The sequence below is a fragment of the Phragmites australis genome, chromosome 1 (genome assembly GCF_958298935.1).
Source record: "Phragmites australis chromosome 1, lpPhrAust1.1, whole genome shotgun sequence".
Classification (NCBI taxonomy): domain Eukaryota; kingdom Viridiplantae; phylum Streptophyta; class Magnoliopsida; order Poales; family Poaceae; genus Phragmites; species Phragmites australis.
The window spans coordinates 43,815,543-43,886,544 of NC_084921.1; the positions used below are offsets into that span (position 1 = coordinate 43,815,543).

The 71,002-nt window shown below is 43.2% G+C and overlaps 5 protein-coding genes across 9 annotated transcripts; 1 reads left to right on the plus strand and 4 right to left on the minus strand.

The window, feature by feature from the left end:
- Positions 1–877: 877 nt before the first annotated feature.
- LOC133921178 (phosphoenolpyruvate carboxylase, housekeeping isozyme) lies at positions 878–7,514 on the minus strand. The gene is made up of 11 exons (XM_062365953.1): positions 7,442–7,514; positions 6,876–7,070; positions 5,838–6,229; positions 5,382–5,466; positions 5,020–5,242; positions 4,809–4,912; positions 4,634–4,724; positions 3,357–3,511; positions 2,181–3,179; positions 1,480–1,866; positions 878–1,374 (listed from the first exon to the last, which is right to left on the minus strand). The coding sequence occupies exons 2-11, from the start codon at positions 7,041–7,043 to the stop codon at positions 1,078–1,080; spliced, it is 2,901 nt and encodes a 966-aa protein (XP_062221937.1). The 5' UTR covers positions 7,044–7,070; positions 7,442–7,514; the 3' UTR covers positions 878–1,077.
- Positions 7,515–13,006: 5,492 nt separating this feature from the next.
- On the minus strand, positions 13,007–22,148 carry LOC133921187 (phosphatidate cytidylyltransferase 1-like). 3 transcript variants are annotated; one of them, XM_062365964.1, is made up of 12 exons: positions 21,904–22,148; positions 20,699–20,790; positions 19,592–19,845; positions 19,305–19,456; positions 18,541–18,682; positions 17,639–17,795; positions 15,852–15,899; positions 15,679–15,765; positions 14,652–14,780; positions 14,488–14,544; positions 13,544–13,627; positions 13,007–13,469 (listed from the first exon to the last, which is right to left on the minus strand). In XM_062365964.1, the coding sequence occupies exons 2-12, from the start codon at positions 20,774–20,776 to the stop codon at positions 13,380–13,382; spliced, it is 1,278 nt and encodes a 425-aa protein (XP_062221948.1). In that variant the 5' UTR covers positions 20,777–20,790; positions 21,904–22,148; the 3' UTR covers positions 13,007–13,379. The 3 variants fall into 3 exon arrangements, with proteins under 3 accessions (XP_062221948.1, XP_062221958.1, XP_062221967.1); XM_062365974.1 differs by lacking the exon at positions 21,904–22,148 and adding an exon at positions 21,409–21,544; XM_062365983.1 differs by lacking the exon at positions 21,904–22,148 and adding an exon at positions 21,228–21,398.
- A 6,467-nt stretch (positions 22,149–28,615) lies between these two features.
- LOC133921204 (uncharacterized) lies at positions 28,616–29,988 on the minus strand. Its single transcript, XM_062365993.1, has one exon. It carries the CDS (start codon positions 29,378–29,380, stop codon positions 28,796–28,798), a length of 585 nt encoding a protein of 194 aa, XP_062221977.1. The 5' UTR covers positions 29,381–29,988; the 3' UTR covers positions 28,616–28,795.
- Positions 29,989–62,117: 32,129 nt separating this feature from the next.
- LOC133921214 (uncharacterized) lies at positions 62,118–65,086 on the plus strand. Its single transcript, XM_062366005.1, has 3 exons — positions 62,118–63,517; positions 63,629–64,531; positions 64,651–65,086. The coding sequence occupies exons 1-3, from the start codon at positions 62,441–62,443 to the stop codon at positions 64,687–64,689; spliced, it is 2,019 nt and encodes a 672-aa protein (XP_062221989.1). The 5' UTR covers positions 62,118–62,440; the 3' UTR covers positions 64,690–65,086.
- Positions 65,087–66,329: 1,243 nt separating this feature from the next.
- On the minus strand, positions 66,330–69,853 carry LOC133921223 (plant cysteine oxidase 5-like). Of its 3 annotated transcripts, XM_062366021.1 has the most exons (6): positions 69,599–69,851; positions 69,392–69,518; positions 68,343–68,506; positions 68,065–68,212; positions 67,072–67,272; positions 66,330–66,976 (listed from the first exon to the last, which is right to left on the minus strand). In XM_062366021.1, exons 2-6 carry the CDS (start codon positions 69,489–69,491, stop codon positions 66,852–66,854), a joined length of 738 nt encoding a protein of 245 aa, XP_062222005.1. In that variant the 5' UTR covers positions 69,492–69,518; positions 69,599–69,851; the 3' UTR covers positions 66,330–66,851. The 3 variants fall into 3 exon arrangements, with proteins under 3 accessions (XP_062222005.1, XP_062222014.1, XP_062222001.1); XM_062366030.1 differs by having other exon boundaries at positions 66,330–66,642; positions 69,392–69,853; XM_062366017.1 differs by having other exon boundaries at positions 69,392–69,851.
- Between the last annotated feature and the right edge of the window lie 1,149 nt (positions 69,854–71,002).

Below are 71,002 nucleotides of genomic sequence, written 5' to 3' on the forward strand. Positions count from 1 at the left end.
GAATTCAGAGTTCAGGATTACTTGCATAGAGAGGAGATACTCTCATAAACTCAAAAGATTTATGTTGGTGATAAAAAAGAAGTCGGACTATGTTGAACCTGACATTTAAAGAAAGTTTGAGGAGAAACTGAAAGGGGGAAAAGAAGGCGCAATCGTGTATAAAAAACAGCAAGGAGAAAAGGCAAGGTGTTGCTCCGTTGCATAACTGCCTTGACGTGACAAGCTGACAACTTAAACGCGCTAGGGATCACTACAGTCTACAGCACTGACAAGTTAAAAACGTGTCAAGCTGACAACTTAAACGCGCTAGGGATCACTACAGTCTACATCACTCACAAGTTAAAAACGTGTCAAGCTGACAACTTAAACGCGCTAGGGATCACTACAGTCTACAGCACTCACAAGTTAAAAACGTGATCTTCGCGCGCAGCAGCGTCATCCCATTCGGAATCGACCAACCCGATGAACCAACCACCGGCGTCGCGGCCTTGCCGTCGTGCTCGAGCTGACGCGCCACCGCTCTCCTGGTGGCCCGAGCGAGTAGGGAGGCTGTTGATTAACCGAGTGCTCGCAGTGATTCGACACCGCGAGCATGTCTGCTCCAGTCACAACCATTTGCCACTTCCGAGGGCGGCGGCGCGTGCTCCTCCTGCTACATGAGCCGTGCACCTCCCTGCAGCTTGCAGGAGCTCTGTGGCCGAAGAGCACGGCCGCAGGCCGCCGAGAAGAGGCCCGTTCGCCCCGGACACAGTTAACAAGTTACCAAACGAACGGTAAACAAAATCTAACCATCACCCAGGCCGATATTCAGTAGACTCCTTGACACGAACATCCCAACACCAAACGGCGATATCCAGGAAGCCAAATCAGGTTAAAAGCATAAGGCTTATGGGAAAGTATATATATAGGTGTTCCATATAACATAGTGACATAAATACTAAACAGGCAATCTCATATCCAAGAGTGCTTGTTAACTCGTTCAGGCCATGAAAGACAGTGCACCAAAAGCATCATAATCCCCCTAGGCCCCTACTATAAATACACCAACTCGCATAACAAGGCATTGGTTCTTCTGCTTCAGCCGGTGTTCTGCATACCGGCAGCGATGCCCTTCATGGTAAGGATGAGAGTGTCCTCCAGCCCCGGGGCGTACTCGCTCGTTGTGTTAAGCTTCACGAGCTCTGCGGCTGGCTTCCCCGAGTCCATGATGTCCTTCGACAGGTGGGGTCGGGGCTTCACTTGGAAGCCAGGGTCCCTGATGCGCTTCAGCGTGTAAGCTTGGCAAACGTTCAGCGCTGTGATGTAAGAATCACGGATGTGCAGCCTCTGCTTCAAGTAAGGGTCGCCCTCCAGAAGGTCTTTGTGCCCAGCAACCTGAAATTCAGGAATCACATTGCGGTAAACGCGGTAGAGGCAGCAAATAGTCTACATGCAATTCTAGCAATCAGTAAAGAATGAACAGAGGTCTTAGACAATCACCTGCAGAAGAAGTTGCTTTGTCTCTTCATAGTTGGCTCTAAGACGCTCGCCAAATGGCCACAAATCCTCAGAAACTAGCAACTTGTCATACAGAGCAGCTATACCAGGATCACCTTTGGCAAACACCATCTCAACCAAGTCTATTGTAACCCTGAAAAAGGGCCACTCGTTGTACATCTCTTGAAGGATTTGAAGATTCCGTATGTCCTTTTTCAAGACATGCTTGAATGCTGCACCAAAACCAAGCCACACTGGTAGGTGGAACCGAGTCTGCGTCCAAGCAAAGATCCAAGGAATTGCACGCAGCGATTCAATGCCTCCGCTTGGCTTTCTTTTTGATGGTCTACTTCCAATATTCATCCTACCATATTCCAGCTCTGGTGTTGCCTATTTGAAAGAAAAAAACACAAAAGCCAGGATTGGTAATGCACACAAATAGAACAATCGCCAAAAAAAACTTGTAGAGTACCACAAAGAGTAATGACATGGCAGTAGAAATATGTTCATTTAAACAGTATTATATCTTAATTAACCCTTCAGAAGTAGATAGATGAGTTCCCAGTTCGCAAAAACAAGAGTGAAATGTCATGCGCTGAATAAAAGCTATAATTAAAAATTCATAGCGGTATTTGCATAATAATATAAAGAAAGGTGAAGGTATGTAAAAACGAAAACAAAAGCAAAGAAAACTGAAGACTTACAAGGCGAAAATATTCAACAAAGCGTGGTTCTTCAAATACAATTGATCGGTATTCCTTTGTGGCCACAATAGCCATTTCATCCATTAAAGCACGCCATTCTGGTTTTGGTGAAATTGGAGGATGCATGCCATGTTCAAGAGTAGCAGCTGTAAAACGTTGAAGGGTTCTAAAGCACAAGTGCTCCTCTCCAAAGGATTGCTCAATGACTTCACCTTGAACAGTTACCCGAAGTGATCCATGAACAGTTTCTGGAGGTTGTGACAGTATAGCAAGATGGGTAGGTCCCCCGCCTCTTCCCACAGTGCCACCTCGTCCATGAAACATAGTCAATTTAACCCCATACAACTTAGCAACCTTAATGAGCTCCTCTTGAGCTTTGTACAGTTGCCAAGCAGCAGAGAAACGACCGGCATCCTTCCCAGAATCTGAATACCCAATCATCACTTCCTGCTTGCCATTGATCCTGTTTCTGTACCAGTCAACAGAGAACAGCTGGGCTAGAGCTGCTGGTGCTGCCTCAAGATCTGCCAGTTTTTCAAACAATGGCACAACTCTCAGTGGTTTTTTCACATGACATTCACGTTGCAAGAGCTCAACTGCAAGAACATCTGAGGGAGCTGTCGCCATAGATATTACATATGCACCAAAGCTATCTGAAGGAAGTTCAGCTAACACGTGGAAAGTATCTATAACATCAGCAATCTCGTCTGACTTGGGAAGGTCAGGACCAAATAACGGCCTCTTTCCATTAAGTTCTGAGAGTAGCCATTCTTGGCGTTTCTCCTCTGTCCATTCACGATATGATTCAAGTCCGAGGTATTCAGTTATAGCATCCATAACATCAGTATGTCGATCAGATTCTTGCCTGATATCAAGTCTAACTAGGGATAGTCCAAATGTAGACACTTGCCGTAAGAAGTCGAGAAGGATTCCATCTGCAACAGAGCGATCACCGCAGGCACAGAGAGATCTGTAACAGAGCTCAAGCGGCTCCAAGAACTGCAAAGAAGAAAGCTTCAATCTGAAAATCTATGAAGATAAGAACAAGGGAAGTTTCAACCTGTTACAGTTCACATAGAGTCCAAATTTTAATACAGTATTAAGTGCACGGTACTAAGCATATTTCTGATCCTAGCCAGGCAAATCAAAAGAACACTACCGTTTCACTTTAGATACCTGCTCAACATCAGTGAAGGTTGCTTCCTCAGGAATTTCAGAAAAACCACTGGCTAATAAATGGCGTGATCGCTCACGCGTCTTGTAGAGCTTATCTCTGACATCACTCAGAATCACACGATAAGGTTCACTGGGGGGAACTTGTTTCCAGAACTCTGCATCCAAGAAAAAGCAATTTCAGCAACTTAGCATGTATTAAATTTAACCTAATTGGCTGCAGAAATAGAAAGGAAAAGAATGCAATAAAAATAGTTGAGAAAAGGTAGGGAAGCATGCAGTAATATCATGCCAAGTGCTGCCTACAACATCATGCTAAATATCATAGGCCGCATCAAAATGGCATGAATTTGTCTAAGAAAATACTTCCATATTCATATTTTTTATAGCTCTTATAAAAGGCACTAGTGATTCATTTGAAATGTGAAATGATACTTTCCATGACCAAACATAGCAGAAAGTCATAAATAGACCTCCATATACACCAGAAACAAAGTAAAGAGGAAGAAACATGACTCGGGATTAACAAATTAAGACCAGGGTTCTCATGGTGGAAAGAAAGCACGTGTGCCCATGCAGCTCCTGATGGTAATTAGCTGTTTCTTCATGTATATTGCGTCTTGATCATGTTAATTAAGCTAATTACATCATATTACTGGCATCTTTTGAATCCTTAACTGTTTATGATTAATATGGCCCAAACTTTTCACAATATGACTTAGTCCAGTCTATTTTTTTTCCGAATCCTAATCGGACTAGGATTTTAATGGTTTACAGTTTTAGACCCTATGCTGACTTGGGTTAGAATCACTTAAACTAAGATCATTAATTCGTTTCAGGTCCACGTCTCATGGACCAGTCTGGCAATTCAGATTCATGTGGTTTATAGTGTTTAATTCATAGGGATTTTCAAGGTTTAAAATTTTAGACCCTAAGGTGACTTGGGTTAGGACAACTTAGACTATAGTCAATAATTCGTTTCAGATCCATGTCCCATGGATTAGTCTTCAGCATATGTCCAGTTCATAATCCGAGAAGAAAATGTCAAACTGGAACTGCACTTTTTATGATTCTAAAATGTCCTTTTTTATTCCTAATTGATGAGGATCCATACTAATCATAAGCAGTATGATATATAAAAGTATAATAAACTTCATAGCCCATGTGAAAGCACAGGTTGACAATTAGTTGGTCAAATATTTGGCAGCAGATGACGGACAAGGATGTGTAAGAGCTATGGCATAAGATATGTTTAATAAAAACTATCATGTCATCTGCACCTATATAGTGTTTTGTTGTGTCTTTCTTGGAGGAACGGTGTAACTGATCAGCTTTTGCACGTAATTCATCACTGCAACGCCACATAGATAACTGCATTTGATAAAAAAAACTTAAGAGACTAACACATCAATACAATATTCAAATGAAAAACATATCCTTTTATTTATTTTTTACCTCAAACATCAGATCCTCTATCTGGGCATTATACAAATTAGCAGCCATCATTCTAGCCAAAAGGCATACATCCCTTGTAACCTCTGGTGTGACTCTTGGATTCCCTGCAATGCACATCAGTTTATAATTTTATTTGCAGTTCTATTTTGCGAGGAACTATATTTGCATGGTTAATCAACACGTTATAAAGTATGCAATAGATGTCACGTACCATCACGATCACCACCCATCCAAGAAGAAAACTGAATAAGAGGGGCATTATAGGGCACCCGCTCATTTACACCAATGTTCTTTAGAGCAGTGTCAACCCTGCGTAAGAACTTGGGTACACCCTTCCATATGGTCTCATGAAAATAACTCATTCCAGCACGTGTTTCATCCTGCGGAGTAGGAGGTGCCCGCCTGATTTCATCAGTTCTAAAGGCAGCTTGAATCTGCAGATAAGAAATGATATAGGAGATTAGAGTTGTATACATATATCTTTAGTGAAGATGAAAAGGTATTTCATGATTATTAACTACAGAGCTATTATGCAATACTCATATATAGAAGTACCTAAAATGAGGAAATTACCTGTCTTTGAAGTGCCTCGTCAAGTTCTTGTTTCTCATCTGGAGTGATGTCCTTTGCATAAAGTTGAGTTAAGCAGTTTCTTATCCTGCATATTAAACGATGAAGAATTTAAAGCATTGAAAAATGAAAAGGCACATACGACTAAACATGCCTCAAGAATATCAAATACTATGTATGTTGCTGCTGTTTTTTAAAAGGTAGACTATCACAAAACCACGTAAGGAGATACTTACACGTAACTAAAAAACAAACGTGAAGAAATGACAAAAAAGGATAAAATTTAGGTTTTCTAAGGAAGCACTATGTACAATTCAATGCGAGCAAACTGCACTCCTCTGGTGCATCATGCCCAAAGAATAAACATAACCCATACTTTTCTGTGCAGCAAAATTTCAATTTTCACTGAATAAATCTCATCCTATTATCTCCAACAATTCAGCAAGCTTCAAAACCAACCTGCCATGCTTTTGGAGCAGTGACCTCCTGACTGACTGAGTCGGATGTGCAGTCAGGACGAGGTCGACAGTTTGATTCTTGAGAGCATCAAATACCTCCATAGGGGACTTCTTGAGCTGATGCACAAGCCTCTTTAATGTCTCCTCGATGTCTGATTCAGTTGTTGCCGAGTTTTCATCAACAAAGTCACCCTTCTTTAGTTTTATCCTCCTGCGGTATGCAATCTGGACCTCCTCAGCCAAGTTTGCCAGGATAAGCATGTGTGAGAATGACTTGGTTATGACAATGGAGTCTCCAGGATCCAAGCTGGTCAACACATTCCCAATCTCATCCAGCATTTTGGGGTCAAGCTTACTTTCATACTCAGCAGCTAACTCATAACATTCTTGCACCTATTTACAACAAGAGAATTTTTACAACATTGCAAACATACTACGAGATTGGCTAACAGATATCCAAAATGTTCAAGGAGAAGGAATTTACTGAGCGGTACAATATAATCATGTAAAATAGCATCTGTCGATGCATAAAAAGGCAGCTTTTAATCCTATTATTATATTTATTTATGGAAAAGGCAATACATCTGATTCGCAAACTACCTCATATCAGCAACAACGATAGTTCAACAGGCATAACTCTATAGATTATCCGAAGGCGATAATTATATTGCAAGTGATCCACACATCATGACAACCTCCCTAGAAACATCATGGTAATGTACCATCTCAAAGGCTAGAACATCAATGGACAAAGTAAGAACTAATACAGGAGTGATCAACTGGAGAACAAAATGGCGGAGCCACAGTACTACTGTATTTTGTTAAACGCAACATTAGCATCCACCATCAAAGTGTAAGACCAAAACATATGTGAAGAACAAGACCCGTGATCCGTTCATGCAGAGCATAAGAAGTACAGTATAAACCTATTCAGAGCATGATCGTGCTATCTACCACCTAAATCAACAACCAGCACAAAAAAAAAAAGGAACAAACTGCAGCACGGCAAGAAGAAATCGGAGAATATATATAAGTATACCGTCTCCCTGATTTCCTCGCCGTGCAGGTCCTGGAGGATGTCGAGGAATCGGTCGAGGAGCAGCGCGTCGTACTCGACCAGCTTGTCGTCGTCGGAGAGCTTCTTGGGGGCCAGCAGCCGCAGCTGCGCGTCGATGGACGTCGCCTTGTCCACCGCATTGCGCGCCATCTCCCCCTCCCCTTGCTTCTCGCCCCCCTGCAACAGCAAACACCCAGATCAAAACCCCAAACTCCCATAAAAAAAGAAAAAAGAAAAAAACCCACAAATCCATGGATACGCCGATCTCGCCTTCAATCAGACGAGTTCTGACAGGTTCTTGCAGCGATAAGATGTCCGTCGAGCCCTAATCACGCAGATTCCAAGAAAACACGGAATTTTATTGAACGCAAAAAAAGTGTGATCAAAACTCACAAAGATCACCCAATGTACGAACTACGAACTGTACTCCGAGAATGACACAGGCCTAAAAAAGATCTGGGCAATAACCTACAGACATTTGTCATTCTCGGAGCATAGTTATTACCCAGAACAAGTGTATCAGATTAAAGGGGAGGAATGATAAGCACCTCTCCGGGGACAAGTGTACTCCTTTTTCTGGTGAGGCCAAGACGGGGGAGGGAGCCACCCTTGATGCTTTGTGGGTTCCTGAAGGAGACACCCTTCTCCCCGGTGTGCTTGGCTATTTATAGGACGGGACGGGACTGTCGCCGGCTTTATTTTTTTTAAGACACCCATTTTATTAGATCAGAGTAGCAACACATTACAAAACAAGGATCAGGATATAGTGAAACAATTCAGGTCTTATTATTGACGCTGAATTTTATCTTGATCCATCATTATCAAACATAGTAGTAGGAACTGGAGTTAAAAACTGCACTGACGAGGAGAAGCCATTAAAGAACACGAGATTTTGTTCAGCCACCACCAGTAACATCACGCAGCCATGATGCATTGAAGACGTTAAATCTCTCAGACAAACTCATCGAACAGTAAGAAACCTGATGTCATCATCGCACATGTCAACGACCTAGAAAGAAGATCCAAGGCCTCCGATGATTCCGTCGTTGATCCGGTATTAAAACTCGTATCTCTTTACAAAGATACGATAACCAAAACACACAAACCACTCTCACATAACTAGAGAAACCATTAAAAAGCAAAGACGCCAGTATATCTTGAACTAAATCCACCCGGAACAACCTAACAACTAACTAACCTATCAAACTAAAACCAATAGATCTTGAACTAAATCCACCGAGACAACTTAAATACTAACCTAGCAAACTAAACTACTCGTACTTAAGTAGAAATACTACTACGCCAGTACTAAATCCGCTGATATATGAATGTGTGTTTGTCATAATTATGAGATAGTAACCGATTGATCGAGACATATTATTTTCCGAAGAGCATTTATGGTTTAAATGCTATTGGACACACTTCGAGTATGTAGGCTCGGAAAAGTATGTGCTCCTGCCGCTTCATAATATTTATGAGAATTCACTATGCACATATACCAAAAAAGCATATCATAGTATCAGAACAAATATACCGCTTTTAAGTGAGATAATAGACCTCTAAACCATTCTTAGAGCAGGACAACAAGCTAGGAACCTAAATAGCAGGAGACCAAGTTGGAGACAACATATTAAACGAGCTTCTTCATCACCCCCTTCAAATCTCTCTCTTATATATCAGCGGTGCGAGCTTTGGAAGAGTAGTATGTGGTCAGTGGACGAACCTACTAAGTGATAATAATTTGCCCTAGCTCTAGTTTCAAAATTGAAGTCAAGCTGAATTTGTATTCATTCAAGCTGAAATTATTTGCAATTGATTTGAAATCTTTTAAAACTGAGTTGTATATTTTCGAATTTTTGTTGCTTAATCACAAATTTGAGTCGAAACTCCTAGAACTAGAATGGATATGGTTTTGTACTTATTCTCAATTCTTCCTCTCGAATTGAGGGTGGAGTTGAGTGTTCTATTAGTTGAGTTGAATTTTTGTAATTGAATTAAAGTAATTGAGTTGAAATTTTTTGGATTGGATGAAACCTTCTGATAGAATAGAAGAGGTTGACATCTTCTCCATGTATTTTGAATTATTTATAGAAAATGAGCTATACTCTGCAAGAATTTATGTGACCGCAAGTCCGCAAAAGTAAAACATTTCCACATCTGTACTCTCATGAAATGACGCATTATCTCTATGATACGGCTATTGATCCATTCCGATTTTAGAACAATCTACACGGCTGTATTTATTCCCCTTAGATTTTTTTTTTTTTTTTTTTTTTTTTTTTTGCGGGAAGCCCTAGATTTTTATTTTATTTTTTGGCCTCAAGTGGCCACAGCAAATGGAGGCAATACATGGCGCATTATAAATTTGTAAATGTAAGATGGTCATAATTAATTAGCAGAAAGCAATCTGCTAGATGCTCACGCTAACACAGCATAATCGAAAGCGTATCATGCGACAAGATATCATGGGCAATTTCCATGATTACCAAGAGATGCTTATCCAGTAAACGAAAGGCATCAGAGCACAGCCAAAGTCCAGAATCCAGATAGCAACAACCTTGATCCGGAGCGGATATCCCAAGAGGAGAACCGTTGCGTGTTGACGGTTGATTCGTGTCTATAACAATTGCCTAACACGACAGTCGACAGGTTCCTGAAACACAAGGCGAAGAATAGAACGAAGCATATATAGTATAAATGGATTATTCTAGCCTCTAAAAATGTTTCCAATTGCACAACAGGAATGTATAAGGAACTGTATAAATAATATTTTAATTAATCATTAAGTTGATGAAGTAATATGTGATGAACAATCCAAATAATATTTTAATTAATTATTAAACCGGTCATTTATATAATTATAATTGTAATGATTAATTAGAATATCACTTCGGTACTCCAATATGTGTTTTGTATTTAAGATCAGAACACACAATTTTCCAACATAAATATCACAGCAAAGTTTTTTAAAAAAAGAGAGTAATTAAATTATATTACAAGTTCTAAAGCTATTAACTATTTACAATAATTTACATCAAAAATAAGCTAGGAGGTCTAAAGAAAAGCTCATCTTCTAACTAAAACTAGAAATTACACAACGAAAGATTAACATATATGAACCAACAAAAGTTAGGTAAAATAATATTCCCTTAGGCTCCATCCAAAAACCTTGTCACACGAGTAGTTTGTACTACTCATTCCCGTCACCTACATTGACGAACGTGAAGTAGCCAAACACGAGCTCCTCCTCACCGTATAACCTAAAAGAGCAGCATGAGTATTAAGTTTTTCGCAAGATTTAATCTATAATGAATACATATAATAACCCGACTCTAAAGATTATGTATTGAGTCATTAGCAATGAGCAGGTCATAAGGTTAAGTAAATTCACATGCGTAAACAACCTTAACACATATGTGTGAGCACCTATACTTAACCACATATATCTTTCTACTATGTACCCATCGATTTGCATATAAACATAAAATGAATTCATCGCATGAACATAATTGTAAAACGAACCATCTCAAACCCATCTCATCCAACCATACCCCACATCTCATATTCGCAACTCTATGACTATTACAAATAGACAGAAGCATGCTCATAATCGAGAGCGCAGCAATTCAAATTGTTCTTACATCCTGCAAGGAGTACAACTTTACCCACACGATTTGAGGGCCATACGGCTTAAGTGACCACACAGGCCCACTCAAGGGGTACTTGTGCCAACTTTTCCCAATTAGCCCTAATCATTTGAATCAGGCATCCTTCAGTGTGAAGCCCACTTAGGTTAACTCCCGGAGCAACCACAAGTATCTCTACAAGCCTGTCCGCTCACACCGTCGGTGTGCAAGCCCAAATAATCACAGCTACAGAGGTATTCAGTTTATCTTACCATTAGATCAACACGTGGTTAGTATGAAAAGTGCTAAAGCCAACTATAACAAGGACGATGCAAGTGGTCTATGGCATCTGGGTTCATCTCCTGAACTATACCGAGGAACTCCTCTGGTGCAAAAGATACCCCTAGCTCCGCCCACATCTTGTCTCATTATCACATCTCATATAACTCATCATTATCATTGTGTTTGTAAATAATAAGTAAGCTCTAAGCTCACGAACAATAGTTACACCATCGCTAAACTTCTACCGAGGACCTATACATTGCTAAGCTTTTTGAATAACTCTTAAGTTAGACATCAACAATGCTATCAAGCATACAAAGATATGGATCCTTAATAACTCATGATAGAGATAATGTAAAATAATATATGTTCTACCTATATAAATCTAACATTGACATTGCTAAACATACAAACTTACATAAGCAATTTGACTTATCAATTTAGGCTCCATTATTTTTAAATAAAAAGGGTGCAATATGCATAGATGTTTGCCTTGTTGTTCTGGCGGTTGCCTGATACTGCCCGCACAACACTCACAGAACTCAGGTAGCTCGGCGTCGCCTTCACTCGCTTGGACCATCGACGTAACCCTCTCTAAACGAATCAAGAATGAATTGCATAAATAATCAAATGATAGAATAGTGTGCATATGATGTATGCTTGAATATTAATAGAGCCTTGTGATTTCGAAACATTTGCAAAATACTGCTAAAAGATTAGGGTTTCAAAGTTTGAAACCCCGAACAAGGTAACTTAAGTACATACAGACTTAAATGGTTGGTGGTCAGATCAATGTGGAAGTGGCAGTCTAACCGTCGACATGCAAAAGGTTTTGGCGTCTGACGATAAGACCGACGGTATGTTGACGGTCAGTCTATCATATGGCTGTCAAACTGACCCTAATAGTGGTCAGACAGCGAGAATATACCAACAGCACCTTTCAAAGGTCGCTGGCGAAGGTTCCGGTGATGCATTTGATCTTGAAGGGTACCAAAATACTCTATAGGACTAGTGGAGTGCTTCTAAAGTGATTTGGATAACATTCACTCAGGTAAACTCAAAATACCCCATGGATAAGTCATATACTAGGGTTAAGCTTGGGTCTAAATGGAATGGAGATCGATTAGAGCTCGAGAACGATTGGAAAATGGTAGAAGACGTCTCACATTAGCGTAGGGAAGTCTTCTATTGGAGGGATCACTCCTGAGAAGCTCCGATTTAGAGATCGGGCTCCGGGGTGGTTTATAGCTTGAGGTGGAAGAAACGCGTATAGGAACTCCCCCGACGAAGAAGATGAAGGGGATGAGCTCGAGGAAGCCTTCAGAGAGCTCGATGAAGTTCCATCCGTCGATCTCCAGTCATCATGGGGACGTCGAGGTAGTCTTTCCCTCTCTCTCTTGGTGTGGGTGAAAGAGCGAGTGAGAGCGAGTGTAAGAGAGTTAACCGATTTTCTTAAGTGGAGCCTCTGCGTTGTGATGGTCAGACTGCAAGAAGCCCATATGGCTGCCCCCTGACGATCAGACTGCAGGGAATCCTGGTCAAAACGTGCGAGGGATCCTTTGTTGAGTTTTTCTAAATTTGTCTCTATTTTCTTTCTTCTTTCTTTTCTTCTTTTCTCCAAAATATTCAGGATCTCTTCCTAAACTATTTCCACTCTCAAAAATATCTAAAATAATAATTAATCACATAAGACATAACGTTATGCCATAACGATTACACATAATTAATCATATAATTAACGTTTTAGAACGTGACAGAATATATTCGAATTGATATCAGGGATCACAGTAGATGTCATATACACTTTCTTGGCTTCCTGGCATGTGGACCTTCTCCAACTCCATCCACAAGGTGCTTGCATGATTATAAATTGTCATCCATGTCCAAGCAGTTCAGCGTAAAAGGAAGGGATCAAGGGAGAAATGCAAAACAGGCCGAAGTAGTTTGCTTTGAGAAACAGGGACAGACACCATTTGTTGATCGTGTCCATTTAAATGTACTTAGTACAGAAAACATTTACACACAACACATGGATGCAGAAAAGGGGGTAATAAAATATTCAGTTGCACAACAGAACGAATGGTTGTGCTGGACAGTGGATACAACACATGAATCCCACGAGGGTATGCATAAACTAGGCTCCAATTACACACGATAGCTTGCAATAATTATGCAGGGAAGAGGTTGATGGCCGAGAAAAAGATAAGAATTACGAAATTACCATGTTTCCTCTTATTCTCCTCGAATATTTGATCCAAGGCCAGCACCGCGAAGTGATAAACAAGAATATAACTTCCCACGTCCCTTTCACAACAAGATTTGCAGAAACGATAATAAGAAAAAGGGGGGAGAATTAACACGGAAAATATAACTGCAGAAAGCAGCGTCAGTGGAGAGCTATTAAAGCACCTAAAACCCATTCATTCTCTCCATTCTACGATTCTGTACAATGGTTTGGAAAAGGACTCCGACATATCAAAGTACGTTGGAGCCATGCTGCTATACATGTATCTAGAGCTACAGAATGAGCCGATGGCTTCAATACACGAGATATCATGCTTCATAGGCAAATTAATTCTCAGATTTGAATCATTTGCCTTTTGTGGAAGAATTCCCCAAGTTGCTGATACAAGTACTTTTGCTCCTCATAGGTTAGGTTTCTTATAATCTGAATGACAAAAATTAAACAATGGTTAGAATCACTCAAAATAATGAAATCAGATATTAAGGTATGATCCTCACCTGATCCAAGATTATCTCAACAGAGAAGTTCTGGGGCGCAATGAATGATTGGTGGTATATGTATGCAAAAACTGCCATAACCATCTGGGAAAAAGCAGGAGGAAAATTTGTTAAGCTATACTGTACCGACTAAGATATTAAAGCATGAGGTTTCTTCAGCCTGACATGAGAAAGTTCATAAAGGGCGAATTTTGTTCTCCAACATTCCTGCCCCCTCATTCAATTTATTTATGAAGAATATAAACCATTGTAAATTTATCAACACAAAGGAAAGAAAATTATCAACAACATATGTATTTTAAATTAAAGTTTTTTGTGCAGTAATTCTTGTGGTTAGGTACACTTTTCCCCCCTAACTACATTTATACATAATTTTTTGACAACATGTATTCAATTGAAATACCAAAGGTACCTTTGTCTTTTTGACAACATGCTCTTCCATCAACATTAGTCAAAACAAGCAATAAAGGGACCAATATCATGTCTATGCCAAAACAAAATGTAAAACACAGAAACAGGTCTGTAGAAAAGGGTAAATACAGATATGCGCAAAACTGCTTTTTCAAACCAAAAAAAGAAAAAAAAAACTGCCCCCACCATTTCTCCTTTCACAACAGAATTTTAGTGGTTGGTTCAGGGTCAACATTGCCCTTAAAAAGACATGACACATCAAGGCCAAACAAGAAGAAATGCATAACATCTCGCTAAATGGAGGAACTGTGCACCATAAAATGAGATTGTTGTTACTCTTGCCGTCGTTAGGTTGAACATTTTGTTCATATGATTGTTTTATAGCTGATGATTTGGACTAACCACAGCCCACAGGCCTTATATCGATAGAATGAGAATGTTAAAAGCTTGCGGGAATATAGGCCAGCAACATCTCCCTATAGTTTTTTTATAAGCATTTCCCTATAGTTAGAATATTTCTCGAGGCAACTTACTTGACAATCCATTCTGTCGGTAATTCCGCCATGCCCAGGTATGCTGTCTCCAAAATCCTACAATTTTTTTTTAAAAAAAAATACATCAATTGAAGTAAAAGCAATATAATCTTTAATCTTTTAAAGTACTCCTAAAGACATCAAACTAATGAAGCAGTAGATACCTTTATTTTGAAAGCCCTCTTGAAGCCACTTGCAAAAAACCCTCCAAATGGTGCTATTATTGATGCAAACAAACCTAGGGCTAAAGCATGCCACTGCACAGGCAAAAGGACAACTTCTTTCCATGGGAACTGTCAAGAGACACACATGTAATCAGATAGAGTTCAATAATCATAGATCAAAAAACTCTAGAAAGAATACACACAGCCAACGATGAAACAACAGACTACAGATCACTTATTGTAATAAAGTAATGTTAAATAACAAACAGGACAAAATATTCAGGTAGGAAAAAGAATAAAACAAACTTTAATCTGCTGCTTAGATTGAGCACATTCAAGGGACATGATTGTGGTTGTTTGACCGTGGGGTGGTAGTGGGGATTGGGGGTTGGTGAACTTCACCATTGCTCTTTCATAAAGAACTAGCTTTGACCTTCCATTCACTTCAGAGAATAACAAAATCAAGCTTCAAATTGAATGTGCTCAATTGATTGACAAGATTCAAATGGCTATGTTTTGAGCCAAGTATCCAATTTGCAAGCTGTTTATTTATCATGTTCTACACGACAACATTAACAAAAAGAGATCAATCATGGGTATGTTTCGACTCCATAAATATGACATGTCATGTAGAGGTCATACATCATGGAGATTGTATGTGTTATATTTGTTAAAGCCTCCATCTGAATATTCTTTCAGAGAATGTAAATGCAGTAAAATTCCATGATATATCAAAAAGAGTTGAAGTTAAACGTGCACTTCCATCCCCCTTTTTTTAAAAGTTTAATACACATCCAGAACAAGCCATCTCCACAGCAACACATTAGCTTAACTAGTATAGGATAGCAACCTCATGACTTAAAACCTTGTAAAAAAAAATTAAGCGCAATAAGAGCTATAAGGTTCGAGACCATATTGCAATAATTTTCAGATAACCTTTATTGTTGGGAAGTTTGCAAAGACAACATCTTAGAGTACAAGAAATAGTATTAAAATAATAAAATTGAACAAAAGATGTGTTCCTCACCCACTGTGGCACCACTTCTCCCAAAGAGTAATGTTCTGGCTTAAACATAGGACCAGGATCACAAATAAGCCACCCTGTCGACAGATCCTGAAATTATTTGCATGAAAAATTTAAGAACACAGTAGCAATTTGGCCATACAACTAGAAACTAGATTCTGAAGGAAACATGTCACCTTTCTTGGACATGTCAACCATTGGAAACGGCCCATTACGTTTGCTAACTGCCACAGAAGAAAAGGAAAGTGATCAACATATCATATAGTCATATAGAATTAAAATAAGTATATACCATTTTACACAAAAAGAAATTTAAAATATATTCTTATTTAAAAAACTAGCCATGAAAGTTTTGTATATAGGTTACTCCCATATGAATATAAACCACAGGTAGCCAACATAGATCTTTAATTTTAATACGTTTTTAATGGAACAGACAGAATAGTTTCTGGTCCTCAAGAAGATGCCTCCACGTTGTGCTCTTTTAGACGCAATCACCATGCGACTCAATGCCAAAACATGAGAGGATATACAAAAACAGCACAAAAATCAGCGCATATATTATGCCTGGAAGTAACTTTTTTGGGAGGAACCTGGATTCGAACATAAGTTGGTTTGTCCCATTGCTCATTTTTGCAATTTATTTAAGAACTTTTCATCCATTTGTCATGGTTTCATGGTTGTTCTCATGGCCCTATCACTTATTACAGATGTTACCCCAGAGCGAAGATACCATAACCAGATTAATTTCACTGTCGCCAGTTTCATTCTCAGATTGTGACAATTCAAATGTTTCTTACTTTTAATACTTCTAGCGTTGGAATTTGGTAAATTTGGAGACATGAATGCAAAACTGCAGTCATAGAGAGATCACTGAGGGTTTCAGTCTTCCTCTGGTAGTGGAAGAAAATATTAAACGCTTCTGTACAAATAGTTCTACTGTTGAGGTGTGCAATGGAAAAGGGCCCAGTGCACTTGAAATATATTAGTAGCATGTTAATCAGTAGGGGCTTGCCCCTCCTGTTCTCTCAAAAAAAAATATTAATAGCATAATTGCATGTGCAACTGTAATTGCCATAACTGAGGTGCAAATGATCAAGAGATCAGAGTGTTGCTGATGAATAATAACTAATAAGAGAAAAGGTGGATGTTAGTGTAATCACTAACTTGTGACACACAGTGATGTGACCACATGAGCATACAGAAAAAGCATAAGTGACAATGCCATAACACATCAGCAGGACCAGGGCAGCATTTAATGTTCAAAAATACAAGACCCTAATTTAGGCACCAGCACAAGTAAGATTATACTTCAACACAAGATGGCAAATTATACGTGTATAAAAAACTAACAGCTCAAAATGCCTTTACATTTCAAACAAATCAGATCAAATTCCATGGTCCCTGCACATACAGGCAAAAGCATCTAATGTGGATCTCCTCTCCAAGCAGAGGCTTTAAGCCTTTTGCTGGGAACGCACTTTATCTCTGTTTTGCAAGTTAAAGGATGTGTGTCTTTTACTCAGACAGTTCTTTGATCATAGCCTGCATGAAGGATCGAAAAGGAACGCTGCCAGACTGGAGAATCAGACCAATTGTTATGCAATTGAAGGAGCTAAACCAAGTTATTCAAGGATGTTTTGATCATATTCCTAGAGAAGAAAACTTAATAGCTGATATCAATGCTAGAGAAGTGCATAACTTTTCTTGAGACAGTTTGACTGTTAGTTGCTCAAACATCAATCATCAAAGATGTTGCCCTCTTGTGGAGTATGTATGTATTGTGCCTCAATGGGCTAAACTTTGTAAAATTTCATGCATATGAATAAATTCTAAGCCCTTCAAGGCGTTTATTCGTCAAAAAATGCAAGTGGGAATAGGGGGCAGTTTAGTAACAAATTTACTGTTCTAAACAATAATGTTGTTATAAAAAATCCTGCTAGGAAAGTTAACAGAATCTCACCAGAAAAGCAGAGATGATAGTTGTCACTGATGCACCAATAAAACCTTCCCAAGTTTTCTTCGGGGATAACTTGATTAATGGTGTTCTCCCAAGAAAGAACCCAAATAAATAAGCAGCGATATCATTGATCACAATGAGTGAAGCAGGCAAGAGAAACCTGAATAAACATAGTGTTGTAGATGTATGGAGTTCATTAAATGTAGCATAATATCAATAACTACTTAAATTAAACAAACTGGACAGATGTCTTCCACAACATATATTTAGTGATATGCATCATTGACATATAATAGTTCAAACCCTCTCAATAGGGAAATAAAGGAAAAAAATATACCTTCCCAGAAAAATTAAAGTACAAAAAGGAGACAGCAAGGCACAAAAGTCAGACAGGGCACTCTATACCACTACTCGATTTTCTGCCTTTCCTTCCTGTGGAGAATGGACTATTACTAATCTGGGAGGTCCAAGATCTAATTACAAGCTTTTACTATCACAGAAGCTCACACAGGTCAATATAGCCAACCCGGAGCATGGTACTACTGTTACTGAAGTAACGAATGTGGATTGTAGATCCTGTGAAGAGGCACATAGTGTCGGACAGTGGAACTGCCAAAAATTACTTTTAAGTTTAGAGGTTCAGGGTTACTATACCGTTCTATAGCCGTACAAGAATTTAGGCAGAATGAAGTTACAACTTTTTAACGTTCTGCAAGTTTAGCATAGATGAAAGATAAAATTTCAAGGGTCCTTTTTCAAAAGACGAGGAAACTTCCGGATATTGATAGTTATACCAAATAAATACATGTCTGATATCCAAAATGAAGAAAAAAGGCTAAGTATTTCACACATCTTAATAAGTTGAAACTCTAAACAAGGTATCAACAAGGAAACATATCACTTACCAGAAAATCCCTTCAAATATATTTGCCACGGTGAAAGAGGACTGTGCAAAAACCGTTAAAAGTATCATGAGAGTCCAGGCATACTGTTTGAACTGGTACTTGTATGTCTTTTTCTTCAGAGTCAAAATAAACCATACAAACCCTGGATCAAGAGAGCTATATATAACCTTTTTGCCAGATAAAAACTAGAAATTCGAGATAAGAAGGTTATCAAAGCATGACTGTCTATAGAGCAACACATGCAATCAAGTGAATGAAAACACTTCAAAGGAAACTAGTATGTACATAACAGTAATCACTTAAATAGTCCTGCACAATACAAATATTGAACTCTGATTCAAACATCTGCAAAAACTAATGCCTAATGTCCATCCAAAATAATTGAAATGAAGTGAATCGTCCAATAATCTGCATTAATGAATAGAACATTTCCATTCAAGAAGTTCATATGAATAGTATTTAATGCCAAAGGTGATTTTTCTCATTAAATCAACTGAAAACCTATAACCAAACAATGACTGGAGTTTTTTTTTTTTTTTTTTTTTTTGCAGAGAGAATTAACTGTGGGATTCCTTCAACTAAACTCTAGCATAGCAGTGCATATATGTTATTGATACAATATAGTCTATTTTGGATAAACTCTTTAGCATTTTTTTATAAATTAGAAAAATATAACCACTTGAAATATTTTGAATTCACAATGAAGTTTTCTAATGTAGTTATTACAGGAAATTATTGCATGTTCTAAAAGATACTGAGCCTACCTGCAATATAAAGAAAATAGCAAATAAACATCTGATACTTTATTAGGCCACTGACGACCTTATACAGCAAGTGATCTGAAGTTACTGTATTAACAAGCTGCCGACTAAGAAAGCGCCCATATGTGAACAGCATCGCCGTGAAAAAGAAGTGCCTGCAATGAAACGTAAAAGTTGTACATAAAGAACACAGGAAAAAAAAACTGTTGAAAAGCATTACATTGGTGGCAGCAGTGAGATTGACAATTTGCGGTTTAAACTTTGTAGAATCAAAATGACCCAAAGCTTACCAATTCAGCAGCCTGAACCCTGGCAGTTGTTTCTCTTCACTGGATTTTCTGAGTAGGTTAAAAAGCTCTGTTGCCATGTATATTTGAATCACAACCACCATGGCCCAGATATAAAGATGACCCATATAAACAATCAAGGTAAAGCCTCCAATCATCCATACCGTAGAATATGTACGAATCAGCATGGATTTATACTTGTTCTGATCATTGACAAGCAACGGCTGTCCATTAGCTCTATTCCCATCTGCGATAACCTGAAGAAAATGATCAAGATTAGTTCCAAAACGAGCACCAAAAACAGGTGGCTGCTCTAGCTTTTGCAGCATGCTCCCCTGTGAGTATTCAACAATAACTCCATTAGCAAATAATAAAATGAACGAATGGGTGAGATGAATACATTAACACAGCAACTACAGAACACGCAAATTCTAGAGTACATTTCCACCAAATACTAATCCTACATGTCGGGGTGTGGAGAAGTTCAAAAAATTGTGAAAGAGGAGGAAGGTTAAAAACTTTTACACCTAAATTGGTAAATTGTGTTTTCAGCGTATCCATCAACAACAGCAACAACAAAGACATTTCAGCATAGCCATCCCACTAACAAATATATTAGCCAATTTCTGCATATATATACTAAAATATAAATGTTTATAATTGAAAATACAGTTGTATTTGTTCTAGAACTCTGGTATCCATCATCGAAACTTCAGTTGTATTTGCTATACAGCTGTAATATCTCTACATGTCTTATTAATATACACAGTTATAATCTCACTGCACCAATAAGTTTTTTACTTCCTTCTATCTTTCTCTCAATTAATGCAAGAGTTCTAGGATTTCTTTTCATTTTTATGCATTAAGTGAGAATTTGCTCTCGACCAGCTGTTTACATTTATATAGATCTAGAAAATAATTATTAACTATCGACCACTTCCCCTCAACAACGAGGGCCTGCCAAGGTCAGATACATGCACGTGGAGTTGTGGACATGAATCACGAATGCAACAAATATTGGGAGACTAAAGTGCTTGTCTTTGCTGAAATGTGAACAAAACAAGAATGTAATAAAGAGCAAAAATCCAAAAAGAAACCGAAATAACTAACCTCAGAAGGATGTCTACGACGCCTAACACGTCCTACTTGAGAAGCAGAAGCATCACTAGAGCTAGTGTCCCTTTGCATCTCTGGTACTCAATCTACAAACCATAATAGTCAGTCAGACCAGATTTGGCCACAACATGAATATGAAGAGCATAACAACTAAAACACATAGTACACTTCACTGCAAATTAGAACTAATTCTAAATGGTTCCTCCAAACAGAACGCTTGCTAATTGTTCTATCAAAACACAACGGTTATCTCATATCTGAGTGGAACACCGTGCAAAACTCGCTCAAACCATAAGCTGCCATCCGGGGAGCGAACTTAACATGAGTTTGGGGGTTCAGTTGAACCCCAACGATTTTAGAAAAACAAACAAACTGCTCTCAGTACTCCGCCACAAAGCATGCAAATCAAATCTGACGGACTGTACATCCCAGGAAGGCATGTTCCGATTTCAGGGCTCGCAGCAGAGGAGAGCATCCCCTGGGAAAAACGAGCAATCCATGCAAGCAAGCTAGGGTTCCTCACCAAGGAGGTTGCGTCGGGTGCTCCGGCGGAAGGAGCCGACGCCCGGAGCTTGCGTGCTCGGTGTTGGGGGGGGGGGGGCGATTGATCGGCGGCCTCGCTTGCCTCGCCGCAGAATGGGAAGAGAAGTGAAGGGGATTCGTTAGGGGCAGGGATGGAGAGGCGGGTGATGATTTTTTGACACCTGTTTTAGTTGTTCCCCTGCACCCAAGCATGCATTCTTCCTGTGGCAGGGGAGGAGCCCAAGCCTTAGCCTCGAGTGAGCCTTGTCCCCGCACCTGTACAACACTAGTGATCCACGCAACAAACAAGCACATCGCTCTCACGATTATTAATTGCCGCTCGCAACCGCTCATCCACGAGTCGTCCCAAATCGTCCCAATTAACAATCCAGCCTCCATCCAACCAACTAATTCGATGGGTGGACAGCTAACAATCGCGGGCCACGAGATATTCCTCCGAATTCGCCCCCAAACAACATGCTCCCCTGAATCGCCGAGCACAGCTCCGGGCGGCAACAATCGCAGCAGCCCCGCGAAACACCTTCGAGCAAACCAATATCCAGCAGACGAGAACCACCAATAAAGTAAGCTAAAGTGCTACACCCAAACTGACACGGTTGGCTCCGACGGCGTACAAGCGCAGGGGAGGTGGTATGCTCACTGCGAAACGGACGTACCTCGAGGTCGCGGAGGCAGCGGCGTTCTCCGGCGAGACCCAGAGTCCGCCGGAGCACTACCTCGGCGGCGGCGGGGCGGTGCGCGTGGAGCGGGGTTCGTGGAAGGAGCTGCGCGCTTCGGGAAGAGATCGAGGGGAGGGAGGAGGCTTGTGGTGCTCGGTTCCCACCTGGTGCTTTCCGCCGTCGGGGCATTCCTTGCCTACGAGTAATTTGGTTTGCTCGCGGAGCCTTTATTTATACCCTCTCGGCTTGAAAAAGGAAAACGAAGAGCTGGCCGCTGGGAGAACGGTGTGGAACAAAAATGTGTGGCTGCAAGTCAAAGTAGTACACGTCAAGTACTAGAATAAAATTGCCCAGTCCGTAGGGCCGAAGGAAACGGCCCACGGGCTCTTCTGTAAAATGAACTAAGTTTGTACATAGAGACGGATTCAAATTTAAGTGAGGGCATATGACACCGGTTAATTTTTTATTTTTTTAGTAATTTATCATATGTATCAGATCTATAGAATATTTTTAATCTAACAAGTGGGATATTTAAATGCCTAGATTAACAAGTGGGATATTTGATCAATCTTTTTTCTAGATTTCACACTATTTATACGTAGGTCATCTTCAGAACCTACTAAAATTACTTTTGGTAATTGCTGTAAAAGGAGGCAACGAGAGACAAAATGAAGTGGGCATATAATACCTGGTAGACTATAGATATGGAGATTTTTTTAGGTATGGATGGAAGTTTAGTAATAGGCTTGTGGTTGGGTTAAGGATTGCACCAGAGCACATTCTACTTCTAATAAGCCATGAACTATAGATAGAGAAGAATCATTCTAAGCTTTCTGATCCTCTCGTATTATGAAAGATCCTTTCAATGCTCTAACACCCACACCAGATATCCCTACTGAGCCTACTCAAACAATCTCCCACCCATGTCAATAATTTGATCTCCTATCAGCACCACTTTCTCTCAAGGACGGAAAAACTTTATGTTCAAACACTAATTGGTCGTGACCCGAGCTCTTGCGATTGATCCACTTGGCAGGTGGAGTCGATCTTTAGTAGGTTCATGTGTTCTTTATTTACGTAGCTCTTTTATTGGATCACGTAGCCCCTCCAATGGATTTCGTTGCTCTAGCGAAGGGGATAGACGGTTTTAAAAAACCCCAAAATTCCAAACATGGTCCTCTTTATGAAGAGTTCAAGAGTTCTCATCAGATTCCTCTGATGTAAATTTTTATTAGATAAATCTATCGATTACTATCCACTTTTCTTTTTAAGTGAAAACTAATAAATTAGATCAACTTTACTAGTCTTCCAATCCATCCCAAAGACTAACTAAGATTAATAGGATGCTGATCCAGTACAAAATTAAGTTTTTAATAAGGATCCAATGAAGGGACTAGCGGGGACCGTAAGAATTTGTGCTATTTGTTAGCATTTCTTTTATCTAGTCGGAGGCTAAAATCTTGTAATAATAAATAGCCAAGTACATAGCAGGAATGGAGACATTCCTTCGTTTTAAAAAAAATATCTCCATGTATTGTACGTAGCCTTTATACCCCATCTGTAAAGGAAGCCAGACTTTCGTATGCTAACACATGGGACACATGTCCCAAGAACTTATGCTGTTCGGTTCTCTGCTTTCGGTGGAAGTGGAGCGAGAATGTGTGGGGCCAGTGGCCAGGGCCGACGCTAGTGCTACCAAGGCCCAAGGGGGTGTGATGCGGGAATCGAATCGATCCCCTCGTTCCATCAGAGCACGGGCAAGATGCTTGCTTTTACAAGTAATCGTTTGCTGAAATTTATCTTTTTTTTACAAGTAATTGTTTGTATTGAATTTTTTTGGTGCGCTAGATTATAGTTTTTTAAAAAAAATTACCATAATTTTCTTAGAAGTAATTGTTTCAAAAAAATTCTTATTTTAAAGTAATTGTTTACCATAATTTTTTAAAAAAATTTATGACCATTTCAATAGTGTTTGAATTTTGAGAGCATTAGAATGTTGTATTTAAAAAAATCGCTTGTTGAAAGAGTGACGTGGCTATCGAATTGTAAAATTTTAAAACGGACATATATATATTTGTAAATTTTGGATTTAAAATATATGAAAATTAAAAAATCACCAGGCGACGCGAGTGCAAAGAAACGTACGTGGGCTAGCTTTTCTTTCTTTCTTTTTTTAGGGAAACGTACGTGGGCTAGGTGGTCCAAACAATAAGTCGTCATGCAAAGGAAAGGATGTATCAAGTCACGGTCGACGGTTGAGAATTTTACGGACGAGTTGCGCTCCTCAATTCAGGCCTGTTTGGGGAGCTTAAAGCAGCCCCAAAAGCCGAAAGCTCTCCCAAACGGGCCAGCTTTTCCCACAAGCGATCATTCCCAGAAGCATTTTTCTTTTTACTGGAAGTGGATCTTTTTGGCACTGGTACTTCCGTATAATCCGCTTTCTAAAGAATTTAATAAAAAACAGATTTTGATTTTCTGATTATAAAGTTTATTCTCAGAATCTACTTACTAATAATCTTTTATAAAATGGCGCTCCACGCAACAGGATCCGGGGCGGGGGACCCCAGATCTGGCCGGTGGCAGCGATGAGCTCCTGCCTTTGGTGTCTCTCTCTGGCTGTCAACGTCTTCCTCGTGAGTCCTCGTCTCCGTTGACGTCTTTGTCATGAGGTCATCATCGACTCATCGCCAAACCCGTCACCGCACAAGTCTGTTCGTCAGCGTGGGGCATGTACACCGTCAAGCACAGAGCCCATCACCACCGCGTGCCCTACGTTCCCGCCGGCGAGTACACCTGTGTGTGCAGTGTTCTTTTGTTGTATTTTGTCAAAGCTACTCAAACTGGATGGTCCAGTTTTTGCTTCGGATTTCGTGTACATGTGCAGCAATTTTGAATGCAAATCAAAAGCCATGTTCATGTGATGTTACACGGATTTTTTACATACACTTGTGTGTAATTTTTTTTACCAATGGCATGAAAAGAACTTGTTTGAACTTGTACAGAACGTTTGTTCATTTCCATGATGTTTATGCTGTGTTCAAAGGAGTGAGAGAATTTGTTTGAAGATGTTTAGAGATGTTAATAATATGCATGTTTGTAGATCCGTATGCAATGTTTAGAAGCAAATGTTCAGACCCTCCACTGGAGTAATTGTAAGGTTTTAATCTCATTTCTCCAAAGAGTATTTTGGATAATTCACATAACTCAAGCCACCAGCCAATCATCCAAAAGCTAGTTGCCAAACAGGCCAGCGTTTCTCGGACCAGTCAGCAACTTGTGGAAAAGCTACAGCTCCCCAATGGTCTGGCCCTTTCAACGTTTGGGCCGGGTTCCATAGGCAACAGTAATCCGGATCTATTTACCGGGCTTATGAGCCTACGGTTCAGGATTTGGGCTGGGCTGAAACATTCTGTTTGCAGGCATGCAATCGCCTGTTGATTTACATGCATCTTTTGTCAGGTTTCCCCTGATCCCTGAACTTCATTTTCGATACCTTCTGATAGCATATGAAGGCTACTAGGTCCATCGATGTGGAAGATATTTCTATAGTGTATCAATGAGACGTTACTCTCTGACAGAAATTATTGGTTTCCATGGAGAAGAACTGTTGAGTGGAGAGGGCACCGAGCCACGAGGCAACACAGTTCGCTGAAAAGAACACAAGGTGCATGGCATGGGTGGATATATAGTGGGACACACAGTGTCACGTAGCCGCATTTTAGTTTGGGTAGCAAACTTGGGCACTTGGCTAAACCTTCGAGGCTGGAGATGCTAGTGAACCTTATACTAAACCAATGGCTGCTTATTCAGAAGAGTGGCCAACGGCAGATTTTTGACATGTGAACAGGTTCTGACCTACATTACTGGACAGCGACTGATACGAGAGTATGTGAAAAGAAGAGGAAGGAAAGGAGTGGCCTAACGAGGATTACGTACGCAAATTAGCGGCACTGCCATGTCAAATCGCTATAAGCTGGTAGGTAACAGTGGGCTCATGCATCCGGCTGCTCTTTCGGATTGGTTCGGCGACCACTTTTACTCTGGAAGCAGTTGAGTTGAGCCCTCTCCAGCTTTTCGCCAAAAGGGCCATTCGTGGCACATGAGCTCCATCCAACTTGAGAACTGACACCAAAAGGTGAGAGAGAGAGAGAGAGAGAGAGAGAGAGAGAGAGAGAGAGAGAGAGAGAGAGAGAGTTGTGAGCTTGTGCTTAATGGAAGGTCGCCATGATGGTGCCTGTGGTCACCACGCCTCATTTGCACATATCTAAAGATGGTTTGGCCCACTCGGAGCTGAGATCAACACAACTTTTTTGGGTTCTGCAGCCACGGTCCACCCCCACACACCATCTTCCGCTCTCATCTAGCGACCTTGACACACGCAAAATCACCTGCTCACACATGTGCGCACCCACACGAACAAGTAGCTTTTACGTTGGCGATCGATCGTCTCTAAAGCCTCTTTGCATGCTTAGGCTCTCAAGATCTATCTATCTCTTGGAAGACGGCGAGAGAGGCCACCTTCACCTTCACGTTCCGGTACCTTTGTTGGGAGGTATGGTGTAGCTAGTAGGAGTGGTACAACTAAAGGGCGCGCCTACTGTACGTTCAGTTAACACATCTGCTATCTCAAAAGAGCTCCGGGGACACATGCACACATGCGCTCAATCAATTCTTTTTAGCTTGGCAGTTGCTTGAAGGTCGTCTCTTTTATTAACAAGCTAAGCTACCACACCACACTCGCCATCCACTTGCCATTACAAAATCAGGCATCACTGCTTCACGAGCTCGATCTGGAGATTGAGCGGGCTAACTGGAGTGATCGATCATGATGGAGCTAGCTAGCTGCATGCTTCCTATAGCTTGTTAACTTGTAGAAGATTTGCATCATGAACATAAAGAGGTAATAGCCCTTGTTAATTTGCCTAAAAACACTTTGAGTTGATAATCGATGTATTAAGCAGAAGAAAGAAATGGACGTTACCTCTAGATCCACTGCAGCAGGTTAAAGGTCACTCCTGGCTAGCTTTTGTGATTGGTGAACAGGTGATGAATGATAGATGGCCAGAGTTTGTTATTGTACAATCATTCTGCGAATTCTAGAGCAATGATTATGCAAAGATTTTCGCATTTCGGTTATGGGGCGCTGAGACAAGGTAGCGGCGCCCCCCGGCTGACGGCGTCGTACGGCTGGATTTTTAGACGGCGCGAAACCACTGATTATGCACCCCGTTAGGGCTACAAAGTGAGCTTGCTAATCCAGTGGTAAATCTCAAGCAGATACTAGCTAGCATTCTCCTGGGGGGAATTTAGCGATTAAACAAGTGGAGTGCGTGGGGATGGTTGCAAGATCGATAAATCATGTAGCAGTCGACATCGTCCCCTAGCAAAAGCAATCCCCATTTGAGAGCCTAGCAAGACTACTCCAACAATACAATATGTTAGCAAGTGTATCCATACTCTAATGCTACTTTGTTATACATGTACAATAATACAATATGTACTCCACTAGCTAGTGAGTTGTGATGATTCAAAATACCACTATGCCTTCTAACTAATCCATCATCTAAAAGAAGCTAATCCATGAGCAACAAGCTAAAGGAGGAGATTAATCTGGTGCTTTGTTGGTTCCTCATACCAGTGATGTATCTGTTCCACGTGTACCTCACTGATTTGTGGGAGGAACGGAACAAACAAGACACCCTTAGATAAGGTGCATGGTGAGTGGTCTTCAGACGTTTGATTGAGAGAAAGACGAACAAGAGAAACACATTGTGCGTGCCCATCTTTACGTCAAATCCATAATCCTACATGGAGGAACCTTTGCTTTACCACCTCTCTTCTAAAAACCAAAACTGAAAAGTGCATATGCATGCACATATACGACCATCGATCAGCTACATCAAAGGCCGGCCGGGTTTATCCTTAATCCTCGCAGCCTTTGTTTTCTCCGCTTAGTTTCTGGTTGCTGCAACAGTAATGGGTTGTTGGGTGATGTGCGTCAATGGCGGTGGCGCCACTACACGGCACGGCCCGCTCCAAAGCTGGAGCTCCGTCCCATGGTATGGTAGTGGAGGCCTGGAGGGCGAGTGAGGCCTGGACGGCAATGATTGGTCTACTCATTGATTGCTCGCTCTCAGAACTTTCGTATGCTCATGATGGATGGGATGGCCAGGACAACGCTGCTCTCTCTCTCTCTCTCGCTTCGCTTCTCTTCTCTCTCCTGCCTGCCATCTTGCAGCACAAAAAGGGGAGTGAAATATGGAATGTATGCCGCGGCACGGAATACTATTTTTTTCCAGAGGAATTTACAAGTCCGCATGCACCAATACCCAAGGTTAGAGCTGGTAGTAGTAGCAGAGAAGCACTACTAGTGCTCCACTGCTCCACTTTCTAGAAGAGGGGGGGGGGGGGGGGGAGGGGGATGGAGCTCCTAGTGGGAGCAACTGAGCATGGGAGATGGAGCAGAGAAGGAGGGGAAGAAGAAGATCCATCTGTTGATATTTGCAGAGAAGGGGGGATGCGATTTGCACCTGTCTGCAAAGTGATGTTTGACATTTTTTATACAAATCAACATAGAATAGTGCAAAGTATTGGTGATACTATTCAGTTCATTACCTAAATCATACTGTAAAGAAAAGGAGCATGGCAAAAAAATTGTATCTTCTCTTCACAAAAACATCATTCACCTTGTAAAGGAGCAGAGCTGGCGGGAGAGGATGATGATGGTGCTCTAAAGGGGACGGGGCCAGGGAAAAGAAGGCAAAAATAAAAACAAAGGGCAAAACAGAAGGAATTGACAAAAGAGGAAGCATGAAACTACTAACTCCAGTAATAATAAGAACTAAAAGAAATGAAAAGAAAGGTGAAAAAAACAAAACACCTTGCTTGATTACAAGTCATCCTCGGTGATGCTCTCCAGGTGCGGCCGCCACACGGCGACGCGCCCCCGCCGCCGGTCCCTCGCCGTGGAGGCCTTCTCCTTCATGATCTCCGACAGGTACCTCTCGTTGGCCAGAAGCCGCTCCTTCTCGCCATCCGCGCCGCCGCCCGACCCGACCGTCGCTGCCGCGTTGCTGCAGGCAGCGTGGTGCCGTGGCGCGGCCTGATCCTTCCTCCTCCTTCGCCTCCTCGCCGCCGACGCGGCATGTGCAACAGGCGCCTTCACCGCCGCGGCTTTCTCTGGCACCGGGGCCGGGGCGGCCATGACTGGCATGAGGAAGTAGATCTTGCCCTTCTGCAGCTCGGCATTGGGCGGCAGGATGACGGGCTTCTGGACGACGATGCCCCCGCCGCCGTCGGCCGGGCACGTGGACGGCGGCTTCCGGAGGACGTGTTTGGGGTAGGCCTTCATGATCTCCCCCGCGAGCACTGGCTCGCTGATCTCCTCCACGCGGCCGTTGGAGTGCACGATGCGCACCACGTCCAGCGCCCCGCACGGCAGGATGCACGCGATGCAGCACCGGATGGTATCCATGACTGACTAACCTGACCGATCTCTCTCTTTCTCACCGCCGCGCGCTCTCTCGATTCCGGCCGGCCGCTGCGCCAAGCTAGCTAGGTGGCTAGCTCATAAGGTAGCAAGGGGAGGGTCGGGAGAGGTGGGCGATGCGCGCCGCGCGCACGAGCCGGCGAGCGAGCTCAGCTGGCCTGGCCCTGGGTCCTTTTGGTGCGGTTATGTTCGAGCTGCTCGCTTTTATATAGCGGCACCTTAGGAAGTTGGGATACTTAGCTTAGCTAGCTGGGGATGCAGACACGGAGTATTTGTACCACGGACTGGGGGAACTGGTTCTTGTTCTTTCTTGTGAGAGGAGATCATTTCACAGCAGCTGCTACTGATCAATGCAGTGGCAGCAGCTCCGGCTCCAGCTCCTCTTTTTTCCTACTACTATTTCCACTAGTCGCTCTCTTGTTGGCACCATAGATACCGTGGGGTGGATGAGAACTGAAGGTGGGATGTATATAAAGAAGTGGCGGCAGGGACTGACATGAGTGAACTGTGAATTCAATTCGGCTTCTGTTCATTCTGTCTTGCCTTCCATCTTATCCTTTGGCCCCTCCCTTTTGAGTGGAAGTGTGGAACCCCTTGGCCTAAATCATCGCCAGTCATCCTCAACCTTGTACTTGTGTTATGGCTAGCGAGCGAGCTAGGGGACTGGCTCTCATGGGCGCATCATGTGGGCGACTCGAGGATCGTCTGTAAAATCCGAGTCTGGAGGACACCTTGTGGATCTGAAGCTGAAAGGCAAAGATGATTAGATGAAAGAAAGCAAGGAGGAAGCGGAGGAGTCATACTGTATGGTAGTAGTGGTTGGTACCATATGATATGTTGGCTTGGGTCTGGAATATGGACCGCCTAGACGAGCATATTGGTTTTGTGCTGTCGCTGTTGTGATGATTAAAGTCCAGTTGAATATGTTTCTGGTCTAGGGACCTCTAATGGGCAGGTTCATCGTTCGATTAGAGGACAAGTAGCATCGTATAAAGAATGTATTTTGAACCGAGATGCATATCCTACATCATTCTCCATGCGAACCTCACAAGTCCAGAAGCTAGTCTCCATGATTCTCAAGGTAACTCTTTTTTTCCAGAGTAAGAAAGAAAAGAAATGGACTACATAGCTATGCTCATATTTCGTCACTGGTATGAGAAATCACTCTCGAATTTTACAGTGTAGCGTGCATCGTTTCCTCTAAAAAAAAACCATGGCATTAGCACACGTACGGCATGGGCCGCGTTAGCTAGCTAGCTAGAAAGCATAAGCACAAGCTACCGCTAACATCCAATGCATCCATCCACGTACCAACAATACAATACACTCCTACTGATAGTAGTTTACACAATCATTTGATCATTTGATATTCTGTCCAATACGTCCGTGTAGGAAGGGCACAATCTGGGGCCATGCGAGATAGGCACCAAACGCGCACGTTGGAGGCAGCACGCTGCACACGCAACGCCATCAGCGTCCATGTGTGGATGCTGGGCCCGGGAACAGCAGCGCCGGTCGTCTCGGCGTCGATCTGGAGCAGTTCGATCGTGGACAACGCTGCGGGTTAGCGCGAGCCCGATGGAGCGGGCGGAGCAGCATGGAATGAGACGGGCAAACTGCTCAGGACGGGATCCCCTGCGGCCAAGCTTGCACGTACCTACGTGTGGGGGCTACGGGGCCGCTTCTAGGGTCCAAATTGGTGAACGGTATCCATTTATTCTTTTTATTCCATCAATAATATTATTTTTTAAAATTAAATATTTTTTAAAAAATTGGTGTTAATAATTAAACTAAAGAGGACCGGCTGATATCTTTAGGTTAATTAGTTTGCAACTAGCCGGTGAGCGTTTGGTACCTGGCTTGGTGGGAGGCTGCGGCCGGGCCGGCGGGTCGTGTCGCCTTGCGGGTCGTGGAACAGTGCACTGACCCTAACCCTCCATGGGGCCCACCTGGCAGGCTACTCCCGCTTCTCCTGACAAGCTCGCTGAGTTGACACCTGTTCTGGTCACTCGGAAAGGTCTGCTTAATTAAGCTCGTTCCTCGCCCTGCAGTGAGGTTGCACGTCCTAATTTACAGAGGACAAGAGGAGTGATATTCTTTTTCTTGACACGTTGCATATTGTTTGGGCAAGCAACGGTTGAAAATAGATACCATATATCCGTATTATTTGATATTCATATTCAACCAAATATAAATATAGTAAGAAAAATAAATACTCGATTGACAGATGGATACGAATATGAATATGCCCAAATTCATTTTTCAGATATGAGTATGGATATATCTGAATCCGTTTTCTCATAAATAGATTTGTATATAGATAATATCTGTATCAAAATATGTAAAAATACTTCTATGAAATATAAATACGAGTAACATAAAATTATATATTTTTTATCTTATTATCTTATTTTGTTCTTTCGATCATACTTATTATTATTTAGTATTATATCATGTATATTGTAGCGATAAATCTGATCATTTTATCTTCCATCCAACCGTCCAGAATTAATTAAAGTCATGATATTATATTAAAAATTGCTCTTTGTCTCAAGAGAGATGATCAATCCATAAAAATGAATTTCCTTATTTATGAATTACCATCAAACTCGTGTCAAATAAATTTATTATCTCACAATTTATCGTTAAAGTTGTAGAATTATCACATACAACTGAATCTAGTACGTATTTAAATGCAAATTCACATTCCAATAATCCGATTTATATTCGCACTCGACAATATTTAGATTCGTATTTATATTAAAAATAGATAGTAATATGAAAAATTGACTATTTGATATTTGATCGTATTCGATCGGTTTGCAGCTTTACGCTTGTACGTGAGGATTGGCATATCTCCTACCCTCGGACCTCGTGCTGTACTCTAGCGTACGTGCGTGTCGATCGCTCGAAGGGGACGGTGTCCAGCACGCGAGCCCCGTTTTGGCCTGGTCGGCAGGAAGGACAAACTGGCATAGGGCTAGGCGCGTGGACCTCTGTTGGATCTCGTGAACGCGCAGCTGCTCCGTTCCTGCCCTCCATTTGTTGTTTTGGATGTGGCGAGTGAAATCAACAAGCCTCGCCTAGGATTGGTAGGACGCGCGTGCCGGATCTAGTCACACGCTGTTACACTGCCTGTGCTTCACGACAGCGGTGCGAGGATAACTCGCTACTTTCCTCTTCGAAAAAATAAACTGGCCCTTTTCCTCGCGTTTTCACCTGTTCTTTCATACGGCGCCGTGCTGCCGAACTCAACAGTGCGCAGCAGCCAGGACCCCGATCTAACTTGCCATCTAGCGAGATGCAATTTGTGCTTGCGGAATTTGCAGCTGGGGCTTTAATAATTCCAGGAGAGTATTTCTCCTTAGAGGCAGGGTGACACTCGTGCAAAACGTTCGGCGCGGATAAATGGTCAAATGGGTAATGCGCGCAGCAGACGGCGGACAGAAGAGAACATGCAGAAATCAGAATCGCTCTGCTGGTAAAGGAAAAGAGGGATCAAAGCTGTGATCCATGTCAGAAACCACGAAGCACAGATCATGCGTTGCCTCTTAAAGCATGAGACGTGGATTGGAACGTCACCCATCATCCATGGCTCCATGCATGCGTCGAGTTGCCATGACGTATTGATCTGCTACTACGTAGGGGCTATAAAGAGCCGTCGTCCTCGCTCGGAAGTCGACACGATAAGGGCCTAGCACAGCATCACCGTGACCATACAGTTTTGTGACAACGCCATTCAGTGGCGAATCCACTGTAGCGGATCGAAATCTGTAATTCTATTCTATCCCTTCTAAAGGCGATTGTACTTAGTATGGTTTTTTTTTTGTATGTATCTGATTTTGACGATTAATAATAATATGGCTAATAGAGTTAATATGTTTATTAAGTATATATTTTATTAGCCTTATAAATGTAATATATGAAGAAGCTATCGAAACGGGATAAAAATTGGATTGAATTGGATAAGTTCTAGAAAAATTATATATGTCAGGTCTGGTGATGAGACGATTGTATACGTCGGAGCATTTTCTCCGGTAGTTTTATACACGTCGGATGGTCCGACGCTCAGAGGTGTGTATACGCCAGAGCATTCTCAGAAGATGGTTCAATGTTGTTCACGGCGGATGGTCCAGCGATAAAGAGTTGGTTACACCGGAGCATTTTACAAAAGATGTTATAATTACAAGTTTTGATGTGGTTGTACAAGCCAAATGGTCCAACGATTAGAAGATCTACACGTCGGACAATGCTCAGTGAGAAGTGGCTTGGTTTGCTCAAGTCTACACGCCAAATAAAATAACATCGGAACATTTGGTGTTCACAATGAGTTTGAGTGCGGGTCTAACGTCTAGTTAACAGCTAGTTTTTGCTATCATACACCTCGGATGACTCGGTATTTGTACTGCTATTGGCACTGGATCATCCAGTGTTCATATTCTTAAAGACCGTTGGAGCAACAGCTAGTTCACAGGTTTGGCTATAAATACACTCCCACTCAGCCATTTGAGTGTGCTAGAGTTCAAAGAAGCTCACATACACTTGAGAAGATATCGAAACCACCTAAGTGCTAAAAGTGATCATCCAATGCAATTAAGCACAAGATTAAAGGAGTGATTAGTGCTATTAGGACTAGGGAGAGTTGTTGTTGCCTAGAGAATGAATCAAAGAGTGATCATATATTGTACCAAGTGGTATACCGGCACCTTGAAGTCTTTATGACTCAACGACACCATGAGCATTGATGACTTATGCTTGTTGACCCTCTGACTTGGTGTGGAGCGACGGCAAGAAGCTTATACGAGGACGCGGAGACCCTTACCTTGGTGGCTCAAGCTCCGAAGTGAAAATGACGGTAAGTGATCGGAAAAGATGCTTGTGGTAAAGTCTTACTTTGGTGGCTTCATAGCTCACATACTTGAGGCATAAGTGGCTCAAGTGTCGTGACCGGATGTTGTCAAGGAGCTATAGCCTAGGTAGCTGCTCTAATATGGGCTAGAGGTGGCGTTTATATCATCGATACCATGAGATAAATATTTATATCGAGTTTACTCTCTCTAACTTCTTTACGTTTTTGCATTTATATGCTTGCAATCTATCTTTGCTTATTTACCTTCTTAGAGTAGTTTGTTAGGATTGGATATAGGTTGCAAATCTTTTTAAATGTTAGAGTAGACACACTAAATGAACCTAGAGAACATTTAGATAAAAATTGATATAGATTTATCTTGTGAAGTTTTTGAAGCCGATAAGTTTTAGGTGTCCTAATTCACCCCCTCTCAGGACGTCTCCAATCCCTACAGGCGACCTCACTGAAATAAATTTTCTTTCCCTGATCTTGAAATCTCAAGAAAAGATACTACCGTTACCTTAGAAAAAGCTTATTAGTGACGAGTGATAACCCTTATTAGTTACAGGTAAAATCTCCGTCACTCCGAACGTGTCACTGATATGGACACATTAGTGACGGGTCTGGACCAGTCACTAATGACTATATATTAGTGACGGGTCTGGATCCAAATCCGTTAGTAATGACTTATATCAGTGATGGGTCTGGATCCAGACCCTTCCATAATGACTAGATATCAGTGACGGGTCTAGTCGTGACCCGTCACTAATGAAAAAATATATATAATAGGTTACAAGCAAATATCAGGCTGTATGTCTTCCCAATCACATGCCAACATTTTTCCAGTTCTAGCTATGCCTGTTTGGATCTCATCAGCAATCATCAGAATGTTGTGCTTAGAACACAAGTCTCTGACAACTTTTAAATAGCCATCTGGTGGGATTACTACGCATATGAAGGTATAAGAACACAAACAATAATGAAACTGAGAACATGAAAAATAATTAAATATTCATCAGAACAATCCAAACCTGGGGGTTAAAGGATCCCCTCGATATCCAATCATCCTATTACAGATGTGTTTAATACTACCATCAAAGGTATATCAAGAGCAAAACTGGGTATTAGTAATTATTGATAATACATATGGACTAATAATTATGTTGAAAATTGTTAGTAGTTTGTTCCATAGGTGATGTATGGAAGATTGAGCATGGATTCATTAAGGAATGATATGTGACCAAGATAGATACATCAATATGAATGAGCTCTGAGTGATGCTCATGAGATGAAGGAAAAGCTCAAGAACATTGACAATAAAGAGTGAAAAGTCAAGTCACTTGGGTAGATAATGTAACTTAAGATATACAATTGTCAATTAGATTTTATGGACTAACTCCTGTGCTTTGTGCTTGAGAGTGAGTTAGAATTAGGTTCTATAAGAAGGCGTGAGTTAAATTCACATATTCAATATGCCAAGTTGGAAGAGTAAGATCAAGATAAATTTAGTAGACAACTTATATGCTTGATGCTTGCGGTTCATGCCTTAGTGGTGAACCAAATAAAGATGACACGAAAAGTGAAGACTCCTGTGCTTGGTGCATGGGAAGCTATCAAGAGAGATTCATTGAGCTTCCGGAGATCGAATGATGATCAAAATGATAAAGTGAAGAAATTGAAGATACAGGATAAAGTGGGTATCTATGGCAAGACGGTGAAGGGAAAACGATGCTCGGCTACGATGAACCATCCGGTTGTGAAGGGCAAGAAAAAGGCTTGGCACCGAAGGAAAAATACGATGGTGAAGAGTGAGTGAAGGCTTTGCACCAATAGACTATGTGAGGCTATGTGAAGCTATGGGTGATTCGCATCAATCACATAAAGAATACAAGAAGATATGGAGTGAAGAGCAAAGATGAGACTTCATGCGTTGAAGGACATCAAGTGACTTGAAGATATAAAAGAAGTTAAACTTCATGAGTTGATGAATATCAAGTCAAAATCCAAAGTGGATATTGCTCAAGGCAAAGATATAAATGATATGAGACTAATGTGCTCAATGAGTCTTAATCAGGTGAATTATCCTAATGACAAAACGACTTTGATGTTGACTCCCCTCAAGGTGAAGAAAGAAGATGACATGATGGTGTTCCTATTGGTATAGATTTTTTATTGATTTTGAATATAGGAACGACGTGCTATTAAGAGGGATGCAACGTTGATAGCTTTGTTTATCTCTCAGTGCTCAAAGTAACTATTTAGACTAATTATGAGAGACACAAGGCACCTCACGTACACTGAAGCTTGCTATGAAGTTTTGTGTATCCGGAAGTTCCGGGTACAATCTGGAAGTTCTGGGTAGCCAGAACCTCCGGATGGGCTCTGGGCAAGGGTGCTTTGCTTGAGTACTCGAAAGTTCCAGTTTTGGATTGGAAGTTCTGAGTTAGTCAGTAGTTCCAGGTTCAACCTGAAAGGAAGCTCTTGGTTTGGTTTTTTTAATTTAAACTGGAAGTTCCGGATGCGTCTAGAACCTTCGAATGGAGTTATGAGTTGGGGTCCTCGGTTGCTAAGACCTCGTGCCAACCTAGAAGTTCTGGGTTAGGTCAGAATGCTCTGTAACAGCTAGTTTTTAGGGGTCGGATATAAATACTCCCTCACCCCTCTTTGCTAGAGTGCTGTTGTTCCACACGAGAGAAATATTCCCACAACCAATATTTGCTCTCTCGTCTCCAAAATAGCTTGAGTTTTGAGAAGAGAAGTGAGTTGAGTTAAGATAATGGAAGATTGAGTACAAGTGAGTTAAACTTTATCTTTGAACACTTCAATTCATAGTAAGCAAATCTTTAATTGTGTTTGTTACTCTTGGAGATCAAAGTCTCCCAGATGGCTAGGAGTCGTCAGCAAGCACCCAACCTTGTGGTGTACCGCAGGAAGTTTGTGAAGGCCCCGATTTCGCCTCCGTAAGAGAAGAAATTAAGAATAAACCTAAAGCACGTTGGTGTTGCCTTAGTGAGGATTTGGATTGAAAGAGATCCGGCTCCTTGTGGAGCTTCTCAACAGAGACATAGGAACCTCAATGAAGGGATCCGAACTTTGGGAAACAAATCGCACGTCTCCTCTCTTGGTTTGATTATTTTTGAGTTCTTGCTTTCTATTTATGCCTATTTGTTCAATCTACTTGCTCGTGTGAAATTGACTGCAGGTGCTCTGTGGATCTGTTTGAAATTATCATTTGAAACACACGACTTCATTTGTTTTGAGTTATAACTCATTAGGCGTAGTTTAATCTCGAGTTCATTCTCTGTATTGTCGGAAGTTCCGAGTTGAAACCGAAAGTTCTGGATTGAACTCAGAAGTTCCAGATCAAACTTGGAAGTTCCGACCCCTGTTTTTGTTGACCCTTTTTTATTAAAAAAATATCTATTCACCCCCTTCTAGGTGACATCAGTATCCTTTCTGACGCCTTCCGTGGGCTAGCTCTAAAAACCGGTACGACCTAGGCCTAAGATTCCTCTACGCGCGTGCCCACACATTAGTGACAGCCTGACAGGTGTTTTTTAACACACGTCACTAATAAAAGATTTTTAACCCACGTCACTAATGACTTTTACATTAGTGACGGGTGTTTTTATTATCCGTTACTAATGACAAGTGTCGTTACAATCCGTTATTATTGTCATTAGTGATGAGTGATTTTCTCATACATCATTAATGATATGTCATTAATGACGAATCTGATATAGATTTCAGTCCAATGTGATATTAATGACGTAGCGTCATTAGACCCATCAATAATAGGTTATTAGTGATAGATTATAGTCACCGTCGCTAATACGGTGTTATTAATATTGATTTCTTATATAGTGTACTGGGATATACTACATGCAACTAACGGCGCCTCGAGTTGTTGACTTTTGAGCACCGCCAAGACCATCAAAGATCATGATCGTAATGATACAGACTTCCAAAAAAACATATGAACAGGTCGAATTGCGGCGTACTCCGAAACCAAAACCCAGGTCGTGGAGACACGGGAAGCAGATCGATCATGCTACACTGCGCGTTGTAAACGTCCAGCAATCGGGCACGCATCCGTGCATGCACGCACGGACAGCTAGCTAGTGATCCCCGATCGTTCACACAGCTCGTAGTCATCTTGCGTCAGAGTCGAAATGACCGGGTCCCAATCGACACGTGATTTCTTCTTTTTGCGTACGAGCATGATGCGCCTTTTCGCCTGTAGAGATCTGCCGTGGCGAATCGCAACTCTGCTTGCTTCCCCCATTTGATCGTTCATACATGCTATGGTCTGAAACCTTTTCCTTCGTCCTGATCGAAACAAAATTCTGCAGAAATGGTGAAGGCGTAGTACTCTTGTTTGGTTCGTGTCCTCCTTCCCATAGAATTAAACTCCTATAGCATGACCGGCCAGACTCATTGATTATCGGTTGGTGTGACGAAAGATGAGATCTATTGGCTTCTTCACTTGTAGTACCAGTACTTCATAGTGAGACAAATGGCTCAGTTGGTCTGCTCCAAGGGCAGGGACGGCCGGTGCTGGGGTCGATTCAAGAGTCTTACTTGCCTTTTTTCCCTCAGTAGTTAGGATATCCCTACACTTGCGTATTTAGCAAGTATCTATCTTATGTTTAGGACACGTACATGTATACATGCGTCAGGTGTAAATAAGATGTAAATAGATTATGTGAGTCCTAATATATAAATTTTAAAAATGGCTCACTTGATAGTATATATGGGGTTTTTCTTCTTCTACTACTACTTCATGTGTCGTCTTTTCTTTTGCAAGTTGTCTACTCTACCACTTTGTTGCCCCTTTAATTTTTTTCTTTTGAAAGTAGCAAGCAGCGCATTATTATTAGGGCAGCCCTTGATGCACTTGTCATCCAATATGTTGTCCATATCGAGCTACTTTTGGCCATTTGTGGATCACTGAATCATCCGTGACAGACCGATTATCCCTGAGGAACACTTTACCACCGGAAACAATACCTGAGATGTTGTTACTCGCACATAAAGCGACAAGTATTAGCACGATAATTACAAGCATTAATTCGTCCAGCGTAGCAATCCCGACCATCGATCTTTGAGTGAAAGCAATGCAAGTATCCATCAAGACAACATTACGTACTGTGCCGGAGTCTGCGGGTTCAGTGCCGCAGTCTCTGCCCTTGAAAGGGGACCGAGAGTTAGAGGGGGCTTAATCAGGCTGTTAGGTGTCTGTGGTCACAGGAGAGGAGAGGAGACATGCTTCAGCTGACAGATTGGTTGTGATGTGATGAGGATTTAATCATTAATAATTTACTAAAAATATGGTATATCATTAAGATAGATTATCATTATACACGTGTCATTTATCTGATACATTAGTTTTCATAACTACCATGAGGTAAATAAGTCATATGTCGATATTCTAGTGTGTTTATAGTGTTATACATGAAAACCATCCTTAGATTACGAAGGAGTTCTCTAAATGTCCAGAAGTATTACAATCAAGTTATTACACTTAGAAACTCTGAGTACGATATCTCTCCTCAACCTAACTATATAAAGAGGGGGTGTGGTATGTATAAAGCGGTCCAAATAGGTTATATCTATTGGACCAGTCCAAGGCACGCCACTGTAGGCACTGTACGAGGCGTCGGGCCGTGCCTGGACCGAGCGTGCGGTATGCCATACCGGAACGGCACAGCCTAGCTTATATGGGCTAGCATAGACACGACCTGCTCAGGCTGCCCCGGCCGCGTTGCCACCTCGGCTGCCTGGTCATCCTGTAGCTCCATCGCCCGATCACTCCGCCCTGCCCCCGGCCACCGCCTGGCCACCCCGCCTAGCATTGTGGGTCGTGCTGCAGTCGTGCCTGGGCCAGCCCGACATGACATTGTGCTTTACAGGTCGTGTCGTGGGCCGCGCCTCCGGCACGCGGGCTGGCACGGTATAACCCGGTTAGTTAGCCAGGCCAATCAGGTTGTGCAGTGCCGGGTGACCCATTTGGCTAGGTCTATGTATGTCCAGGAGAGGAGGTTGAAAACTAGAAGTCATACAAGCAATATGAAACAAGCATAATTGGATAGAAGGATAAACAACCGATTTAGATTCACAGTTGATTCGAGCCATGATTAGATTAATCCGATAATAGCTTTAGGATTTAAAATACGACAGAACTCATCGAGATCCTTAAAATTAGATGTTGACACACCCTCGTAGTAATTGGAAGAACATGACATAGGGTCTATTATCTTAAAGAAGATCTAAACCTATATAAAATCTAGTGTAATACACTACTACAGAAATAAGCTTTATTGTCAGCTTCAAAACCACCTTTACTGCCCGATTTTAAAGCCGGTAGTGGGTAACAAGCAGTATATTCAGAGAACAATCAATGCCGATTCCTAAGCTGACAGTGTTTCCCATTCCAGAAAACAAAAATAAAATAAAATGAGCTCCCACGGGAGAGCCGGCACCGTGCTCCCACCGCCAACCTGCTCCTTGCGGCCAGCACTGCACCGAGCAGCCTCCCTCACCGCCCCCACCGAGGAGCCCCCATGGAGGACCTCGTTGAGCTCAAGCCGCCCTCACCGCCGCCGGCTAACTCGCCATGTGGCCACTACCGCACTGAGGAGCCGCCCTCACCTCCCCCATCGAGGAGCTGCCCTCACCGCCGCCATGCGCAAGCACCACGCCCTACATAGAAAAACGTGGTGACACGAAGGCCACTGCCACAACACACAACACACAGATCCATAGCACACAACATGAAGGTTGTGGCGCCACAGCACACAGATCCTCGTCGCCAACCACCGCGCTCTGTCAAGCTCGCCCACGACCCGATCTCCTTCCCCTTCCTGAGCTCTCTCATTCTCCATCATGCACAGTCAAGCGCTGCCGTTAACCCTGTCTCCGCCTCATCTCCTCCCTCTTCGTCTTGGGATGAGGGAGAGAGAGAGAGGAGGAGGAGGAGTAGGAGAACGACAGTGGCCAGGCACCGGAGTGCCCTCACGCCATTAATCTCGATCTCGATCGAGTTTGAGAGGGAGAGGAGGGGAGAAGTGGAGAAATTGAGTGGATCGAGCTGAGCTCGTATAATTAGTGCCCTGAGCGTGGCGGACACGAGGTCGGGTGAGCCAAAATCGGATTCAATGAAAATTTCAGATTTGGACTCTATCATTACCGGTTCGAATTAAAAACCAGCAGTGATATATTATTTTTACTGCCGGCTGGTTTCTAGAACTAACAATGATACCTATTTTTTTTAACCAGTAGTGATAGTATTATCACTGTCAGTTTTAACCATCCGATAGTGATAGACCGTCATTCATTACAGTTAATAACCACTTATCCTTACCTAATCGACTTTATTAATCATTCGACACCGTCATTCATTCATTCATTCGATCAATGGGTTCAGCTGCATTGGCTGCGATAGGCTGTCGTCTGTCGTGTCGGACTTGCCAGCAAGACAGTCGGTTGATGTGGTACCCGGAATATGTAACAGGGCACCAGAGCTAGCCACAGCTGATTCACGCTACGCATCATATTGGGACCGTGGAAATATCTGCTGAGACTTCGAGTGCGTGGTAGAATGTCTCTCTTGATCAGGAGCCTAGACTTTTAGGTGAAAACGAACTGAGCATCTGGATCTTTTCATGCATCCTGGATATGTTACTTTGCTCCTTTTCCTCCACATTGACAGAAGTTGAAATATTCTATTTAAAAAACTATCTGAAAATATAGGAGAGAGAGAACATTATCTCTTCTACTTGAAAATTTGACAGCAGACAAGTTCCAATTGTTCTACAGTGGGTGGGAATCACATCTGATGCGAAAACCCTGCTACTTTCATGTCAGTACCTGTATTGCACAGACCTTAACAGAGATCGTAGATAGACAGGCCAGGGGAGAACGGCGTATGGAATACGCGCGCCGACGACCGGTGTCACCCGAAGGAGAACGCGCGCGGCAACGCAGCAGCGAACTAGCTCGTCCGGCTCCTGCGCGAACCCACCCGCTCACGGGCAACAAACACGCATGCCGCAATGATTTACCGCCTCAGCTGATCCCGGTTGCGCCGTCCCTTTCACCGGAAAGCTGGAGGCCCATGGCCGGGTGCGTCCGTCCAATCGATCTCGCCGAGTGCTCTGCTGACTGCTGGTATCGCCGATGATATGCTACGCGCATGCACCAGGCCCCTCCCTAATAACCCATCAATTATGGGTTCCATCATCGATCCCCAGGCCGGCGGCCGAACCAACCGGCCCGTCGCAGCAGACACAGCACATACCCCGTCGGGTGGGCCGCCGGTCAGAAATACAGAATCATGCACGATCTCATCTTATCCCATGCCAGCCACCCGTAGAATTTTAACAACCTTTTTAGCGTCCGAGATAGAGCATATATCATGTGCAACGATATGCGGCGAGTGCAGTTGATTGTGCAGCATGGGGGCCCGGCGCGGCGCGGCCCGGACTAAAGTCAAATGCCTGAACAACGCCCGGGACTTTACAGCGGAGTTAGTGCTCCGATGTCACAGTCAAATGCCAGTAGCCCTCGGCATCCAATTGCAACGAAAGGGAGGCTGAGCTGCTTTACATCAATTCAAGGTCCACTTCGACACTCACCTAGCTGATAAATAGAGAGCTCTTATGTGGCCTACGAGGAGCTAATAACGCTTGCAGCAGCATCTCGTCTCCTTTTTGTAGGAGTTTTACTTTGGCACAACTCCCTGCTCTGCTTTTCTCGGAGAGTGATGAAGTGGAACTCTCGAGTTGTTGAGAACTTGAGATGATATCTTCTTTTCTTTCGCTCATCGAGCTCTCTACCCCTCTCTCATAGACTCTCTTTCTGTATATAGATTTAGATTTTGTTTGGTTGCAAGAAACGTTTCAGATTCTCTGATGATTCTCTAAATTTTTTGTCAAACACGTCAAAACGTGAAACGTTTCATCTTGAATCATCTAAAACGTTTCTCATTTTTAACACTACGAGAAAAATCACTTAAAATGGTGTTTCACCCGTTTTGATTCACTTTCGGTTCATTTTTCTTCAAGAATTTGAATCCAAACATTTTCAAAAAATTGAGATGATTCATCAGAGAAATATTTTCAAAGATAATCTAAAACTGAAACATTGTTAGAAGAATTTAAAGCCCTACCAAACCAGCACTTAGATTGGGTGGCCGGGTTTCTCCTGCTTCGCCATCCTAAAGGCTGCAGTAGTTCCACTCGAGATCGGCTTTCTTTCTGCTTCGCCATCCTAGGGTGGTCAGATTTAGATAGGGTGGTGGACTCGATAGAGATCGTGGTGGGGGCGTACGTGCGAGCGCGTGCGCGTGGCGTGTCTGTGGCTACCCGCCGCGCGTACGAGATAGACCTGCACCTGCACGGCTGACGAAGTGAGAGGCTGCAGGCTACGTACAGGGTGCAATTGGAAATTGTCGGCGCAAGTTTCGGCTTTCCGGTTCCAAGGCGTCGGCCCCCTACGTCTCGTGCATGCAGCAATGCGCATAGCAGATTTACAGTAGGAGTAAACCGTTCAAGTATGAGAGGATCAGAGAAGTCTGTGGCTAATGCTTTGTGTCATCTTGCATGGCATGCCTTGTTATGTTTTCGTTTTGTGAGGAGGGCCGTGTGATGCGTCATGGATCAGGCTTCAAAACTTTTTTCGGGAAGAAGCAGGAGAAGTTGGGGTTAAAGGCAGTATTCAGAAGCAGTGAGTGCCTGCCCCGCTCGGATGAAGATGAACAGTTCGCATCGAATAATTGCCCTGACAGGAGGAATATCTCCTTGGGTTTGTAAAGTTCGATTGAGCATTGGCTTCACGTCATGACTACTTCCAGAGCATCATTCTCCGATGGGAGAATGTCATCTCTCTTTTCTCCACCTCTCAATACGCTCTCCTTTTTCTTCTAGAAATCCACATATCGGTGTCGACCTAAAGCCTAAAGGCACACGCTGCTGTACATCGTATCTGCTCCCAGGCCTTTTAGGTGAGATCGGGCTCGTGCCAGGATCAGCTTTATCATGCACCAACAATGCATCTTTCACTGCTTGTTACGATAGAACTCTGAATTTTTCTCGGTAGTGCCTGAGCAGTGTGACCAGAATCACAAACACAGGTATCATGCATGGTTCGAGCATCCTCCAGATGTTCAGAGACTCTGTACCGTTGAGTGCTAAAACGGTTGTTCTTGCTTAGACATGCCATCAAGAGTAACTTCATGGTTGCGAACGATATTCAGATTTTGCTTCTGAAACAATCAATGTTTAGGTGTTTACACTCTTCATCGATCACCAGGATGTTTATCGTGAGTACTTGTAAGTGCCAATGTGAAAGTAAATTAGCATGCAACACTGCTGGCATTTGAAGCCGAAACTGTATAATTATCGTTAGCGACAATCTTTATGCCGCAATCGTCGATTTGCTCCATCTTTTCTTTGCTGCTCCATAGGAAGATCCGAGATCGGTGTTCTCTGTCTCCTAGAGGCTACAAGGATGTGACTTATGAGACTAAATAAATCGAGTAAGAAGAACAAGAATACGCTACAGGAGTTTTATTTTCGCACAGGGATCTTGGGCAATCAACTGGGACTGGGAGCAAAAGCAAGTGACAGAGCTAGGACCTTCGGTTGAGTTAAAGCTCGGGGGCCCAAATAACTTTTGAGCCAGTTTCGTGTACTCCCACTCAGTTTCCAACTTCTAAGAGTTCTAACGAAAAGGGCCCACTCAAATGGCCCATTTCCAAACAGTAGGTACCTTTTGGGCCTACTTTGGGACTCACAGTTGTGCTCTGGTTCTTACATCTTCACGCATGGGCTTGACATACCATGGGCGAGAGGTCCAACCAAGCCTATATTTGATAGTGTGCGTGTGTGTGTCTACACACACACACACATATATATATATGTAAATAATTTTTTTAGACTACACGTTCGTTTGAAAAATTGGTAGGAATAAGTTATCGTTGTCTATTCATCGAACTAGAACAAGATGTCGCCCGATGAACGCGCAAGATCTTATGGGCCCCGACACTCAAAGAAGGTCTCACTCGTTCAGCGGGCGACACCATTATATAGTCGCCTGTTTGTGAATTAATTTAATTTCCAGCAGAATAGATATTGTTCAGTGAAAAATGTTTGTCGTACAAATAATTGCCCAAACGGCTTTACAGAGTGGTTCATTTTTTCTTAATTTATCCTTAATTTTGGTTCAATGTAATTTTATCGATATTTCTTTATTTAGTTGATGTAAACCTGTGTGATATTTTTTAGTGAAGCAACGTTGGGAAGGTACAAAATCAAATTTATCAAGCAATACTAGTTATGGAGCACAATTATGATATAAACTAGCACAGAGGTTACATACGCTGATAAATATTGCATTGGATATGGGTTTTTTCGTCGTTGCGCGAATGAACCCTGACCATAAAGAGATGACGACAATAAATATTGGCATGTACGATACGCCTAAAGACTAACCTAATTGCATGCCGCTACTAAATCTAACATGCCTTAGGGAATAAAATAGTCCGGGTTATAATAGATATTTTACTGAGTGCACATAGGATATTTGTCCTTCATGAGGGCATTGGGGCCTACCGCCTTAGCGCAATAGGTCCTCTCCTGCTTCATTTCCCTCTCAGCTTCGCGTGCTTCAGCCGCGGCGTGCTACTTCGCTGCCTTCCTTATGCGCTCCTCCTCTTAACGGTTCAGCCGTAGTTTCTCCTGTTGTTGCTCGTACTCCCGGCATTCGTAAGCTTGCCTCCTCCACCGTATGCTCATGTTAACCCACCGCTTCTAGTCTTCAGTTTGCTCCATGTTCAGCCATCCCTTGAAGTCATATATAGGTGAAGCAGACTGGACAAATAAAACAAGTGAGAAGATTAGTAACAGGGTGCATGAAATCATATGAAAACTGCCACATGAATGATCTATGTTGCTATACTGGTGGGTAGTCATATGGTCCATATCGAGGAGGGTCGTACTGGTAGTTGGCACACATGAAGAAACGTCCATAATAGGTGTAAGAGATGTCCTGGACTCGCGAAGCCTATAAAGGTCACCACATAAGCACATCGACGGTTCGACCCCCTAGGGATGGAAGTCCCCCAATGTTTCTTGGGTGATCTTAGTGAAGTTGAGAAAGATATTGTAGTTGAGAGAGGTGAGGAAGGAGTGGTGTACTCATGGTTCCAGCATGGGTTATTTATGGTGTGCGAGGGTCGGTGTCTGAACTGAGTGCAGGAGCATGTCTAGGGCTAGAGCATAGGAGTATTATGCGTAAGGACAAATGATCTGGGATTCCATATGAAAGCTGAAAAAGTTATGACATTGATGTTTGGCAGAGATTCCCTATGAAAGCTGTTGCTTGTTGTGATCATGTCATTCTATAAAAGTTCCGCAATGAGTTATTATTGCCTTTGCATGGAAGGCATGGAATCCTATCAAAACATTGGACGTAGAAAATACGTATTGGTATAATGATAAATACCAGCCATTTCATTGATGAAAGTAAAGTACATAACATATAGGACTCATCGTAAGAATTCATTGCCTATATGTGGCTACAATATATAAGGCAATATGCACCGACTCATACCCTATCCCTAGAAAATCTACGATAAGTTATAATGACATGTAGTTCTCCATCGCTAAATGAAGTATGCCTTATGGAAAGACAGATTGTTGGGTAGAAGAAAAGTTTTACTGGGTTGGTGGAAAAGATAGAGTTTTCTTATCAAGATATTCCTAGCAAATCTCTTGAAAGTTGCATCCATAGAGGTAGGGCATGCTGCTTATGTACCCTTGTGCCAGTCCATGTGCCACATGCCCTTGCACAACCGATAGGCCGCACACACATTGTGGAGTCACATGCATGATACCGTATGTAGTGATGTACTTATCCCACCACTCTTTATTTAGCTCCTGTAGCATCATCTTCGTCCGTTCAATATCCGCGCGCCTCATTGCCTTAGCCTCCTCATAATCGTACTTGATGTTCGTGTACTCTTCTTTGTTCGCGTACCATTCATACTTGCACTTAGGCTTATCGTACTATTAGAGGGAAGCAGGTGAAATAGATGAAATTCGTAGCATGGTAGGATCTCATGTTCACTTAACCCACATCAGTACCAAGCAATTGTGGCAAGCAAGAACGGTTATTGGTATACCGCAGTTGCACCGTGACATGTGTACCTCGTGCACTTCTATCTACAACTCCATCTTCCTATTCTTCTGCTCTAGGTCTTCATTTCTCTTTCACTCATCATTTTCACGCTTGAGTGTATCAAGGATGTTGCACCATAGGTCGTATCGGACCCGAAAGCCATGAACGGGATTGTGGTAGAGAAGTAGTTGGTCCGTATGCACTTAAGCGTATTCGTCCTTAGGGTTACCTTTATAGAGTAGGCGGTGGTGGAATGTGTTAAAGATCTTAGGGAATCCAACCATGTGTTGGAATCGAGTCACGGCCGCGTAGTATAGTGAATAGAATTTTCAGTGCTACCGCTAATAGGCTGGTGTAGTCTAGCGAATAGATTTTTTAGTGCTACTCCTAATAGGTCGGTGCAGTCTAGCGAATAGACTTTTTAGTGCTACCCTTAATAGGCCGATGTAGTCTAGCGAATAGACTTTTCAGTGCTACCCCTAATAGGTCGATGCAGTCTAGTGAATAGACTTTTTTTGGCTACCCCGAATAGACCGATGCAGTCTAGCCAATAGGCTTTTCAGTGTTGCCACATTTGTCCACTACCGTCGGGACATCTTCTATATAAATATAACCCAATCAATTCTATAATCACACATCTCGTGACCTCAAATTGAATCAAGATAATGGCGTATCCTCATCCTCTCGATGGCCCTATCGATCCACCACATCTACAATCCTATTTAGACGTATATGGTTGAGATTTCTACGAAAACCACAATGCTCTTCCTTGCTCGTTTTGGCCGCCATGTTGACATGGAGAAGATGTTGTAGTCCAAGTTTAGCATTTCAGTGACGCAGGTCGTCATTTCTTATGTTCTCCACATTTCAGAGTACGAAGAAATAATACACACTTTCTTACTGATTTTGTGTGAGGAACCGACCAAATAGTATTCCAATAAATCATCAGGACGATCATTTGTTTAATCACAACCACGATGATTAATCGAAATACCATCCCGATAGTCCCGTCACGTGTTTTGTGCTCAAGATCGGAACACATGCCTTTCCAACATATAGCATCACAATAAAGCTTAAGAAAAAGCAAGTAATTAAATTATATTACAAGTTATTAAATATTTAACCATTTATAATAATTTACATCAAAAGAGAGCTAGGAGGATAAAGAACAGATTAACTCCTAACCAAACTAGAAACTACGCAGTGGAAGATTAACATCTATGCACCAACAAAAGCTAGGTAAAGCCATTAGGCTCCACCCAAAAGCCTCACCACACGAGTAGTTTGCACTACTCATTCTTGCCACCTACATCGGTGGGCGTGAAGTAGCCAAACACGAGCTCCTCCTTACCGATAGATCCTGAAAGAGCAATATGAGTATGAAGGTACTCGCAAGACTTAATCCATATTAGATATATATAATAACCTAACTCCAATGATTAGATTATGTATTTAAGTCATTAGCAAGAAGTATGCCATAAGGTTAAGTAAATTCATATGCGAAAGCAACCTAGACACCTATGTGCGATCATCTACACTTAACCAAAAGTACCTTTCTACCATGTAACCAACAACTTGAACATAAACAACAACTTAGAAATAAATATAACTAGAACCATCTCATGTAAAAAATATCATAACTAACCATCCCCAGCATACCATTCCATATCACACATCCCCGAATTCGGAAACTCTATGACCGATGCAAATGGACAGAAGCATGCTCATGACCGAGAGCGCGATAAATTTAAATTATTTTTACACCGTGCAGGGGTACTTCTTTACCTGCATGATTCAAGAACCATTTAGCTCACACGTCTACGTAGTCCCACGTAAAGGGGTACTCGTGTCAACCTTTCTCAATAAGCCCCAACCGTTTGATCATACACCGATATTTGCGAGGGTCATCCAGAACTACTCCCGGAGAAAACTAGATACCCCGTGCAAGCTTATTATTCCCACGACATCACCGACTCGCGTGCCAAAAGGCACAGCTACAAAGGTATTCGACTTGTTGTTCCCATATATGATATGTAGTAAGTATGGAAAGTGCTAAAGCCAACTGCACTGACGGACGGTGCTTAAATGATGCAAGCGATCTATGGCATCCGGGCTCCTCTCCCAAGCTACACCGAGGAACTCCTCAGTGCAGAAGATACCCCTAGCACTGCCCATATCTCTCCTCATTCTCACATTTCATACAACTCACATCATTGTCATTATGTTTGTAAACAACAAGTGAGCCCTAAGATCGCGAACAATGGTTGCACCATCGCTTGACTTTTGCCAGAGAACTATGTTTTGCTAAGCATTTTAAATAACTCTTAAGTTAAATATCAATAATTTTATCAAGGCTACAAGGATATGGATAATCAACACCTCAAGGTAGAGGTAATGCAATTCAATATAGGTTCTATCTATATATACCCGACATCGATTCGCTAACCATGCAATGGTACATAAGCGACAACTTATCAATTTAGACTCCATTCAATTCAAACAAATGTGTAATATGCTTAGATGCTTGCCTTGCTGCTTTAGCGGTTGTCTGATACTCCCAATGTAACACTCACAGAACTCAGGTAGATGGGCGTTGTCTTCACTCGCTTGAACCGTCGGCGTAATGCTCTCTAAACGAATCAAGAATGCATTGCATAAATATCAAACGATGAAAAAGTGTGCATATGATGCATGCTTGAATATTAATAGAGTGTCGTGTTTCTAAAATATTTGCAAAAGACCGCCAAAAGATTAGGGTTTCAAAATTTGAAACCTCAGATATGATAACCTAAGTACATACAACCTTGAATGGCTGGCGGTCAGACCGGCGTGGAAGTGACAGTCTGACCATCAACCTGCAGAAGGTTTTGGCATCTGGCGATCAGATCGACATCATGTCGATGGTCAGACCACTGTTTAGTGGTCAGACCAACTCTAATGGTGGTCAGAACATGAGACTTTGCTGGCAGCACCTTTCGAGGCCGCCGGCGAAGGCTATGGCGAAACCTTCGACCACTAAGGGTACCAAAATGCTCTATGTGACTAGTGGAGTGCTTCTAAAGTGATTTCGACAGCATCGACCGAGCTAAAATCAAAATACCCCATGGATGATCCCTAGGCTAGGGTTAAACTTGGGTCTAAATGGAATGGGGACCGATTAGAGCTCAAAAATGATGAAAAAATGGTAGGGGATGTCTCACCTTAGCGTAAGGAAGCATTCTATTGGAGGGGTTCCCTCCGGGTAAGCTTTAATTTGGGGATCGAACTCCGGAGTGGTTTGGAGCTTGAGCTGGAGGAAATGCGCATAGGAACTCCCCCGACGAAGAGGATGAAGGGGATGAGCTCGAGGATACCTTTGGGGAGCTCGAGGAAGTTCCCTCCTCAATCTCCAGTCGTCATGGATGTTGAGGTGATCTCTCCCTCTCCCTTGGTATGGGTGAAAGAGTGAGTGAGAGTGAGAGTGAGAGTGTGAGAGACAATGAGTGTGAGAGAGTTGATCGATTTCCTTAAGTGGAGTCTCTGCACTATGGTGGTCAGACCATGTGAAGTGTCGATCGGACCGTGGAAAGCCCACGTGGTAAGCCTACAAGGCTGCCCCCAGGCGGTCAGACCGCGGGGAATCCTGGTTAGACCTCGAGAACGGTCTTGTGCTGAAAACTTGATTCTATTCTCATTTTCTATTCTTCTTCATCTCTAAAGCATTTAGGGTTTTTCTAAAGGTCTCTAAACTACATCCAAGTACTTTTGAAATATGTTTAAGCTCAAGTTATCAAATGAATACATATAAACATAATGCCATGATGATTATGCATGCTTAATCACGTGATTAGCATTTTGGGACGTGATATTTTGTCAACGTGATTTCTTATCTCATCTGTCACTTTTTCAAACTGATGATTACAGTTTCACGTACTGTATTGACTCACGGATAGAACCATATATTCAATAATACATCCATCACTTGTACGTCATTATCGAGGAACTATAGGAATAATTGCGCTTAGAGAGAGCCAACAACATCAGAAGACGCTATATCTCGCATCGCATGGCAGGTTGGAAGAACAACTAGGAGTAATGTGGATGTGTTCTAGCGTTTGGCCGAGGGTTTGATTTCGTATTTGACTTGTAATGTGTAAATTGGAATATGTACCAAGGAGTAGCCATGATTTGCCTATAATGTAATGCTTTTGATATGTACTTGTCGGAGGGTGAACTCCTCAAGCGGGGATCCGGAGGGACCCCCTTTGAGATTCGGCCGGGGGGATGATTCTGAGTCCGCCTTGTACGTGAAATAAATGGGAGTAAATGAGATGCAGGTGGAGTGGATGATCAGATGCGAGAGGAAGTAAATGCTCAGGGGATTTTTAAACAGGTTCGGGCCGCACTGAGCGTAACACCCTACTCCTGTATGTATGCTATAAATGCTCTGAGAATGTCTCACTGAGGATCTGCTGTGTTACAAGAATGTTTGTCTAAGTCTAGAGCTTTGTGCTTCTTCTGTCGTCGTCGTCCGGAGTTCGTCCAAGTCCAAGTCTCTGTCTCCGTCCTTCTTCTCCGGGGAGCCCGCCCTCCTTTATACCCTGTCGGGGCGGGTGGCGTGCCCAGAAAGGATTGGCGCAAGTTCTAAGGTGCCATAAATGGAAAGCAACCATCATGGGCTGCTGCTTAAGGTGACGGGGAGGGTTGAAAACACGCCCTCGTCGGGTCTTCGTCGTCATCATTCCGCTTTTCAGCGAGTGCAGCGGGGAGGGCCCGCCGGGCAGCCACCGAGCAGCCCCGCGCCCCCGTCCGGTTAAAGCGAGTCTGACACTGTAGTGCGGCAGGCATTGCGCCCCGAGCCCTGCGACGTTATCCCGAGGCGCGCCGGATTACGCGCGATGGGACCCACACATTAAATGTCCCCACGCCTCCCTGCCAGACCGTGGCAGGGACTGACAGCAAGCATGGGGGGAGTGGTTGGAAGTGACAGGCCACACACCCTCTTAAATGCAGCATCGGGCCTCTCACCAATTGACACCTCACCGCCGAGCCCTTGTAGGGACCACCGGTGAAGGACTTCTCAGGCCCTCGAAGAACTGTGAGTGCTCAGGGATTACTGTTCACATCTCCGAGCACTCTCTCCCGGATATGCCCTCTCTTGGTCCTCGGGGAACTCGGGTGCTCGAGGACCATTGTTCACGGCCCCGAGTACCCTCTCCCGGAACTTGACTGCTCGGGTCATCGGGGAACGCAGGTGCTCGGGGACCACTGTTCATGGCCCCGAGCACCCTCTCCTAGGACTGACTTCTCTTGTCATCGGGGAACTCGGGTGCTCGGGGACCACTGTTCATGGCCCTGAGCACCCTCTCCCGGAACTTGATCTTATCGGACCTCAGAGAGATAATCCCCTAGGGAGGGTGCCACATGGCACTCTGCTGTCCTGGCCTCGGGACTCGGGGACCCCTTGTTCCCATGTCACCGATAGTACTGAAGGACAACCATCATAATACGTTAATATAAGATACTAACCATGACAGTGATTACACATGAAGTTCACAAATAGTTCATAACACCAATAATAATATAAGATCATGAAGTTAAATATAACCTTGTAGCCTATATGTTATGCCCCCTCTTGGAGACGACCCCTGGTCGCATCGACCCTCGGGACCGTACGCCTTTGTGCTCTAACATGGTCAACTGAGTACGTCAACGTCGATGATGACATGATTGTCCACGTAGGGTGTGCAGGAGGCGGTGGAGTGGCGTAGCTGTACTGGGAGGGTTGTGTCTCAATCAGTGGCACGCCAGGTAGCTACAACGCTTCGAGCTCGTCGCTCTCTCCAAAGATAAATTCGTACCTAGCGAACTGACAATCATCCCTGTTGAGCAACTCCATGTAGCTACACTGCGCCTCTACGTCTTGTAGATCGTCGATATCTACACATGGAACAACAAAGAACTTGGTTATCACTGATAAAGTGTTAATTACGTAACTTTTGATTATGCATTAACGCAATATCATACCTGAGCCAACGACGTGAGAAGTCGAAGGACCTGGGTCCATGACAGAAGGCTGCATGGATCCGCTCTCGACATAGAAGTGGTCACCGGCATCGGTGAAGGCTGGCCTGGACGGTGTGATGCCGTAGAAGGGGTCACCGGCACTAGAGAAAGAATGACTAGCCTAGACACCACTATAGTAGTAGTAGGGGTCAGTGGCCCCGAAGAAGGACTGTCGTGTCGAGGGGCCACCATAGTTGTGCTGAGAAGTCAAGGTGGAATATGGTCTCGAAGGCTTGGCGGTGAAGGTCTGACATAGTGGTGGGTGCGGCGGACCGGCAGCGACCGTTGGACGTACAGGAGGAGGAACTACGACTAAATCATCAGGAGGAGCGTATGAGGAAGGTACTGAAGGAACGTGTTGCGGCTGAAGCACGCGAAGCTGAGAGGGAAATGAAGCGGTAGAGGGCTTGGCGCACCAAGGCAGCATACCCCGATGCCCTCATGAAGGGCAAATATCCTAGGTGCACTCAGTAGAGCATCAATTATAACCCGAACTATTTTTATTCCCTAATGCATGTTAGGTTTAGCAGCGGCACATAATTAGGTTAGTCTTTAGGCGTACTGTACATACCAAGATTTGTTATAATCATCTCTTTATGGTTAGGGTTCCTTTGCGCAGTGACGAAAAACCCATATCCCATGTAATGTTTATCAACGTATGTAACCTCCGTGCCGGATTATAACATAATTGTGCTTCACAACTACTATTGTTCGCCAAATTCAATTTTGTATCTTCCCAACATTACTTCACTTAAAAAAATTCTCGCACAATTTTACATCAACTAAATAAAGAAATGCTGATAAAATCACATCAAACCAAAATTAAGAAAAAAATGAACCACTCCGTGAAGCTGTTTGGACAACTATTTGCATAACAAACATTTTTTGGCAAACCATATGTATTCTGTCGTAAATTAAATTAATTCACAAACATGTCACCGGATGAACAGGCGATATAATGGTGTCTCCTATTCAGTGGGCGACATGAGGTTCTCACCCATTGAACAGGCGAGATCTTCTCTAAGCGCCGGGGCCCACAAGGTCTCTCCCGTTCATCGGGTGGCATCTTTTTCACGCCCAATAAATGGACGACGGTAACCTAATCCTGCCAAATTTTCAAACAGATGTGTAATTTTAAAAATATAAATAAATAAATATATTTAAAAATCCCTATATTTTAGCATGGCATCTCTCGTAACACAGGCCCCGCCGGACAACCATGGGTTAGGGACCTCTGATAAGGCTAGACTTTAGTCAAGTGATTCCAAATTAGGATGCCTTTTAATTTATTCCGTGAGAAAGAAGGACCGTCTCCTCTGATGTAAGGAAGGAAAGGCATGGATGAACAGTGATCATGACTTTTCTTTATAAACAGTGATCTGATGGAAAAGTAATTTCACAAATAGGTACTGTGTATAGTACCATGTGAACAATGATCCATCAAACAGAAACCCAGCTCATAGTTATTTACTGCAAATTACTGTTCACCAAGGCACAAAATACTATCTGTATCACTGTACACCAGCGTCTTTCCTTCTCTACGTTAGAGGAGCCGGTTCCGAGAAAGAAGAGTCTAAGCTCCTTTAATAACGTAGCTCGCTCACCTGCTAGAACAGTGGTACATGAGCTCCTCTTGCTCTTGCTTTGATCTTACGTGATAATTGATATCATGGGCTCATAGTTTCTTGGGGGTTTGTAAGGGATCCCCCCCCCCCTCCTCGTTCGAGAAAATAAGGGGTCAGGGTTGAGGTGAGGTGCCATCTTATATTACACTGAGAAAGAAGCACACCTTCAACATGGTGGCATGATTGCATGTAACACCTTGGGGACCCAGCGAACCTAGAATTTCACTCAGACACTTACAGGGATGCCGAAGATTAAAAGAAATTTTGGCAACACCTCCCCTGAAACTGGAGGTATAACTGGTAACATCACACAGAGATAGATAACAGTTTATATATTATCATACTAGCAACATATAAATCCTAGCAATGGACGAACAAACCTCGATCACATCCAAGCCACCATGGGCCAAATCATACATCACGGGGCAAAGTGTCACCATCTAATAACATAACAAGTTTAACCAAAAGAGAAAGGTGAATGTACGAGCGATGTCCTTCTACCCATCACGTATGCTTGCCATCACCTAATGGTGTACGTGCCTGGAAAGATAGCAATGATGAGATTCAAAAATCTCAGCAAGTAAATTGATTTAACAAATTATTAAGTTACAATTGATTTAACATCATATTTAACAAAGATAATAATTTGAACATATTGACAATAACTGAAAAAACATTATTAATCCTGACAAAGAAACAACAACCACATAATTCCATCCACTACATGTGATTCACCGTATCAACTCCATCTAATCCTGTATTAACGACTTCTTTGAAATATAAGAACAATGTCAAAACAATTAAAATAAAGACTTCCATACGAATGCATATGCCATGTTCTTTCTCATCCTTATCCCTCTAAGGGTAACGTAAGGGTGTGAGTCGTACCCCTCCACAGGTAACGTACGACGTTATACCAGTTCGATCGTAGCCAAAAGATGGCGACACAACTTCTAATTCAAGATGCTATGCTTATGATATGCTTCATGTATAGCCAACAACATAACTTCTAACACATGCATAATACTTCAAGAATTGCATGTTATAGCAAATGAATAACTTCAAAACGGCAAATCTCGCTTACTTCGCTTCTTAATTCAATAATTCAAGTAAACTGTGAAAAAGTAAATATTAAGGCAACAATCTCAAGCATAATTAAAAAGACATAATTTCTAATAGAAGTATATGTATCACGCTCCGCATACGAGAGAAATAAACAACTGTAAGAAATAATACATATCCCACTTCCTTTACCTAATCCAGGGAAACATTTAATCTTCATAAGGCAGGAAGTAAGTAGCACGCTCAAATTTTATTTTAAAAAATATTAGTAAGTATGGCAATTAAAAGATGGATGTAACCAAATAATAAGTTAAAGTATAGTCATTCGCTATAATCACTTGCCTTCACTGGTAACGAATGCGGAAACTAGCTGCGTCTTGAGGTGGCACCACCTAAATAAGTGCATAATTAGCACCAAACATAGTGACAACACATAAAATAAGAACATGCTTTCTACGATCAATAACCTCACATACACCACTTCCGAAACCTACAGAAATGCATTTACCACTCAGCTAGCACGGTGATGGGCGGGATCCTCCTTTAGTAGGTCGAGGATCAAAGAACCGAAATAAAAATCCAAACTAAAGCACAGAACATCAGCGTCATTATACTAAAAACTCATAATCCGCTTATCCGAACCGAACAAGATTAGTGCCATCGGAATGATATCAGCGAGACATAAGATATTCATTTTAGGCTTATGGTTGAATTCGGCACCAATTAGGCCTCTAATTCAAATTAAATTGTTGCACCCAATGGATCGACCCAAACACCAAATCGACGGCGGAAGTGACTATCCCCAACTATCCACAAGCATCTAAGAATTAATTAGAAGTCATCTTTACAACGAGAAAGTTGGGTCGACGGTGGAATCAGCGAAACTCCCAAAATCCTCCTCTCTTTCTTCTTCTTCTTCTTCCTCATTCATTCTCCTTTCTTCTTCCTCTTCCTTCTTTCCTCATGAAAGGATCGGTGACGTCCTAAGAGAGGGGGGTGGGTGAATTAGGACACTTAAAACTATTTTGGCTCCAAAAACAACACAAGATAAATCTATATCAATTTATATCTAAATAAGCTCTAGATTTATCTAATGTGTCTACTCTACCAATCAAAGCGCTTGCAACCTATCTAATAAGGTAAATTGCAAGTAAGCAAATGCGGAAACGTAAATAAGGTAGAGAGAGCAAACTCGGCACAAGGATTTTTTTCCCGTGGTATCGATGGCATGAATGCCACCCCTAATCCACGTTGGAGCTCCACAAAGGATATGCTTCCGGTCAGCACCCGGTCACGACCTTTGAGCCACCAAGTCACAAAGACAAGACCTCCACCCAGATGAGCCACCAAGGCAAGGTCTCACCACTAGCCTCTCTTCCGGTTCCTCGCCGCCGTGATCACTTCGAAGCTTGAGCCACAAAGGCAAGGGTCTTCACATCCCCGCACAATCGCCTTGCCGCTGCTCCATAACAAGTCGGAGGGTCAACAAGCTTGCCAGTGAGTCACCAAGACTCCAAAGTGCCGTCGTACTAAGAGGTACACTGTTGGATCACTTTTTGATCCGCTCTCTAGGCAACAATCACCTAGTAACTCACTCTCTATGCCTATAAGCACTAATCACTCATTAATCTTGTGCTTAATCGCCTTGGATGGTCACTTTAGTGGCTTGGATGTCTTCTCAGGTATATGTGAACTTCTCTGGACTCTAGCACACTCGAATGACTGAGTGGAGTAGTATTTATAGCCTCAAACTAGCGCACTAGCCGTTAACCCAACAGATCTGAAAAGCTGGTAACACCAAATCATCCGGTGAGTACACTCTCACAAACTAGCTGTTGGAACCCCACTTAAGCCTCTGTGAACATCGGATTGTCCTGTGATGACTCACTGAACACCAGACAAATGCACCGGATTATCCTATATGCATATGTTCATTTTGATGTTCTCTGAAAATAATAGTCCGATGTGTTTATTTTGTGAACATCGGATCATCCGGTGAGTATAGCAGAAGAAACTAGCCGTTGGAACCCACTCAGACTCATCTGTGAACACCGGATTATCCTGTGATAACTTATTGAACACCGAACAAATGCACCAGACTGTCCTATGTGCATATCTTCATTTTGGAGCTCTCTGGATATAATAGTCCGGTGTGTTCATTTTGTGAACACCGGATCATCCGATGAGGCAAAAGATTCCGCTTCAAATTTTCTGTAAACACCAGACTATTTTTCATTGTACTCACCGGATTATACTATATAGCACCGAACTAATTTTTATGTGAGCACCGGACTATCCGGTCAGGCAAATTTCAGCAGAACATCGTTATGTATTTTGGGCATAACTTTTCGCTCTGAACTCCGATTTTGATGATCTTTGGCTCTATGGAAAGCTTGTGAAGAGCTCTACAAGATTATACAGAAATCAATTCTATTTGATCACATCAAAATTTATGAAACAAGTATAATTCATTCCTCTCTTTGTTCCGGCTTCAGCGACTTCTCTTTTGTTGCATCTATGAGACCTACTAAAGCATACTTGATAAATATGTTAGTTCTAATGACTATGTTATCATTAATCACCAAAATCACAATCATAACCTAATATAGCTATTTTCGCTACACCTCACCCTCTTCTTCTTCTCTCCATTCTCCTCTTCCTTTTCTTTCTTTCTTCCTTCCTTTCCTCCTTTCCTCTCTTGGTTGGCTGGCCCCTCCTCCCTGCTACCCACTCCCGACCTCCTCCCCTGCCGGCGGGCAGCGAGGCTGCGACAGGGGTGATGAGCTAGGGTTTGGCACGGGTGAGTGAGCCGTCAGTCGGTCGGGCAACTCTAGTGGGTGGGGATCGGGGTGGTGATCATCCCCCCCCCCCCCATCTTATCTTTTTTATTCCTTTTTACCTTTCATCTTTACTAGGCTCGCTACGGCTTCAACAATGTCAAACGAGACGTTAGGTAGTAAAACAAATTCGTCTCGATGAGATCTACATATCCGCGGCCTCCGATCGTCTATCAAGCAACATTTCAGAAGATCAAATTTTGTACTTCTTGTGGGTCCTACGGTCAACATCTGAACTTTGGTCAATTTCGGGTATTACATTGCAGCACGTGCCCCATCACTCGATTCAACCCAGCAAGGGAACCAAACGCTTCTCCTACGCCTAGTTTCTCACACGCGGATGATCCAAACGCGCTACGGCGCTAGCCTAGCCACACGAATGTTTTTGCCCGGCAATATATTGTTCAGTGAAGCACCTAGTACTATCAGTGGCATCGCTCTTTCAACAGTGTAGTTAAGTTCAGTTAATTTATAGTGCAGTACCACGAAACAGAGTAAACACTTCAATTCGTCTTAGTTACTAGTACTTACCATCAGTGGCAGCGCCCAGTGCCCCAATGTAAATTCAAGCTTCTCTAATTTTCCCCCTCTGGTCCCTAACACATACCTACCCTCGCCATTACATACGCAACTGAAGCGATGATACGAACAACCGAACACTGGCCTGTACCACTCGTACGTAATTTAGTGCTGGAATACTGGATGGATGCAGTTACGCACAAGCCGTAGAACAAACGGCTGATTGAACGAAGCAGCGACCAGCTCAGAGATCGTCCCGAGTCGTGCCCGCCGGGGACGCAGGCGCTCACGGGCGCACATGGCATGGCGGTCCTGCCGGCCGACAGGAGTAACGAGCGCTGGGAACCGCATTCGCTTTCCTTTCACACGGTCCATGCCCAACCGATCTTGAATTCATTCACACGCCACCTCGATGCATCGATCCTCTGCCCGTGCGGGCGTGCATGCATGACTGGTGGCCGGCGCGGGCAGGGCTCACGCGTGCGGCCGTGCGCTCGTGCCTCCCATGGCTGCCGCCCTGACCTGACCATTTCTGCCTGCCGTGCTAGCTAGTGTCACCGGCCAAGAACAGGCGACATGATCTGCACGCAGTTTATAATACAGTGCAAGGATCGATTGCCGTGTTTGTACTACGAGAGCTTGTAGCTGCCTGTACCCTTGCTCTTTGCTGAAGACCGGCAACTAGCAGATGCCATGCGATGCCGTTAGCGCCAGCAACCACCGTGGAGTGGCTTGAACTGCTGAGTGCCAAGTCACTTAGATCGGAATCAGGTGCGTGTGCTTTCCTTTTCCTTGACACATCACCAATCCCATGTTAAACAAGCAAGCATAGTCAGCGCCTATATTTGTCACCTCTGCTTAGGCTGGAATCGTTGACCATGCAAGCGATCGACAGACGATCCTCACGGCATGTCCAATGCTACTGCTCTAGCCTTGGCAGGGAAGCACTACAACATATATAACAGATTTGTGTCTATTTTGATGCCACCATCTTCTAGCTAGTTACCTGAAGCAGTCCTAGCTGTGTCAATGCTCGCCGCAAAGTCTTTCGTGGCCACCCCGATTGGTTCCGTCTGTCGGAGAAAGCGACCCGCTTTGACGTGATCTGCATGTGAGGATTGAACACGACAACGACATTGCATCCGCTGATGACGAAAAACGACAACGTCGCACCTACGAAGTAGTTAGCCAGCTGCAGTTTCTACAATAATGGCATGAGACCACATGATGATAGAACTAATCTCGAACTGCGGCTGATAATCCTACATGACACTCTAGTTAGGATACGGATCCTCTGCAATACTACAAATTGTATTAAAAATCACTGACATGTGGACCATGTGAGGAGCATACCCTTGCGACGCAGTTGAGAATGCATAAAAAGTCACTGACAAGTGAAAGTACAGTTAAGAATCTTACTCCATTGTATGTACGGCCTGGGAGCACCATAAGGGTATGCGTGCATACAACCCACTTTCCTTTGTGAGAGCAGCTCATCAGCAGCCTTATTGTTTTTGGTGAGTGAATAATTAATAGGCGATGCTATATTTTAGACATGTGAAATCATACAATTTTTCAGTTGATAGATGTTGTCCGTTAGATGCTGATCTAATAGATCAGAGATGGTCTTCTACCTTCAACATCCTACCTTCTCTCTGTTTCTCATTGGACCTGTGTTTGCCCTTGCCCTTCTCATTGGACCTGTGTTTGTCCTTGCCCCGCCCTCCTCCGGCTATCTTCAGCAGCATCCCCGTCGCCCCGCCCTACCTTCTCTATCGGGCCAGCTTGCCCCCCACTGGCCTCTCTTTAAGCCCGAAGAAGGAGAATCTCGTCAGACAAAACCCGTGGACGAAGAAGATGGATGTTCACACCCATCATCTGAACTCAATTGAGTTTTGAGGCCCCGAAACTTAAGAAGCGCGATAACTAATTGGGTATTACCGATTGCAAATATAGGTCGTTTTACACTTATGCACAAGGATTAAGAAAGTAGATTAAATGATTTTGTTGTCCTTTATTTATTCTGTATTAGAAAAATTAACTCATTCATTTGTGAGAATAGTAGTAGCATTTATTAAACAAGGGCAAAACGGGAACAAAAGAAAAAAAAATACACAGAAGTTCAAAAATGATTTATATTTAAAGAATAGTTGAGGAGGCTAAAACGACCTACATTTATGACTAGAGAGAGTATTAGGTATCCTAAGAGAGCAGTTGCTCCTGATGCAAAATCAGAGAAAAGAGTGCTCCGTAGCCGAGCATAGTATCCTAGGCCACCGAATTCCTGCTCCACCCGAGCAGAAACAAAACGAGCGAGCGACCATCTATCTAAGGCTAAGCCCGGTTCATACGCAGTCGTCGGGAACGGCAGACGCTGCCTAACTAGGGGGCCCCTTCCCCGCGTGCGAACGCTGATGCGGTCACGTCCCCGTCCGTCTGAAGCACGGCGAAGTCAGGGGAGGGAGGGAGGGAGCCACCGCCGTGCCGTGCCACCCCAATCCCGTCCATGTGCCCAGAGGCCATAGAATACTACAGCGTGCACCAACTTTTTTTGGCAGATCGCCCCCAGAGAGTCCACACTTTTTCCCGCACTGCCCCAGTCGTTTGACGCGAGCACCCACGCCACACGGCCCGGTGCCCACGCGCCCGGCCGCCCAGTCACCATCCCCTCGCCGCACGCGTAGCATTAACCCAGCGGCACTCGCACCGCACCGGGCGCCGCCCCACCCCATCGTGTCACTCCCCACTCGCGTCGCGCTAGTGGAGTGGCGGCTGGCCTCGCGGTTTAATTTCGGCACGGCAAGGCGCCGCGCGGCCGCAGCGTAGATCCCTCTCCCCCCGCACGCTTGCTCCGCCCGTTCCCGGCGGCGCACGCGACCCGGCCTCTCGTGATTTCCGACCTCTTACGCGTCCAACTCGTCTCTCGGCGATGCGGGCGCATCGCGCGATGGGGGAGGGGGGCAACAAGCGGATCGACCTGGGCGCGCCGCTCCGCTCGGTGCGCCGGACCGACGCGCCGCCGCACTACAAGGCCGACCTCAAGTCCGGCCCCGTGCGGCACCCGGGCGCCGTACCCTTCGTCTGGGAGCAACGACCCGGACAGCCCAAGAGCGTCCGCACCCGCCGCGCGCCTCCGACAACGCCGCCGCGGGATACTTCCCAGGCGCGGCAGGAGGAGATAGGCGGGGGTTCCTACCACGGTGCCCTGGGGGAGCGCGAACCCCAGCCGCTTCATGCCATCGCGGCCCACGGCTCCCGAACTGGCGCCGCAACGAACAAGGAGGAGGAGAAGAAGGTGGTGGCGCTGGAGGCGAAGAAGGAAGAGAAGCAGCAGGAGGCGGTCGTGGTGGCTGCGGTGCTACGGAAGGAGGAGGGCGAGGAGGAAGAGGAGAGATTCTCCGACGCGCTCGACACGCTCTCCCGTACAGAGTCCTTCACCGTGAACTGCAGCGTTAGCGGCCTCAGCGGCGTGCCGGACCCGGTCCCGGGCACCGAGCCGGGCGCGCGCGGCTTCATGATGGACCGCTTTCTGCCGGCCGCGCAGGCCGTGGCGGTGGACTCCCCGCAGTACACCTTCCGGAAGGCTGGCGCCACCGGCAACTCAGGCCGTGGGCATGCGCGTGCGGCTGCGGTAAAGGTAAGCGCGGGCAATGGCGACGATCGGATGAGGAGAGCACCAGTCCAGCTGCCTTACCAGCATCTGCCGCCCAATTACTTGTCTTGCACCTATCCAAGACGCGAGGAGCATGAAGAGGAGGAAGAGGATGACGATGACTATGATGTGCATAGTACCCGGGGTTTTTCATCCAAAGGATGTGGTATGCTCCCTGGGTTGTGTGTGAAAACCTCCTTGTTGCTCCTGAATCCAGTGCCTACGATAAAGCGTGGCAAGGCACGAGGGCGAAGGAGAGATCGGCAGTTCCAGTCCAAATGCAGGGGGCAAATGGCGTCGAGTCCGCTTGCCCGGAGCTCGCAAAACAAGCATCTGGGATGTGATTCCAATGGGGTATTAATGCCAACACACATTGCATTTTCTTGAATTCAGTTTTACAGTCATGTCTCTTGTTCTTTGTGTTCGGAACGTAGTTCTAACCATCTGGATTTTGTTCTGTGGCAGCAATCCTGGGAGGATGTGTATAAGCATAAGTTGGAGCAGAAGTATCGTGGTCAAGGAGAGGATGGGAGGAGCAAGCTGACAAGTGAGTCGAACCAGCTGACGTTCTGGAGCGATTCACAGACCGGGGATGACTCTTCACCATTCCACCACTCCATGGGTGATGGCTTGTCTCCATATCGCAGCTATGCTGTGATGTCACCATCAAGCAAAGCAAATGGGTCACTCGCAATAGGAGATAGAGATGAGAAAGCGAGTGGGAGAAACGGCTCTGGTTCACTTGGAAGAGACCATGATCGCAGCTCATTGGTTGGATCAGATCACACTAGTTTTAAGGGATCAAGTTCCATGAGCTCAGGGCTGGACAGAACAGGGCATGAAGATTCAATGGATCGTCATGGAGATATTGATTCAGAAACAGACCACTTGGATCCGCTTCTGGATACAAAAGCAGATTCGAATGCAAACGTATATGACTCTCAGCCTGAAGGACGACCGGTAGTTGGAAGGAAATATACTGCGAAAGATCAAGACAATGATCCATTGACTGAAAAGATCTCTGAATCCACACTTCCAATGCCTTGTGGAAGCCCAGGAATGGTGAAATTGGATGATGGAAAACATTTGATGCATGATGCAAGCCAGGAGGTTTCACTACATTTGGAAGACAATAGTGTTGTCAAAAAGGAATTTGTGCCTTTGCAATCTCTGCCCCCTTTACCAGTCCCAAAATCACCTTCAGAATCCTGGCTTTCTCGTACTTTGCCATCAGTGATGAATAAACCACCTGCGCCATCTTTTCTTGGAATCCAAGTACAGTCGAAGAAACAAGCTCCCTGGGCCTCGATGTATCCAAAGGAGAATGATCAAAAACCTTCCAGGCCACGGCAAATAAGAATTGCATATGTAATACTTATTTTGCCTCTGTTCCACGTATACATCCATGCATTGTTTTCTTCTGTTTTGCATATATTTCCATGCATAGCAGAGCCATTACTTAATATGCAAATTGCCTGCTTGTTTAGGTGGCAGAAAGGCCGACTTCGTTTGATTCTGAGATATGATGTCTTCCCTCAAGATCGACATCTATTCATGATGTTCATGCCTTGGAGGGCATCAAGGTCATCGACTTCACCAGCGCCCAATGGCTCCCTAGGTGTGCCCCATCCTTTTGCTGTTGCAGTGACATGGAGCGGTTGCTGGCTACCATCTTGTTGGTAATTTGAATTCACTTGCCATGTTTGCTACATTATGTTTTGTATGCTGCTCATGGTAAGTTGGTGGTGGTTTAGATTTGTTGTAAATCGTATATTTATACAGGATTGCTTCTCCTTGCTTGCTTACTGTCCATAATGAAATCATGTAATACTATTCAGTCCATAGAAGAGTTGCAAAATGTAATGGCACCAGATGGATCATAGAATAAAAATGTCAAAACAAGTCAGACTCCCATTTCTGATACATTTTCCGTGCATCACTGTATACTACCCCTTGTTTCATGGCTGGTGTGTTTCGAATAATGTTACCTTTCCTTCTCCTAGCTATGTTAAGTAGCTATCTTGGTGGAACCGCATTAAGAACCTTATCTGGCGTGTTAAGAATTTTGTCCTCTCAGTAAGTGTTTGGCTTTGAGGTGGAAGATATTGGTATAGCAGCAGCAGAAAGTCCTCTCAGTAACCTCATCATAGTACAAGAACATTGGTGCCGTGTTTGGCTTTGAGGTGGAAAATATTGGTATAGCAGCAGCAGAAAGCTTTGCAAGTGCGAAGCTTCAGAGGTCCTCCACAAGTTCTTGTACTATGGTGAGCAAAACAACCTTGATGAACTGACGCTTGAGCTCAACACTTGGGAAGCAGTATTGCCAGTACATTTTTATTGAAAAGGTGATATCATGTGGGTGACACTGGCATTTATCTAAGGTGTAACGCACATCTGTTTACCAAAGCGGCGAAGTGCTATCCACATCAGCGTTGTTCATTTGTTTGCTCTTGACTCGGTGCATTCATATGCCTCCTCTTGCTTTTCGTGATTAACTATGATGCTGATCTGACTATGTGATGAAGGTCACTGATTGTAGTGCTGATCAACTAAGAGCACTGCTGAGTGCTGACTGCTGTGCTAGTATTTTGCTGGTCAAGAATATATTTTCTTGTGTTTAGATAAGTGTTGTGTGTCCCTACTCCCTAGCACTGAGTTGTTAAGGGTTGGCATTTGCGGGTCAGTCGTCATGGCTTCAAAACAATGTCACAATCTACTACAGAAACGAGTAAGAGCTAAAGAAGGCCATGTGACTTAGGAATGGTAGCATTTTACTGTAAGTTTCATACAGAAACGAACTTTTATGTGGTTATTATGAGCGAAGGCTATTGATGTTTCTGCCCAGCAAGTTTCCACACTTTCCCTCCAACAGGCTAGTCATATGCAGTTTCTGATATTACTGAAAAATTCATATGTCCATCTAGGAACTCTACATTGTTTGCTGATGTTGTGTGCAAACCTCGCTGAGTTCGAGCTTCAAACTGTATTTTCTCCCTGCACGAGGAGATGCTACGAATTGCTTGTCTGTTTGGTCAATTATGGTTGGTTCGTTCCATTTTACTGTGGAACAGGGTGATAGTTCTGAGAACTTTTTAGGATTTACTGGTACAAATTTAAACTAATTGAACCCGAATTCCTTTGATCCAAACAAACCCTAAGATTGGTATAAGAACCAAACTGATTTCCTTACAAGAAACGTGACAAATGTCTAGAAAATCTCAGAAAATAGTAATGCAGCTGTTACACCATGAGATCAACAAAATGGTACCCTACCCCCAAATTCTTTCTGAAATCATAATTAGGTGAAAAGATTGTTCCACTGATCTACCTACTACAGCATTACAAGTGCTATGCTAGACTGCCCAAAAGTGTGTATTCCACGTTCTTGATCTGATAGAGCCGCGCAACTAGGTCAGAGATGCTCCAGCAGTGGGCACATAATTGAAATGGTGGCCAAACCATCAATATTCAATCTTGTCCTGTACAATTGATGTTAAATTATCACAGATCACTTTGACATGTACAAAGTAAACCGTTTGCTGCACAGTGATCCATTCATGCTTGCTTTACTAAATCACAAGATTTTTTTTTTTTTTTTTGAGGCATCTCTTTCAGCTGAAATAGATACACAAGCATGCAACCTATTTCAGCTGATCCGTAGTTTCTGGATAACGTGTTCCAAACCAAATTATCTCCTTATGATAGGGCCTTTATACAGACCTCTCGCAACAACAAAGCCCTCAGGGGGCTGATGGTCCTCCAACTCCTCCAACCAGGCTACTTCTGAGCTATCTACTTCACTGGGCAAAACAACTGGTAGGTGGATTTTTTAAGGAACGAAGTTATAAAGCTCAGCAATAGCATAACAACAATAAGTTTAGAACTTTAGTTTCAAGAGCTCCATGTACCAGGTGGTTCCTTCACTGGAGACTTCCGAAAGTATGAACAGTGCCTCCCCTCCTTAGCAGAATATGGTGGAGAAAGGACGTCGAAGAGAGCACAAGGTGTGATGGCTCTGAAAGTGTGGATGTTACCACCTCTATTGGGGTAAAGAATGGTTGTCTCCGGTGCAGACATTTCACAATCTCTGACAAGTTTTGCTGGTCTCGCTGCAAGTTTCTCAGCGTTAAGGTATTACATCATGGAATCACTTGGTACAGAATTTTTTTAATAAGAACATTTGCATGATTAGACAAAAGATCCATAAAAGAGGAGCCCGTGATAAATATGTTTATTCAGCTAAATTAACAAATATGTTTTGATGAAGGATGTAGGATCCGGATCTTTAGTAAATCAGAGGGATTAATAGTGATGCCAGTTCAAATCGAATCAAGGACAATACTTAAAATATAAGAGAAGTCAGCTAAAGAAGTTAAATTTAAAATAAAAAATAAAAGTGTGGAGAACCTCATCTTGGCTAGACATGGAATAGTACAGCATATGAGATAGAGTGACATCTGAAGCTTCGTCCATGATAGATGGCTAATGATGTGGGTATGTACTGGACAGTGCACACTGTCCAATGTGCTTCACTTGACATATAGAAATTTATGCAGTATAACTTATAAGTTTATAATATTGTTCCACTTGACATCTGTTTGTGGCACATCTTATCATTGCTGTATCATTGAATCAGCAAAGAAATCAATTGGCATTAGAGATGTGCAAGAAGCAATCGATTGTGAGGTAACCATTTCTTGGGATCAGGGAAAATTAAGTTCCTTCAAACTGCGTAATATACGTCTTTTCCCTTCTAGTAAAAAATATGTTTTTTAGTGACAAAAAAAGAATAGATGATGGTGCCATACTAAATATCATCCCTGAATAAATTAACCAAATAGATGCAGATTATGGACAGTGGTATGTAGCAGAAAGGCATCAGATCAAAGGCCAGAACTCACCTTGTAATGGGTTAACTGGATCAGCTATGTCAATCCAATCATAAGATTCGGCATGCAATCTTCCATAAAGAAGCTTGCTTAGTACAGTCATCCCAGGATGATTGTGAAGTGGAATAACTGAGGATGGTGGCATACAAAATATACCCATCTGCGTAAACTATAGATTTAGTATTTGCCAAATGCAGTGAGCACCACAAAGAACATGTTCTATCTATCCTCCTGAAAGCGCACATAATTAACGTAAAATATTCAAATAATGAATGGATAAGAGATCTTACAGAAAAACTTTCGCTTTCATAAATGTGCAAATATTTGATCGGAGCGGCAAATTGGTTAGCCCCATTACGTCCTCGTCTCCCATTTGGTTGGCGTGTAGAACTATTCCAATTGCGTGCAATTTGTGCTTCATTGTCTAGGCCGACATCTAAAGGTCGTATCTCATCTGGGAAAAGAAACAAAATCAATAATTAAGGTCTACCAATGCTCTGATCTCATAAAATCAGATGATAACATTTCTTTACTCTTTTTGGCACTGGAATAAAGTCTAGACAAGCAATTTCACGACACAAATTCATATCAGACATGCATGCAAATAACATCTTGTTCCTGAATCCTGATTTGAACAATCATGACCAGATAAAGAAAGCAATAAACCAAGACGTTGCTTCTTTTTGGAGGGAATTCAGCAGGAGCAAACCCAGCTGTTACTAGTAGCACTAATTAAATATACATAGGAAAGAATATACAGCTATTTTCAATGCAAAAGGAGAGAAATTAACCCAGCCACAGGGTAATATCAGCACTGGATTTGCAAAACTCAGTAATTCTGTATCAACAGGAAGTTTTCTCCCAATCTATGTCGAAACTATGCACCCAAATCCCTGTAAGTCTGTACTAAATATGGCAACATTCAAGAGTTAAAGTTCCGTTGCATTCTCAGTTATTTGCGGTTTGGAGCATCACCAAGAAATTAATGAAGTTAAATGAGTATGACTGGCCAATAAACAAATCAATTCCATCAACTTCTATTACATGCCAAGATTTTCCTAGCTATTTCAAATCAGCAAGTTCCTTTTGGCATGCAATTTTGTGTTACAACTGTAGTTCACCATTGGCAGCAACTTTTCATAGGCCGTAAAAATGAACACAACTAAGTTGAGGATAGCTTGTTCTCAATACAAAATGCACAACTAAAAGAAAATCAAGCTCATTTCATCTAACATTATTAGGAAATACAGTTGTTGAAAATGGTAAAATAACTACCAATTATTCAGTTTTTAAAAAAAATAACTACCAGTTATTCGAGAAGACAGAGAATTTGACTCACCTAGCAGTGCACGGACTCTCTCAAGCGCCTCTTCAGATATCGGCCCATCCGGAGAAAATGATATTTTACAAGCATTCGAGAGGTTCTTTATCTTTGGCATCTAGCACTTCAATCTATTATCGGCGCTCTGCTCGAATTCCGAACTGAAGAACTCAAATACTGCTCAATGGATCCACAAACGCGGAGTTGGAGCACGGGCAGCCTCACCTAGGCGGCGGCACCAGAGGAGTCCTGAATCTCGGGAGGAGGAGGCTCCGGCACGCCACGACTCGGGAAGCCCGCGCGGGCGAATCGGGGGCGGAGGGACCGGCGGGCGCCTAGGGCTCGTGGCCGCCGCGTCCGATCCGACGCCGCAAGGCATCAGCCTCAGCTCGCCGCCATGGGGGCTGGAGGCGAAGGGACGCGGAGCGCAGCGCAGCAGAGGTCAGAGGAAGCCGAGGAGGTTCGCAGTTCTTTATCTTTGCAGCAGAGAGTAGGTGGTGCGCTGGGCCCGGGCGCGCAGTCGCCGGCGCTGCCAAGTGCGATGCACCGGTTGGCATGCGACGATCACGCCGGTGCCATGGCATGCGGGCCCCCCCTGGGATCTGGCTTCCTCCGTGGTCACGGTTCTGGTGCCCTGTTGAGGGGGAGGGCCAGGACCGAGGCGCGGAGGCGCGGCGGTGCATGGGGGACTCGGTGCAAGGAGGAAGTCCCGCTGTTGCCAACCGGCCCTTCCGTACGTGAGGGGTGGGTGACGTGACTCGTGAGCCCACAAGGCCGAGCAGGAGCTTCCTGTGCAGTAACAATCTTAAGCGATGGATGACATCCACGTCAAACACCTCAGTCCATGACATGTGGCCCGAGAGTCACATGGGCCCAGCGTGTCACGGGCTGTATGGGTCCAACGCATGGACAGACGGTAACACGAGTTTTTTTATTTTTTTATTTTTTCATTAAAAAATTAAATAAATAGATTCTTCGTGAAAAAAATTACAAAATTAAACGTCTGCAGCCCTTGAGAGGACAGTTAGGCTTAATTACCACCCCTGGAAGGGTGGGTGGCCTAACCACTCTCTCAGTGGACGGGTAGGACCTCGGAGGACAGTTAGTAGCCTAGTCGCCCTCTGAGTGTGCAGTAATGGTATATTTTTTTCGCTAAAAGTTGCAAATTTTTGTGTATTTCGTCAAAATTTAAAATAGGAAATTTGCAAAATTTAGAATTAAAAATGTTGAAAAGTAGTGAAAACGATATACTGGGGAAGCAAGAATTTGGAGTAGGTTACGTAATTTTTAGAGGATAAAAAATCAGTATTTGTGAACAAATTGTATATGTGAAGCACTCGCAGCATATTACGTGGGTATAAGTTTGCGAACGGCGACAAACATAAGATTAAACATATGATGAAAAATATTACATGAGACTGTAACCACGACGACACGACGAGAAAAATAAGGTGACATGTACGGTTCACACAAAGACCTACTTATTAGTGTGCCGCTTCTAATCATAACATGTCTTATGGAGTGGAAATATATCAGGTTACATTAGATACTCTCTACTGAGTGCATCTAGGATATTTTCACTTTCAATATCATAAGTAAAATTGACAATTTTCTACTTAAATACAATAT

Coding starts and splice junctions, on each gene's coding strand:
- LOC133921187 (XM_062365964.1), bottom strand. CDS start 20,776: ATGCAAAGGGACACTAGCTCTAGTGATGCTTCTGCTTCTCAAGTAGGA. Junction 15,900..17,638: donor CTATCATCTCTGCTTTTCTG/GTGAGATTCTGT, acceptor CTTCTGTGGCAG/TTAGCAAACGTAATGGGCCG. Junction 13,628..14,487: donor CCGACAGAATGGATTGTCAA/GTAAGTTGCCTC, acceptor GCTTTTTCCCAG/ATGGTTATGGCAGTTTTTGC.
- LOC133921204 (XM_062365993.1), bottom strand. CDS start 29,380: ATGGATACCATCCGGTGCTGCATCGCGTGCATCCTGCCGTGCGGGGCG.
- LOC133921214 (XM_062366005.1), top strand. CDS start 62,441: ATGCGGGCGCATCGCGCGATGGGGGAGGGGGGCAACAAGCGGATCGAC. Junction 63,518..63,628: donor TGGGATGTGATTCCAATGGG/GTATTAATGCCA, acceptor GTTCTGTGGCAG/CAATCCTGGGAGGATGTGTA. Junction 64,532..64,650: donor GGCAAATAAGAATTGCATAT/GTAATACTTATT, acceptor CTGCTTGTTTAG/GTGGCAGAAAGGCCGACTTC.
- LOC133921178 (XM_062365953.1), bottom strand. CDS start 7,043: ATGGCGCGCAATGCGGTGGACAAGGCGACGTCCATCGACGCGCAGCTG. Junction 3,180..3,356: donor CCTTCACTGATGTTGAGCAG/GTATCTAAAGTG, acceptor TCTTCTTTGCAG/TTCTTGGAGCCGCTTGAGCT. Junction 1,867..2,180: donor TTGTTGAATATTTTCGCCTT/GTAAGTCTTCAG, acceptor TCTTTCAAATAG/GCAACACCAGAGCTGGAATA.
- LOC133921223 (XM_062366021.1), bottom strand. CDS start 69,491: ATGCCAAAGATAAAGAACCTCTCGAATGCTTGTAAAATATCATTTTCT. Junction 68,213..68,342: donor ATGAAAGCGAAAGTTTTTCT/GTAAGATCTCTT, acceptor TAGTTTACGCAG/ATGGGTATATTTTGTATGCC. Junction 67,273..68,064: donor TCCAGTTAACCCATTACAAG/GTGAGTTCTGGC, acceptor AGAAACTTGCAG/CGAGACCAGCAAAACTTGTC.